Here is a 60,948-nt window from a genome sequence, read left to right on the forward strand (position 1 = left end):
CACACCACTTCGCCCCAAACCGCACCACACACACACACACACACACACACACACACACACACACACACACACACACACACACGTGGGCTTGTGCTTGGATGCACACATGTACAGTAAAAGGATAAAATGCATGCATACCACAAACATGTCAGATACTAAGTGTACAAACTAGTCAATGTATTAGGTGTATCTATAGTTGCACAGAAAAATAAATAAATATATATTTAGTTTTTTTCCTCTGTAATGTTGTTTCTTTTGTTGTCGCAGCACCCCGCTAAGAGTCAACTAGTTGGTCAATATAGCAAAGGTCATGCACCTCCTTGCCAATCTCCTGCTGTAACTGAACACCACACACATTAAGTGATCATTATGACACCCTCAGTTCATTCTGTCCTCAATGACTTGGCAGGGGTCTCACTGGCCACTGACCCCCTGCTGTGTTAGACCACCTTCCATCTACCAACAGATCATACAGACTGCACAGTCACTGTTTGTGGGGTTTCCTAATTGGATTGGATTATTGGCCTGATGAAGAGGCAGTGACACCGACCTCTGGTTTTGGCAGCGAAGGACTGTTGTTGTTGCTTGTTGGAGTTGAGATTACTGGGGTTGATCTGGAAGATTATGGATTCTTTTTGCGTGACGTGGTGGATCTCACACTTTCACTCCCGCTCCACTTAACTGCCAACTGTTAGCGTTATAAGGAAATGGAAAAGTTAGATGTCGTTCCTGCATCCTATAAAAGGATCTTTGTTAGATCCTTCTTGTAACAAACTAGCAAGTCTATCCACAGTTTGTATTTCTTTTGTTTTTTTCGTCTACCACTTCTGATACTTATGTAGAAAGCTTTAGAATTGTAAACACTGAGTCAGTGGTACCGCAGAGTAGAAATATGGAACATATCATGTGGCGTTAATACCTTACTATTTTTATTTTAGGAATTGCTTTTAAAAAAACAAAACATTTCTAATATCTGCCATGGTGGCAGGTGAGCTACATTTTTACCTGCCATAGCCAACATTCACCCTGTATTTACAAGGTGGCAGGTGCTAATTTAATTCCACGAGCGCATACTTCACGTTATACTGAAAAGTGAGTCTTGATATTAATGGTAAATATTGGCCTTCAGAGATTTCTATGACCCAAAGATAATAATTGTCTGTGTCGTGACACTGAGCAGAACGAAACCTGAGACAGTGGCAGCGACAGGACAGAAAAGCTTTGCTGGAGTTCAACAAGGCTAAAAACCCGTCTTTAACTTACAGCTTCAGCTTTATCACATACGAATCAATCATTATGAAACAGCTGTGGTATTTCCTGAATGTAAGTGTCATTATTTACCATACAATGTCTGACTCTCGATCAGACCTTCAGTGATTGGAAATCTGTGGCACATAAGTATACAATATGGTTAAATCCAATTGAGGGAAATTGCATGCATTTTTAGGGATCATTAAGTTATTAGCATCACTGGAGGGGGCAGAAAAACACTTCAAAATCTCTCATCTAATTGCAATCAATTTTTCCTTTCACGGAAACTTCTGATGCCTTGCGGTATTCCGCTCTTCATGGATTTCACGTGGGGCTTCGTGGATCTCATCCTAACAACAGCAACAGTGTTTTCGGCCACTGAGAAAGGATCCGTGTGAGGATATACAGAAAGATATTGTAGTTTTCTGTGACAACTATTAGGGTACTGCTCTGCATATAGCCTTAGCCATAAAGTGCAGGCAGGAGTGTCCCATAAAAAGACATAATTAATAGAAAATGAGAAGCCCGTGATTGGCAACAGCTGAAAAGTGAAACAGACGGAACGAGGAGCTGATAATGAGTTTGGGCATTTGGTGAAAAATGTCTCTTGCTCCAGGGTGAGGAAGAAAGATACCTCCCTCTGCATAAAAAGAAAGGATAAAAGAAATAAGTTAGAGAAAATCTCTGGCCGGATTTTATGTCTCAGTCTGTCAGCCGAGTGTCGGGAGTGAAAGCTCAAGAGCTGGTGCTTACAAAGAATTAATCAGTTTAAGTTTTGATCCTGAACATAAAATGTCAGACGTTGCCTCTCAACTCTTGTAGGTGACTTCTTTGAGCCGAACAACACAATAATCCCACTCTCACTTCTATTGAAGGACAAAGTTGGTCAGTGAGCCAAGAAATACCACATCAGAGCTTCCTTCCTTCTCAATTGCCGCGAGTATAAATTACGGAATTAGTGTATTGATTGCCGACGGTGGCTTCGAGCAATCACTTTTACAGCCATGACAAGATTATTTTATCCTACTTTTCCTGTATTATTATATGTTGCGTTTGAGTTATTCTACCAGCATGGGAAGTGACAGCTTGAATTTATTCAATAAAGCGGGGCAGTTAGGGAAGCCAGTGAGGCAAAAAACAGAAGACATGGTATGAAGGAGAGAGACAGCTGTTCCTGCCTGCAAGCCTGCCATCCTAAATAAAGAAAGATATCTGCCAAAATGGAGCACTGATCAATACATTCATACAAACACAAGCACATCATTTGTTAACTCTTGGGTGATAACCTCACAGTGTTGCACATGGGAAACTGCAGGAGTGAGGAAAAAAAAAAGACATCATAAATTACAGATAATAGAGTTTATGATGATTTGTAATACGGCACATAAATAGGATATGCCCTGTTGTGTTTCGAGTTCTGTTAGCAAATACAATGCGTCAACAACAAGGGATATCATTTCACAAGTTATTCAACTGTGTCATTACACTAGAAGAAAGTATTTTTACATTCATCAGATTGGCGATGAAGGCAACCTGTGGAGTTTTACACTACTAATGATTTTTGTAGTTTAGTCCTCGTATTGTTTGCATCGCATGCTCAAGGACTCGCATGCTCAAGCTTAGAAGGGACGTTTCTGCTTCCTGCAGATGGCTGTGAATTAGCAGTTGTAGTGAGAAATGCTGACTGTAAACTAAATTCTGTTTTTCATACAATGAACTCCACAGGACACCTTTAAATAAGTCAAACATGGGTGTGTATAAGAAAAGGTCACACAGATTTAAAACTTCTTTATAAATGTCTTGTCGTTTTCATAGTGTTGGCCATCTTTTCTATGCGTTATAAAAACATTGCAGTCTCCGAGCGGCGCATTGGCAAGATATGGGAAAACAGTGACATCATTACAGTGACAGACACTTTATTTGAAGTGCATTTGATTAGTTTGTAATAATACTTTGCAAGAAAACTGTGCACAACAATGGATTGTGCATGAAGTCAAAGTTGAAGCATTAATTCTGTCTGTAAACTGTGAAGGGTATTTACAATGGCTGGGTAAGAATTTTACCGTTCACCTTTGTTTTGTTTTCCAATTAAAATGTGGAAGACAAAACAGTCTTTTTAAAACCAGTACAATCATTTGACTGTTCATGTTTGAAGCCCAATCGTACTGTTCTTTCAGCAAAGCCACATTTTCCATGTGTAAAATGTTATTGTGCAGTTTAGATAAAAAGACAAGGTGGACGAGAATGAAATTGAAAAAACAATCTTTAAAAAAGCAGGCATCTGACTATAGATGATATTTAATCATGCTTACTCAGTCAAAAGCATACATACACAAGCACTTAGGCAACACGCTCACGTACAGTGTGCACAATCATACGTGGCACACAAACAATGTATGAAAGAAACATCAAATAAATACACAACTTAACATGTAATAAAAAACAGATTTTGAAACAATAATTTGACTAACTGAAGATTCATGCTCTTTTGTGCTGCAGCAGCTGGCCGAGTGAAAAAGCAATAATACACGTGTGCTGTGATTGATGGACCTTCCCATTCATAATCTAATTTATATTGGTTTTCACTTATTCCCAAAGCGCTTCAAAATGATAAAAGGTAAAGTACGGCAATGAGACATACTGTATGAACAAGGACAAACTACAGACATTAAAAAAAAGGCTATTTATTATATACCTATATTATACACTTTGCAAATTTGATTGTAAAAATCTAAGTGCAATCCTTTACATCATAACATTGGGACTTTACAACATGGTTCATTTTCAAAAACAATATTTTTTTAAGAGTCATAGTGAGGAGATTCAGTTTTCCAATTAGAGAAAAGCATGACTTTGCATTACACTATCAACAGCTGTTCTCTTCAATTAAATTGTTAAGACCAATATCCAGGAACCAATCTGTGACAATAGCCTTAAAGACTGAAACAATGCCTTAGTCGTGTACATGACAGACAAGCATCGTCGGCCTGTATGGCATCAAAATGACAGGACCCAACACAAGTAATCTGACACATCTTGATCACAGCACAGTCCTGATCTTTCTGTCACACTGGGGATTAAAACAGAAACACAGGGCTAACAAGGGTCAGATATGAAATTTCAAGGAAGTGACACATGACAGGACAAACAATTAAGTGTCAGTACGCTGACCTTGGGGCAACAGTTTTACACCATGACCCTCTATGCATTAGTCATACTACCCGCAGCATGAAGGGAGGAAAAAGGGGAGCCTCGGTGCTCTTGTTCATCCAATGCCACAAGCCCAGTGTTGTTCATTGTTTAGTCGTTATGATTAAAAGATGTACAGCACTATGGAAATTGGAGAGCTTGTGATTTGTCTCTGTCCGGTCAGCCTCCTACAGTATTCTGTGCGAGTTGCGGAGGTGCAGCTCAAGGTAGTTGTGGTCTTTATATAGCACACGCAAGCATGGATCACACATTATATGAACATACGCACACATCATTACATTTCAGAGATAAAGAAATGATATCAATGAAGATTCCCTCCCTACTGGTTTTGGTGCTATGGTTTACTGTCCCAAGGAGCACATTTTTAGTATTTGGTTATTTAAAAAGAAAAAAACCTTCTTTACAGGAGGAGCCTCCATCAATCTTTGGATTTTTTTCTACTGCGGAAGCTATACAACTGCACCTCAGAAATCAAGGATGTAATTACTCATGCAGAAAGCACAACATGAAGGAGAAAAAGCCACGTTCTGCTGAGTGTTACTTTTAGAGGAGGCAACCAAACAAGCAATGGTGGCGCTGTAATCAGTCAAACCCGACTGCTAATTCTTCAGGTGGTGAAGACGGCAGCTTTTTTACCTCAGAAGTATCAATGTCCTTTTTTTACACACACTACGGTGAGAGAGCTTCCTTTTCAATCCTTTTATGACCCAGAAGTTCTGACAGCTCCACTGTGATGTATGCATTTTAATGAGTCAGATAATGCATATGTGTAAGGGTAATTAACAAAACAAAAAAAAGAGGACATTTTCAAATAAATAAATAGAGCTGCAATAATTAGTCGACTAATCAATTAGTCGATCGACAGAAAAGTAATCGGCAACTATTTTGATAATTAATAATCGATTAATCATTAAAGTCATGCATTCATTCATGTACAAAATGGCATAAAATGCTATCTTTAGCTTCTCATATATGGAAATTTCCTGTTTTTCTGTTTTATATCATATCAAACTGAATATCTGTGTTTTGAACTGAAAAAAAAAAAAAATTTGAAGACATCAAATTTGTCTTTGAGAATTATTTTCTAACATTTTATTGACAAAAAGGATGAATCGAATACAAATAAGTGCAACAACTACTGCAGAATTAGCAGTTGTGCAAATGTAACTTTTTCTTGTTTGCTCCTCCTAGCTTTTTCTTTCACCTGTTGAATACATTTTAATATAATTCATTCAAAAACCCTACTACTACTAATGAACTACCTTAATCAAAATAACTTGTTAAAGAACTGACTAATGACCAGTACTACCACTGCCTTGCACATGAACAAGTATCAGCTAATTCATTATTAATTTCTAAATGTGTTTTTTAATCATCATAGACATTGGCCAGCATGGTCTCATTTCTCCGTGACAGCTGGTGATGCTTTCCTGTGATTCACAGTAATCCACTTTTTATTATGAAGAAAATACTGGTATTTCTTTATACAGTGGGGAATGGACATATTATAGAACGTGGTCGGGACATATGGTCTAAACAGAACAGAAATGACAAGCCTCAGCAGAGACACAATTCCGCACTTACTACTTACTTACTGTACTATCTACAAATGATTTAACAGTTTTGGTTTTATTAACTTAAGGATACTAAAAGACAATTTACAAAGTGTAGGAATGTTTATTTACAGTCATTTAACTCTGTCAGAAACCCAAATATCTTTGTTTTCTAAAGAAGACACTGTTGCGTCGGGCTGACATGTCTAAGTTCTTTATTAAACCATTTTGCTTCTTTAATTACATTTTAGTGTTAATAGTGGCAGATTTTAGATGCAATAAAACCACATCTAGACCAATAAATGTATTATAACTTTGGACATCTCACAAAAAAAACCTGGGCACAGTCTGCATGAACTGCTACAGTCGAGTTTCACATTGTGTAATATCCTCTGCTAGGCAGAGCAGGAAACACCAGTTTCTGGAAATGATACAGAATCCCAGACACACATTAACTTTTCACGTCATAAGGTAATACAATGATTAAGTGTAAGCATTTTGCCTCATACTGTAGTTTACCTGCTTTGATAATGCATACTATTATGTAAATGAACATGACATGACCCAAATCTGATCCGTGTAAATGATTGTATTGGATTAGAATATATACATTCAGTAGATAAAAAGTGGCAGTAATTACAATAAGATGAAGCTGCTGAGCAATTCTCCACTAAATGATTTCCATAAAAAAACAATATTATTCTATTAGTAATAATAGTATTTTCAAGGTGCAAAACAAATGTCATTACTCAGCTGTGGTCTCTACGGTGAAGCTGGCTGCACCACGATAGAAACTTGTTCAGTAATTTAATTTTGGGCCAGTCTGACCTCAATAAAGTTGACATTGGTGTTATCTTGGCTCGGATACAAGCCCACAATGCACCAGAGGGGCCGTTTATATTTTCTAGAGCAATCTTTTATTTTCACTCATCTGTGGTAAAAACACTTTTCCAACATGTTTTTTAAGTGATAAAGATTAGGTGAAACAGGAACTAAGTGTTATTTCCCCTCTATGTTGCTCAGTCAGCATGCATTATGATAAACCAGCTACTTCTGCTACATACATATCTATTTCTTCCACATAATCTGGGAGGGCAAAACTTACAAAGAGCAAATAAAGAAAGACAATAGAGAGAAATCCTGACAAATGTAAACCTGAATCATAACCATACAAAGAAAGGATAACAGGCTTTGCAAAAATGAAAACAAAGAAACACACAGAAGTTTAAGAAGCAGATAAGTGGGGTTATGACCGCTACAATATGAAGCGGGGAGGTTGACTGGATGGAAACAGGGGGCTGGGGACACCTTTTTTAAACTACTTCTCCTGCAAACAGCATTATCTTGATTAAAGTTTAATTAAGGATCACATTTGGCTGTGCCTTTCATGCGATCTACATGAGCAGATTTCCTAGGGCTTAACTCTATCGCTGGGAAAATCCTCCTTTATTACTTTCAACCTGTTGTAAAAGCTGTTGGCACGGAGGGACGGCTGCCTCATTCACTGGCCTTGTTTGCTGCTGGAAAAATCCAGAGTCTCAGGAGATCTCCCCACAGTGGTTCAATTTAATATCTGTCCTATCACTACAAGGCTCGGGCTCATTATTAATGATACTATTCATTAATTTCTTGTTGGGCTGATGTTATTTATTAAAATATTAAAGAAAGCTCCTGAGACACTCTCACGTAATGAGGGATGTGTCCTCCTTCCACAAACCTCCTCCTCCCTCCCTCCAACCCCCCCTCTGCTGGATGGATGGTGGGTGGAATTACCCCACTCGGACGCTGCTAGCCTGCGCACCCTCATTAGTCGTTCTCCAGGGCTGAGTGACACCATAAATCCATTCTACACGTCGACCACCGGCAGCCATATACAAACGCACACCGCTTGCCTCGCCCCATTAATGAGCCATTCCCATGCACAGGGAATTGACTAGTGTCCATCCACCATAACTGGACAGTATTTTTTGGAAGAGCTAAATTGCAGCCTTGGTATAGATTTAGGGCGTCGGAAAACAGTTTCACTTCTCAATAATAAACATTCATGTTATAAACTTGACCTGATTGGCCATGTCTGCAGTATAGTAAACAGAGGTGACTGTTACGCCAGCATTACTATAATGCTTGCAGACGTATGGGAAGAAAAAGCTATTTTTTTTGCTGACTTCATGGCAGGAAACTGATATTGAATCAAAACTATATAAATTAAGTAAATCAATGTAAAGGGTCTTTAATGATCTATATCGTACATACAGTATAATAGTCGAATATTAGCAGAAACTAGAACCTCTCTTGAGTATTGAAGCACCTTGCGGAGTGGTGAGAGGCCTGGACATTACATCTTATATTGCTCTTGCTCCTTAAATTTGTGTATGTTCTTTGTTTCAAACCCCCTAGTATTAATGGCTGCTCACAAAATCCCAAGAATCCATTAATCATAATAATTAATCTGATCCAATTATATTGCAAAGAATATAACAAATTGCAGGGGAAAATAATGATCTATCACTGCCATGTCATAGGGATATGGGAGTAAAGCAGTAATTAGACAGAGGGATTTTAAATAGTACACACCGAGCGAGCAGCTGATGGCTCTACTGTTTGAATCTGATGATGTAATTAGAGGGGAAGTTGAACACAGTGTTTTTGCTGGTTCAACTAATGAAGGTCTAGCTAGAGGTTTAGCCAGCTTTTTGGAAGCAAGATGTACAAGTAATTAATGTTTTGTTTTGTGACTAAGTGCAAAAATTAAATTGTGTTGTTGGGTGGGACGTAGTAGACATTGTGTAAGGAGTGCGTCTTACACAATGTCATTATATAGGACAGTCATATAATACAGTTTTAAGTCGAATGGTTATACATACAGTTTTCCCGCAGAATGTTATGTTTATTTAAATTGACTGAAGGATTGGTGAGAGCTCATGAGTGGTAAAATGTGTGTGTTGTGAGATAGAAATGCAACAAGAGGCTTCAGACTATGATGACTTTGATCTCAGTGTTGCGACGGGTACAAAGACGTCAGCCGCTTATCACGGCGGCTCAAGAGCGTCTGCACAACAAGGCCTCAGTGATGCTCTCAAATATGTAAAGACGCAATCATTTTCACAGAACAGGTAAATCCTAAGACATAAAGCACATCTGATAGAGAGTAAATCCGCTGTTACTGGATAAAACACCATGTAGAAACCCTCTCGGCACACACAGCACTGTATGTTTTCTCTGGACAACATTACCACTTAATCAGACGTGAGCTAAATATGAGACAATAAAATTGGATATGGAAATAAACAGTCAAAGTAAGAAAAGAGACCGAGTGTTCTCTACAAAAAGCCCTTAAGAAATCCTCCTGTGCTCGCTGTTGTGGATTCGTTAGCTTCTCAAGAGTACAGAATTAATCACCTGCCTGCCTTCCTGGTCTCTGTGCTAGGACCCGAGGACAGAGGTAATAAGACAAGCCCTTCAGGAACGCACTGTCGAGTATAAATATCAGCTGCTGTGCATATGTAAATCACTCAAAGATTTTTTTTATTTCTTCCTAAAGGCTCAAGTGTGCTAATATCAAATAGCAAGCTTTTAGGGAGTGTTTAATGGCTGTTGGTGGGTGGTAGGGGAGCGGCGGACTCTGGAGCGTGCGCCAGTTCATGAGTAATTAAGGGGTGTTTTGCCGAGCATAAATAATGCTGTTTGTATTGGCCCTATGCAGGAGCGGAGCGCGCAGAGAAGAGGGGAGGAGGCTTGGGGTGGGGGAGGAGGGGAGGTGGGTTGTGGGGGTTGTGGTAGTTGGACAGACAGCAACCGCAGGGGTTAACCCCTCAACACACACACACACACACACACACACACACACACACACACACCTCTCCTCACCACTCTGCACCTCTTAACGCATCACGCAGGCACAGAGAAGCTCATATGTTAGCTCTATACCACTCAGCGTTACTTAAAGAAAATTATTGTTCATGAGAATCACTGTGACGTGAGGAGAGTTACTGCGTTTATTTTCACTAACCTCCCTAATCGTTCTTTGATGAAGTAAATGTCATAACTGAAATGCATACACAGCAATGACTACTAAAACATTAACCGGTACCTAGTTTTGTTCTAATCTACGGATAACATAGCCAATATTAATAGTGAGAATATATAAATAAAGAAAAGGGACATCCTATGCATATATCATTTACTTTAGTCGTCATTCTTCCTCTCAACAAACACACCTGCTGTAACCCCCTTTGTGTGATCTTTGAGTGGATTTTAAGATTGTGTCTTTGCCTTTTAGCCCTCAAAGCTTTAGAGCCCCTGTTCTGAGGAGATCAGACTAGCCAGCTCTGTTTCATATTCAACATTTCTGCAAAAAACTATTTTTACTAAATATTTGCCTCCTTTATGTTTCTTATTGGCGCTCTCATTGCTATCGTTTGCCATACAGCGCTTTGTAACATTGTTTTGAGTACTTCATGAATAATAGTCCATTATTATTTGGCACATCATCCTTTGCATGTTACTTGTTCTGTGGGTATTGATGCCATACACAGTTATACCATGTTAACATAACAGTATTACCATGAGGCTTTTAGAACAAATTAAATTAAATTAAAAAAAGTATTGTGAACAGTGTGTACTGTAAGTCATGTCAGAGCAGAGTAAATAAAGTTATTTCCTCACACATTAGTAGAGGTGTCAGCGCAGTAATGGTCAGTGAGTAACCCCTCCTCCCCGTCACCACCGCTGCAGACACCAGAGGAGTTGGAGCCATTTACAGATCTTCCCTCTCTTCTCCTCTCGCCAGCATGTTCACCTGCACTTCAAAACCCCTCAGCTATGTGCAGCTCTACTCACTCCAAGGTGAGATTTCCCCACAGAAAGACCATAAAACCTTGTGAATTATAATTTTAAAATATATATATTATAAATTGGAGCAAGTTTTTAGTCAATTAATTACAACAAGATGTGGGGTTTGTTTTTCCACAACACAAAATCATTCATCATGCACGTGAAATGTGTTTTCTTGTTAGCAATAACACGATCAAAACACAGTACAGTAGATTTGCCACAAGAGGAAAACAAAGCTCTAGAGGAAATAAGTGATTCTAAACGGCGCTCTACTTTATGAAACCGTGATCCAATATTGCATCCAACAAAGAGGGAATACATACCCTCCTCCTCCTCCTCCTCCTCCTCCTCCTCCTCCTCCTCCCAGTTTTAGGTGCCACAAAGGACCAGGCTTGTGAAGAGAAACAGACTCACAATATAGGCTTACAAGTTCCTCTGGGTACAATTATATCATATCTCTCTAGTAACAAGTGGCTTAGGTAAGGGGGGGGACAAGAGGACAACCTCTTCAGTAAAACAATTTAGCTGTCATGACTGTGTGGCAGGACCCAGTCCTGTTTGGGAAGCAAGCTGATCCCCAGAGTCAGAGGATAATCGTGTCCAGCCCAAAGAACCAATAAATCAATCTGGTTTAACAACCACGTTTCACAGACCTATGTTTAGCTCTATCAACAACAAAAAAAGAAAGATCGTTTGTTCCTTTATAAAAAAAGCCTCTCTTATTTTTCACCATGTGACATCCACAAACACCAATTCACATCAACAGGAGAAGCATCTAATCTAAATATTTTCTCAACGTTTCTCCGTCTTCAAGCTAATTAAAAATGATAAATGTGTCATTGCTGATGATGCCACACAAACTGCTTGATTAAAAATGATCAAAGACAGCTGAGAGAATATAAGTTTACCCCACTATCACCTCCATGGTCATGCACACAAAGACTTGTTTATTCATTAGACTTTTAATAAGCTGAGGTATCAGAGCAGACACATGCTGGGGTTGTTTGTGACTCACCAGGAGGTACTGTACAGCTAACAGGGACTGGCAGCACCTGTGTCCCCACGTTCCAGCTGCCAGCGCTGTGCTGCGGGGCCCAGGAGAGGCACATTAGCCGGGGCTGCGACTGGAGCTCCACTAGCCCGGTCATGCTGGGGAAATGTCAGCCGCGAAACCAGCCAGGTCCACTGAGCCCTGAGCCAGGCTCTGGCGCCCAGCATGACTCTGACATGATCATGGACGGCGGTTGTGACACATGTAAGCAATGACTCCACACAGCTATCTGATCAGCATTACGCCACTGTCAGAAGGCTCTGACTACAGGAGCGTGATGAGTGCTGTGATATGGCTGCCACCCTCTCTCATGTGGGTCAGAGATGGAGGTGGCCGGTCCACCTCCCTGAAAGTTGGCAGTACTACACACTTCCTTCTCAGTATCAACAGCATTTAATGTCAGACACAAAAAACATTTTTATAAACTTGTTCATTTATTTCCATTAATCTATTATTTCTCACTTGATGTATTTATTTTTAATGAACACACAAGTAGGATTTAAAATACACCAGGAGCAAAACAAGCATTATTTGTCAAAAGCCTGTGTGTGCATCAGCCATCAATCATTGCCATCAGAATTACCACAGTCTGCTGTCAGGGCCTATTACTGCTGAATTCATTTCCCTCAATTAATTCAAAATCTAACCCCTTGGCAGCCACCAATGTATGTTTTTTTATATCCATCCACCCACCTATTTGTCAAAATGGACTCAGTGACAGTACAGTAATGCATTCATTATAAAAATGAGAAACAATAGTGCACACATATCATTAATTAACTCAGCATTTAGAAAAGACAAATATACAGCAACCATTACATACTTGGATATTGCCGGAATAATTCCATTGTTCAATCTTTTCCCTATAACAATTTAGATTTGAGGGAAGGGTTGCTGTCTGATAATAATGTTTCCCGACCCCACTCATCTTTGATTTAAATATTTTTTTTCTGATGGAAATGAGCATATAAAGTCAAAGTCCACACATGAGATCCCATCAGTAAAGTAAGAAAAGACCCCCCCCACACACACACACACACACACACACACACACACACACACACACGAAGATGAACAACAACATAGAAAAAGTACATAATGAATAAACAGCACAAAGCGTAACTATCCTTATCACCGAGGCTAGTGTATCTTATTAAAAAACAGTTTTGTCTTGAGGAGGACAAGGAGACTTTCATGCTTAAAATGTAGTGTTTTAATTAATTAAGCGTGAACAAGATTTAACTTCAGGACATCATTTGAAAGTATAATTGCCCAGAAGGATTAAAATGAACTCGGTGGGCTGTATGTCACCCCACTGAGCTCCCCATGTAGGGAAGTGTCCAGTTATAAAGATTAATTTGCATCTTTGAGGAGAACTCTCAATCTTTTTCAAACGTTAAAGGAAAAAGGAAAAGAAATGTGCTATCAGATGCCACCTGACTAAAATGTTCACCATGCAGAATCCACAATTACATTTTTCCTGTGCATGATTCCAATCGTTTTAGTGGCTGCGCAGGGAGCATTTCACCGTGTATATTAATTACACAGGGTCTTTGTCATGTGAGGGTCACAGCAGCCATGCTAGCTAAGCTGGGTCATATAAACTGGTAGTGCAGCTTTGTGAGCCTGCTGTGCACATCACGGCCTCAGTCAGGAGGCAACGAGCTGCACAGATAGGTTGCTGGTGTGATTACCAGTTCAGTAATAAATACCAATTTCTCACCGGCCCCTGCAGAATTCATGCGTCTAAGCAGCTCACAATAGGATTAAAGTACGCCTATTAGACTGTGTTTATTACAGATTAGAAAGTTAGGACAGTCAATTATTCTCCCCACTTATAGTACAAATCTATAATTTCATGATTTAGATAAAAACTTGAATACAAAATGGTTTTCCCACCAGTACGGGAATGAAAATACTTAGAAATGATGCTTATAAAACGTGAACTAGAGTTAATTTAGCGCCACATGATGCACTATTCTCCACTTGTGTAACTGTGAAACTTGTTTTTTATCAGATAGATCGCTGTGTAAACCAAACTGTTTAATTTGCTTCCTGTGCAGTGCCATTGCCACAAGTGTTGGTTGACATGAGCTCATGTGACATTTGGAAGGAGGGACGGGCATGAGTCGTGGATGGTTAAGCTTACAGCAATGACTCAGCTTGTTGATGTGTGGGACGTTTCTCACATCTCTTTAGGCGAACACGCCAAACGGCTCCAAATAGCTCCTAACAAGTTAGAGACCAGAAGAAAAGGGACGCTCTTCCCTCTGCACGGGCACACATTTTGAAAATGAAATTTCATGCGTTTCATACATTGTTTTGAAACACGTGTGCATGTTATGAAGAAAAAGAATAAGATTTCCTGACAAACTTCTAAAAGTTTGGTTTGGTGGTTAAGTGTCCGTTCATTCATTATTCAGCATAGCGCTGTAACTTGCATCATTACTTCCTGTATTTAGATCTCACACAAATGTAAGCGCACATAATAAAGTGCTCTGCACAGAGTTCATTGGTCGTGCCATGTCATATACATTTGTGTCTATACTTGCACGTCTTAATGTAAAGAAGAAAGGATTGTTCTTTGAGATTTTGCATGAAGAATAATAACTAGGGGCTCAAAATATACAGCACAAATGATATTTCCTGTGATATTTGCATCATAAACCCACACCTGCAGCAACTCTGTGTCCTTGAAACAATTACACTTGCACTGATATGGAGCTCATAATTCATCCTCATTGTCCTGAACTTTCCTGTATGAAAGAAAAAACCTCAACATACTCATTCGAATGTCCATAAAGCATTTGTTGTTCAGTGGGAAGCATGAATTAGGTCCCACTCAGTATGTAGAAATGATATCCAAATCCTGTGATGTGTCCTTTTGAGGCACACCTAACAAGTTTCATTTGTGATTAGCTCAGCAGAAACTGTGATAGTTTACCTTGATAAATTAGAGGAGGCAAGATTTAATGAACGGAACATGGGGGTCACCTTTGTTTCTTGCGGGTGATAGAAGAAGAAAAAAACAAACAGATTTTTCTTACTGCCACATGCCTCTCCTTAATAATCAGATTTCTCATCCTCCTCTTAATAGAGGGTGCACAGAATCTCATTACCTCCTCTAGCTGAGGGGAGAGAAGCAACACTTCTTCTTTGACTTCCTCAGTAAGCCAGGGGGGGGGGGGGGGGGGGGGGGGGGGGAGGGGGGGAGGACGGCGTGGCGGTAGAGAAAGCATGGGATACACAGAGTTCTGCTTATTTGCACATACATCGACATCCCCTTACAGATATGTAAATGACTCAGGCAAAACCCAAATGCGAAAGTCTACACCATTAGTTTTCCACTTCATAATCTCCACATGGGGCCGTTAGAGGGATAATGTACCATACAATACATGGTTTACTTTTAATTAATAGGGAAAACGTATTTTGAAACGAATATTAAATCTAGATTAATGTGGAAAACCTCCCAGCTCTTTGTAAATGTAAGGCTCTGCTCCTTTCAAAGAAAGAGGGAACACAGCAAAAGCAGCGCACTTGAGAAAAAAATAAAAAAATCTAAATTCAAGAGGCGTGAAATTGTTAAATGGAACAATGGAAGACCACAAGTTTATTTTTCTACTAAATAAAAGGGATAACGTGGTCATCTTGTCACCAGAGAGACAAAGGCATGCAAAGGAAAACTGTCAATATACAGTAAGGTTTTATACTTTGGTTCAGCTTCTGTAAATATTGTTTTTATTGGCGAATCAATTATTAAATTCATCGATTAGTTGATCAACTAATTCTCAAAAAATGATAATGGAATTATTGTTTAAGTCCTTTATCAAGGAACAAGACTAAGTCTGTGAGGCTGCACTAAATGCTAATGTTGGCATGCTAACATGCTCAATGTGTCAAAGTTCACATGTTAATCAGTTGTAATGGTGACCATGTTGACCATCTTAGTTTGGTGTGTTAGCATGCTAAAATGTGCTAAAATGTGCTAAAATGTGCTAAAATGTGCTAATTTGCACTAAATGCAAAGTAAAGTTGATGGAAATGTCATTTGTTTTGCAGATATTTAGTCAGAAAGAAAATTCGACAAATTAAAGCTTGGCCTGATGATGGCGCTCGAGGAAGACTGAGTATGATTTATCCTCTGGAGAACATGAATGTCATTTTTATTGCATGTTATTTTCATAGAAATACATAATTCACAATACAATGACTGTATTTTCATTTATATATTTACTTTTAAATCTTAGCATTAGTAGTTTTAATTATATATTATCAGCCGCCAATGTTAGGAAGTTAAACAGATCATAATTTCCTCTTTAGCAGCTATTTTATATTGCTTTGAAAATACCTTCACACAACTGTATTTATTCAAGTTTCTTGCCAAAAAATTAATTTAACTCTTTACTAAATGTCATAGCAATTCATTCAAATTGTTCTTGAGAGAGCAAAGTGGTGGACCGACTGACATCCCACATCCCTAGAGCCACATCGCTAGCATTACTATTATATAATAGTTACATAATTCTTTGCTTTTTTTCTCTTTTAAATGATTAAATAAATATTCTAAATTGAATATTTGTGTATTGGACGGTTGGTTGCACAATGTGACAGAGCTCTCAAAACTAGTGAAGAGTCACTATTTTCAATATAGACGAAATGATTTATACATTTATTGAAAAACTACTTCTAATACTACTACTACAGATTAATGGATAATGAAAAGAATCATAAGTAACAGCTCTAAAAACACAATATATGTGAGAGCTGCTCAGAAATATATCTCACAGTACAATTTAAAGGAATCATCAGGGTCATTTTACACCCAGACTACTCAGGATATTTAAAAAAACAGATGCCCATATACTTCCATTCTCAACATCTACTAACAAGGGCCCTGCAGTGATGTGTTGTGGGACATCAGTCTTCTTCTGAGGTTTTAAAAAACCATCTATTTTATCTCCTTTGATCCCCCTTCCATCTGACAGACCACAAAGTAAAAAAAAGAAAAAAAAAAAAGACAGCTCCTCCACCACTCAGAGTGGCACAGGGCAGTATAACCCTCTGCATGCTCTGCTCTCTCCAAATGCCAGACTTTATTGCCAGGTTGAGCCCTGGTTAGACCAATCTGCACTTCTTATATCCCCTGTCCCCACTTCCTTTGTCATAAATCCACCTTCCAACATCACAAACTCTCTTGATCAATACACTGCTCCTTTCCTCTTTTAACTCACACGCATACATGTCAGCCAAGCCTTGCAGCTGAAGGGGTGTTTGTTTACAAATCTGTCACTGACGGGGCTTCGTGAACACTGTACAAGTAGCTCTTCTTTTCTGAGCACATGGACTGTTCCCACTCCCCTAAGCAGAAGGTGACAAAGCATTTAGCAGCTCCTCTACAGTAAGTGACACATTTGGCTTCAGTTTGCATTAAGCACAACAATTAATGCAAGTTAATTCTTAATTATGCTAATTTCATTTGAAATGGGCTGTGAGGTTCTAACAAGTTGGCTGGGTGAGAGAGGATGCTTTGGCGACATGGGGTTGTTGTTTTGTCTGGTAATGCTCCTAGCACATTCACATGTCCTCTGGTGTTAGGGACCCTTAATGAGGATGGAAGTTCAAACATGACATGCTCTCGGCTCACAAAAATAATTGGGCTGGTTTTTTTTTTTCTGTGAAAAACAAAAATCGGGAAAATAATGCGATTAATTTGCATGAATCCCTTACCAAAATTTACACTTGAAAACACCATGACTGATTTCAACACAAACCAGCGGTGCAACCAGGACACTCTGAAGGACTGTCAACTCCCATTTATGTTGCAAGAAACAAACAATAAACAGCTCATTGTACAGTTGTAGGGAAACAAATTACAATATCACTCAGGAGCTTGTGATATGCTTATAATATATGAAATACGCTGAAATAATTTTAACTTGATGTGAATGAATGGGTCTTTTATTGGCTTACAGAGAGGGACAAATGACACTTTAAGGAAACTGTACTCTGCCTTTAAGATTTTGGTTTATGACCGATCTTTTTCCATCTATCCTAAATGTACTGTACCAAGTTTCATGTTAAACAAAGAGCAGTTACAATCATCTCTACTGGTTAACACACTTTAGATCAATGATACATTGAATCTCAGAGACACCTTGCTGAGACCATTGTGGTTCTGAAATATTTAGTGTTTGGGTTTGGGCTTGTGCCTGGTCATAGCGTCACACTCAACATCACAATTCCCCTGAGAAACACAACAAAGCCATCAGTCTCGTGGGTAATGTACTGTACACACGTGCTGTAATGAGATACAAGGAAATCAAACCAAAGTGTGTGAACAACTTAGTGTATCCAATTTTCTAATCTTTTAACTGTAAGCAGTTTTAAAGCTAGTTTTAACCAGATCTTTGTGTCAGAATATATGTGTCTTCATTTCTTAAAAGTGTGCCATTTATTAACGTAATTCCCCAACCAGAAACCTGCAAAATGTGCACTTTTGATTTTACAGTTCAATAAAATGACTGTAATTCTCTTTATTCTCTTGTGTTTAGGGTATTCAAGGAAAATGAACAAGACATGGTTAGCACTGTTAAAGACTGTGGCAGTCGGAATATTTCACCTGACACGAGCTGCATAAGTCGCATGGCACAACCAACCACAACTGGGCCATTAAATATATGTAAATGAAGAGAAACACAAGAGAGCCGGGTATAATAGCATGCACAAGGGAGAAATGGATCCTGGGTAGTGATTAATTTATTTGATGATGCCCCTAGTGAGGAATTTTGGGTCACAAATGAAGTGACAGGATGACAAATTACCATTTTAAGGAATTTACTGGGAATCATTAATGAACAATTGTCAAGTAGTTTACAGCAGGCTGAGAAGATAGAATAAATGTAGATAGATGTCTTTTCTTATCAAGGATTATATTCTTTTTTAGCACATCCTTTGTCTTGTTATATAAAATGTAGTAGGCAGTTCTAAGTGAACGGCACATTTATTTAGTACAGAAAAAAAGCACAATTAAATTGCTGTTTGGTGGTAAAATAGATTTCAAGTATGACATGACATGCAGCAGTCGTCCGTTTGTTAATCTGGATCGATCCTGAACTGATGACACATTAAAAGTTTCTTATTTAAAACAAACCCCACTTTGAAATGGGACTTTTAGTCTTCCCCCATAACATGATGCATCAAACATCTATCATTACAGCTCTGTCAGCACTTTAAGGAATATAAAAAAATGATTCTAATTCCACTGCAGATCAACACCTATAATGATGCTTTATAATTTCAAGCACATGTCTAATTAAGAAAAGGATTATGCAGAGTGATGTAAGGCCTGGCATATTCCTTATAGGAAGACATGCTGTATGTAGATTGCTTCTGGCATCTTTTAAACAGTTTGGCTGTGTCACTGACAGAATAAATCAAATCATTAATTAAAATTAAGCTCATGTGTAAAAGATGGTATCATAGTTTATTTAAGTGTTAAAGGAGACAGATGCTCTTTCATGAGTCGCTGTCAAACTTGTCTGTCCTGTTCACTTTGCTGCCTTTAAATGGCTTTTAAAAGCCAGTGGTAAAAGAGAGTTGAGGTGACAGGAGGAATCTTCACTACGTGTATTAATACGACAGATTCCTTGATTCCCCTCCTGGGCCCCTCTGGAGGACCCAATGCTTCAGCGACTCGATGGAGCATTTCAGTAGGTGTGACAAATATCTTTGGTTTAGAAGAGCTAGTGGTATGTTGGTTCACAGATGACATGTCACTGGGATGTCTAAAAACACTCATAATTGCACTTTCCAAAAGGGAAGCAGTGTCCCAATTTGGTTCATTCTGCAATGATGTGTCCCTGAGAGGAGGCTTCTCCGTGTCTGATATCGTTATATTTGTTTTATGTGGGGCATCACACAATAGGAGCAAATTTCACTTTGATTAAAGAAATTCAAAAAGAGCATCGTATTTCAAATAGCAGCTATGTAGTGATACAAAAAGCTGCTTAAAATGTTTGTGTGCAAATGCCAATAAGTGCAATTTGGCTTGAATGTTAGCTCATTGTTGAATAAAGTCAAAATAAGTTAAATAAATTAAGTTTTCTGGAAAAAATCAGAATACAGTATTTCTCCTTGGTATTTGTTGAGACCTGCCAATAACTCAGCAGGTGAGATAACATGAACAAAAAGTACCGTCTAGTTAGCGAGAAAGCCAACTAGCTTCTACTTAATAAAATGTATACTTAATAACAAAATGTTGAATGTTGTAATGGGGCAGAAGTCAGAATATAAAAAGCACTTTGCGGTCTTGTGGATGTTATCAACATTCTCAAGACAATCAGAGCTGACGTCAGTGGCGCACCGTGGAAATTGACACCATGTCTTAACGCCGGCCCTCGAATGTGAACTCTTAGACACAGTTTCCACAAATAAGTCCAAAAACAGTGTTGAAAAATGGAAAAGTGTGCACAATGGGTCATTATAGTTTAGATTTTATAACACAAAATTGAGCAAAATTCAAATTTCCATTCAACTTAAAAGATTCTCTATAGTAATTCAGAGCATAACTGTGATTGAGGGATTTCAACGTGGCGACGGCTGAGCCGGCGGCTAGCAGCAAACGGTGCTAACAGTGCAAACAACGGCAGCTATTAACACTGCCAGACCGGCTACTGTACGCAAACAAAGCAAAGAGAAAGCTCGGATTAGAACACACGCAGAGGAAGCGGGACTTAATTCTCTGCTTAGGACGACATCAATTCACTATCTGTACATAGCAAACAGTTGCTGCTATATTAATGCTCTGAAGGCCGTATTCAGAATCTCTCATTTCTGCTTTAGATGGTTGCCTATACGAGCCTAGTTGCCTAATAATTTGAAGCAATACACTCTTTACGTGTGACAGCATCTTTGCTTTAATTTACTGACCACTTCAAACCAGACAGGGATATAACTATATGATACAACCATCAAAAGGACAATATCAATAGCTAGGATTGACTTATAAAAACTCTCTCATACACATTTCCTTTCGGACTACTCTTGATTTATGTTACAGTACAAAGAGGCGGTGCGCCCTTCCCTTTCTCTGTCCCAGAATGCATTAAATCAAATATCACAGAGGAGCGGCTTGGTGTTTCTACGATAGATCTGGGTTATTTTGCTCACAAGTTTCCTCTAGATTAATTACATGAATGATTACTTTGCTCAGAAAAGCAACACTCCTACTGAACATAAGTCTGGCAGTAACACAACAGCCTATCACAACTCACTGGTGCAGACACAACCTATTTTTGCTCACTACGCAAGTATTGCATTAGAAGGAAACATGGAAATTGGATGCTGAAATTGAAAAGTCTTCTTTGAAGAGCTAGCTCCACAGAAGAATGAACTAGTTCTCTTGTTCTCTTTAAACAGCCCAAACATATATACAGATTTATTGGTTATCTAATGAGGTGGTTAATCATTTGTCGAGAAGTGTGTTGAAACTCGGAAGAAAACAATGTACTTTTCTCTTAAATGTTTGATTTAAATAATTCAGTTTTTACAGCTTGCCTGCATAATTATTATGATGCTTTAAGAATAAATCTCCCAGAGTGTAGAGATGGAGACAGATATTGTAGACATAGAAATATGACAAATAGACAGAGAGGCAGAAAGAAAGCTAGTATCCTAACTATATTGAATATATATTTCATAGACATATACAGTAAATATGAAATCCTTTATAATCTCCACTGCAAAGCCTCGTTTGTTTTCGTTTTTTTTAACCAATCAGACATGGATACTCTACCTCTGCATAACCTCTGACCAAACCTCTTTGGTGTCACAACTGAATGCATGAGTGACCTGGGTAATGTTCGCACTCTGCATGTACCATGAAAGTGACTATGAGCTTCTTTCCAGATTGTGCCCAATTTCATGGTACTATACACACACAGAATCAGTTTATCAGTTGTGGATAGTAATGGCAACAATATAACGGAGCATTTTGCATTTTGAATTATGCAGTGAGTTCTGTCAGAAGAACTTATCGCACAAATATTTATGAATAAAGACAGTAAAGCATCATTTCTCACATAGCATCTGTTCTTTAAAGCTGGGACCGTCTATGTACATATCTAATGAGAACCTACTGAGATCATCTCTTCCAGTGATGCAGGAAAAAAAGAGGATATTCCCTCTCTCCTGTTCTCTCCTGCTCTTGGCCTTTGTGGCGAGAATAATAAGCTGAATTGAAGTGATGAGTGTGGTTGTGGTTTGATTAACCTCTGCTCCAAGCTGTTGCTCCACACAATATCATTGCCTATTGACCCGCAGGTGCTCAGAGGTAGGGCCGGTGTAAAGGTCTGGAGATGTGGGACTAGCAGTGGTAACAGGCCCCGGCCTAATTGTCTGTTCTCTGTAAGCTGAAGTTATTGGCAGCTGCCACTGTCTCAACCGTCCTAGCTCCAGTCAAACGAACCAGGGCCTGCTAATTGCAATGGCCTTTTCATCATCTCAAATCAAACACTTTGATACAAACCAGGAGAGGCAGCATCCTCCCAGACCATTAGTGAAGTACTGTAAGTGTATAGCTGGTGCTCAGAACTGAAAAGGTGCATCACTTACACCACTCCCAGGATGTTACGCACTCTCCCTCACTAGCTATGGGAGTATTTAGCACACAGCCCCGTTGACTTCCTCTCGCTCCCTCCTTACCTGAATGCCATAACCCAATTTTACCAGTCATTTAAGAGGGTAGTTTGCAGGAGGGCGGATAGCAGGGGTGTGATGGCGGTGTTCAGTGGTGCTGGGCTGTAAGGGAGGGCAACTGGTCCTCCTGACAAGAGATCAATACTGTCCTCAGAGTGGCTGGAGTCAAGCTGCTGGGTCTGACAGGGGGCCGTGTGGCGTAATTGGATCAAGGGGCGCAGCAAGTCGCCTGCCCACCCCCCTTCAGTACTGTCACAGCTGTCACATGTCATCCCCCTGCACTGCTGTCACCCCAGGAGGCTAGTGGTTCTCTCCCTCTCCCCTTCCCCTTCCCCTAGCACCCATGCAAATGTCCACTTAGCAGATGAATGCCACCGATATTAGGCACATTCTTCATGCTTTTATGCAAAAGTAAAATCTATGTCATTTGAGAATTTCATGGAAATAAAGTCGCCATTTATTCAGAGCCGAAAGAGTGAAACCGCCTGTAAAAAAAAAATGGTTTGGTTCAGCTTATTAAAAATGGAAAGAAAATAAGGCTTTGGAAAAACAAACAATGAAGGAGCTGAGGATTAGAGGAAATAAAAAGAAAAGCGAAAGAAAGAAACTTTATAGACAACATACAGTAATGAAAAATCTCTCACCTCTATATTACCTCATATAACTCACCAGAAACACTTTATCCAAAACTATTGATTGACTGATGAGTAAACTTGCGGAATATCTGTAAATTGAACCGTGCATTGTGAGGAGCAGGTTGTTTTCCAATAAATATTGTAGCACCTTTGTCAGTTATGACTTCAGTCGATAGACCCTCCAGCAGAAATGTACAAAGAAAATGTCCAGTATCTTCATTATCTTTATTTAAAAAATGAACTGCATGACCACTTTAATCTCTCATTTTTCAGCGCAGCACAAGGGAGATGATGATTGATTTCAATAGGGACGACTGTGTGCTGTAACAAGACAATAATGGAGATAATGATTGCTCTGCTGTTAATCTAGCCAGTGTGGATTCCAGCTGAAAGCCCTTTAAAAGCAGTGCTCTATTAAATTCCTGGAGGATACTGAGAATGTTTTGTCCACCATGACTAAAACGCTTCTCAAATCTAACAGTTTGAAAGCTTCAGTAATTATTACCATTTTATCAAAAGAGGCTGAACATATTTGGAATAATCGCACATCATGTGACACACAAATACAAATATTTCCGACTGCAGACATCACAGAGCTGGGTGGATTAAAGACTGGTTAAACATTAAACAGGAATCCATATGTAAATTTACAGCGCTAATTAGGAGATGCTGTCTGTGATGTTATTCTCCAAGAGACTCTCTGCCCTCTATTTTCACACACTTAATCAAATTAAAAGATTAGGAGCAGCATGATTATCAGATTATCACTGATACATGTACAATTCCTTTTAGTTTGGGCAAATAATGGGAGGATTCTCCTTCAATCTATCCAATGGATTAACTCCCTGTTTGTTTTAGATGTCTATGGTCTATACATCCCATTTTACATAGAAACAAATAAAGCTATTTGTTCTTATTAAACATTTACACAAAGGCTGGATTTTGACAACAGATGTTCTAAATGTGCAGTAAAATCCCCTTTTTTTTTTACATTTCCGTCTCTCGTCACGAAGGGATTTTATGTAGACATTGGTCATGGCGCAGTTCCGATGGCACTGCTTTGATCATGAGGCCTCGGGAGTCATGGACCTCAGGGCAGGAGGGTCTTCTCACACAGGCAGAACACGTTTCATACACGTACACGCACACGCTGTGAGGGTTAATACACTAAAAGAACATGCACAAGTGAACTCGCATAAACACACGGGTGAAGCTGAATCACTGTTTCACTGCTCTATGACAGCAAAGCCTCCTTCTGGGACTGCACGTTTCACCTTGGCAGTCTCAACGGTTCAGCGGCCCCACGGATGTGGTTATCAAATCGAGAGAAAGCTCGCCAACTTCAGGGCGGTCGCAGCCTTGTGCTAAGTGATCTGTATTCCCTGTGAATCTGCTGTTCCTTAACCCTGTGAAATTAAGAACACTTCCTGAACCTCGCCCCCAGACCTCTCACATAATACAAAATTCAAAAAGCACCATGCATCAGTGTCCTTGTGTAATGTCAGAGGGAAAAAATGGCCAGATCAGAGCCTGGAATCTTTTCCTATGCCCAATAAATTGTCGTACATTTCTTATGACTATCTACATTATACAGTACCCTCTTATTGTGCCACAATATGACGAATGCAATGGCCATTTAATTGATGTTTTTTCCCCCGTTTCTCAATTTTTAAAGGCTTTTCGCCACAGTAGGAATTCCACAAGGCTATACTCAAGTTTTGTCAAAGTGTTTTGTAGATATAATTTACCCTATACCACCTGCTGTAAGACAGTTAACAGTAAAAAGAACAAGGCTCTTAGTGTATTGAGGAAAGTAAAGATTGGCAGGTGAAAGTGAGGCTTATAGGCTGACCTACACACAAGACCTCTTCATCCGTGACTCATAATCACTACTCTGGGGGAGTCACATGGTCTGCTAAAAGGCAGCCAAAGCCATTATGGGGGTGCTTAAAACTCCACTTAAAGATCACTTTATGGCCTATTACTTTAACTGTGGTTAGGTTTTTACATGACACCTCCAGCAGCTTTTTTGGTTTGGTAATACATTTGCTTGTGGATAGAGCATCTGCTTTGACACAAGTAGTCAACACTAAGACAATCGCTATGTAAAAGGCGTAGTGTATTTCTGCTCGTCTGCTGGAGATCCTGATGTTGTATTAAAGGATAACATGATAAAAGTCTAAATATTCACAGATGTGTAGGATAAATGTATTGTTTAATTGAATTTCACAGATTGCTTTATTTAAAATCACAAAAGCCTGAAAAACTACATATTTTCTTGGAGGACATTTGTATAGTGGTATGAAATGCTGCTGCTGTTACACTGTGTATTACATGACCAGGGCCTGGTTCCCCAGCAGGGTAAGCTTGGATCAGTGGAGACAGCCTCTAGCCTGGGGTCAGCTGCGACCACACGACTAGACCACTCTAACGTGACGTGGAGCCGGGGCGATGGTGTGTAAATAAAGGGAGAGAATTGCGAATCTTGTCATGGCTGCAGCGAGCTGAGCAGCTCAAGCAAAGATGGTTGCCCGCAAACCTGACTGGGAGGTGGTTTGTTGCTCTGTGTGGAGGTGGCTGGCTGGGCGGCTGGGTAGGAGAATGACTACCATCACTACGTCCCTCTCACAGCCTCCCTCTGGCCTGACAGCTCAGGAGCAATTCACCCGGCTGCTCACTGCTGACATATGACTTAATCAACCACATGTGCACTAATGAATAGCCATATGAAAACAATTAAAGCTATCAGTGTGGTCATGGCAGGTATTCAACTGTTAACAATTCAAGTTTCTTTCTCAGCTGCATAATTACATCTGAGAAAGTATGATTTTATTTATTTATTTATTTATATATATTTATATTATATTATATATATATATATATATATATAAATATAAAATATACATACATACACACACATAGTTGTCAATGAAAACTTCAAATTATAACTTGTCATTTTTCCCTGCTAATTTGTATGTATGGTTGATAATAACACTAAATAAAAAGCCATTATCAGGCATCTTCTGACAATTAAGCTACAGATGGATCAAAATAATTATTTTACTTCAATATTTCAACATCCTGCTCTGTGTGAACCCGATGCATTGTGCAAATGCCTCCTCAACAAAGGATTACAATCAATTAAACATTTATGGAAATGGCATCGCTTTCTGTAATGCCGGGCTATTTCCCCTGACATTTTGCACCTATTATATTTTCAGTCATTTGATGACGTTTCTGACTCATACAGGACATTTTGATAAAAAACTGACATGTACAAGACTGTGACAAGGTAACCAAGAGCATGTCTTTGTTTCAGGCATTATCTTGTGTTTCCCGGCAGTTGGAGAATTACAATGAGCAAATTCTAAAGTTTGTAAGAATAGGTAAGAATGGTCATTGACTAACTAATCACTGACTAATCACAGAATAAATACAATAATTACTGATTTAAGCTTCTTTAGAAGGGTACACATTGTTTATAACTTTGGGTTGACCTTTTTATAAGACAACAAAGCTATTGGTGTGTCAAAAGCCTTTTTCCCCCAGATAAAAACATATTGTTAATGTGAGGTTTGTACCTTAAATTATGTAAATAAAAGCAAAAATAAATACTGAACTGATATTGAAAATGAAAAGTGAGATTATTAGTTTTTGGTTTCCCATTATTTTGTGAGCCATTCTTTCAACCTGCAGCTTGAAATATGCAAACAGAGCAAACAACAAATGTGAATTTGTGTAGGGAAAGTGCCCATGGATTGAAGTGGCAGACACCTCTATGACTGAAAATATATTAAGATATATAAGATATTTGTGTTTATGCATAATACTACTTCCCATTATATGACTCAGTTTAATCAATAGGATTTATGTGGAGCAGACTCCTCTTCTGGCAGAGTTTGTCTAATATGAGCGAGGTCATGGCGAGAGGTTGCCAATGTTTGCCAGTGGGTTTGCTCCTGGATGAGACTGTGATGAACACCTCACCTCTCTACATACAGCTGATTTTAATTCAAAGTAAAAAGCAACTCACTTGCCACTCAAAGCTTTGAAATATTTGAATATATTTCACAAAAAGCTGATGTTGACGCATTTAACATACAATTTTAGTAAAGCTTCCAAACCTCAAATGACTTGAATAGTATATAATATTTAACCTCTAGAAGTGACCAGCAAACAGTGCATGGTGTGTTCATTCTACATCCCCCTTCAGTAATGCACTATTTCAGGAGTAAACCTTGAAGTCTTGCTTGCCTTTATGTATGAACATTGGTCTATAATTCATGCTGTTATTCAGAAAAAGCAGAGTTTGGATAAACAGCATGGTTCATTCCATCATAATTCTTTATTCAACTGGCATATCATGGAAATTTCAACAGTCATAGCGGATTAACCTTGTGTGTGCTGTCTATGTGCCCCTCTTTGATGCATTTACATGCATCCTGATCGGAACTCTGTTTGGTAAATTATTTCATTTTTTTTTTTTTATTACCAGCTTGACCTTCCTCTTGCAAAATAATCACAACTGTAATGTTGGAATATTTACTCATAGTAATTATATAAATGATGAATCCCTTGAGGTTGGAATATTCTCAGTGGACCATGTGCAGAGAGCATGCCCTGGCCACCTCTCCAGTAACGCACTGTAGTCGACAGGCTTCATATCCACAATGTTTTAGACAAATCACAAATGGAAGGTTACATTAGGTAACACGAATTAAGGGAAATAGGTTTGTTGCAGTGTTATAGTGTGAAAATGTCACAACTTCATCCTGTCGAAGCTTTCAAATCCCTCACAAAAAGGGAACGTCTACTTAAAATAGAATGAATATACGTTTTGTAGATTCTATTTAAAAGTCATAGTAAAAAATAATAGTTATAATCCTTTTCCCTTACTTACAAAATATTGTTATCTCATAATTATGATATGTGATGTATGATATCTAGTCGTAATTTGTCATTATTATTAGATTTTTAAGTTATAATCATGAGTTATGGAGGTCATAATTACCTCCGCCAAGGAGGTTTAGGTTTTTGGCTCATTTTGTCTGTCAGCAGGATTACGGAAAAACTTCTGGCCCGATTCGTGAAACTTGGTGGAGGGGTGTAGCATAGGCCAAGGAAGAAGCCGTTACATTTTTGAGCGTATCCGAATCACGGGCGAGACACGAATTGCACAGCTTTTGAGCCATTAGTTTCCGACTGGGAAAGTTCACGTGAATGAGGTGGTCGCTGGTATTTTTGGTAGCGTACAACGTTTCTGAGCTTAGTCACCATCCAGAGTTACATGAACAATACCCACAAGCAAAAATCTAAATATAAGTTTGAAGACTCAAACCGTATATTTTATTGGCTGATCTAATCTTTGCTAATGCACCTTAAATTGATTTGACCAAATAAGGTGATTTGGCCATGTAAGTGACATTTACCGTTTTCCTGAAGACGGTGACTCACGGGGCTCAGCTGAGAAGCAGACTCTGATAAAGCTGTTGATTCCACAGAAATCACAGCAATAGATGTGCTTCATTGAAGTCTATCTTTTGTAAAGGTTTGCCTGTGATTAAGAGGTGAAGTTGATGCTTTGCTTGTTGTTTGAGAATTTTGAAAATCAAGTGACAGAAAATATGTGATCTCCGGTACCAACACTAATACCACTAGAAAATGCTTTTGGGGGGAGGGTGTGTGTGTTTTGTATTGTTTAATTAAAAATATATATTTAACTGAGCAAACATGCAAACATGCAATCAAAATCAATTTAGTATTTTCAAATTCAACTCCAAACACATACATTCTCTTTTTAGCAAGTGCTATTTTTACCTCTGTGTAATCAGAACTACACAGAACAAACAGGATCTTGCAGTAAACATCTTAAAATGCAACCGCTCTGCTCAATTAACTTTGAATACTGTTTAATACGCAGTTCAGCCACTTCTCTCTTACTTCCCTTACAAAGAGCTATGATGTCCTCTCTGTATCCCTGACAGTAACAAGTAGTACCTCTTTCCACGACATGGTTTGTCCTCTAAAGCAAAGTTGCTGACATTGTTGAGGAACGAGTGAACACACAACAGAGCCGTGCTTGTGATAGTGCTTCCCATTGGACTCTATTCACACCACTTTAAAAATTAGTAATGGTATCCCCAGGTGAAGCGCACAATATACAACTGTGTGATTACAATATCCATACGCACTGTGGGACCCATGGTATGTAGAGGAAGATAGGAATCCTTCATACAAATATGAAAATCAACAGTGTTCCCATATTCCATATACAATCAGTCAGCTCACTGCGGGAAGAGATATCAGCCGAGCTTTCCATTTGCTGATAGTGGCATGCAGCGGCACTAAGAAATCAGCCTGAATGTGCCAGGACAGATAACTGAACATGTTGGGTGTCTACGGGAGATATATTTACACAAAACAGGGAGCAGACAGGATAGATCTAATTGACTAGGTAGCAGTTTGCCGAGGTTAGTACGGCAGGTCTCAGAGTCGAGTGGATGAGGGGCTTACAGAGAGGCCGTCAGAGAGCAAAAGATTAGTGCTGACGTCTCTGCCACATCAATTACAACCCGCTGCTTGGCTGGGGAGAAATCCCCACCACTGTCTCTTCAAGGCCACCAAGCACAAACTGGGTGTGTCAGAGGTCATCCAGGGGAGGAAGTGCAAGGCCTCGGCCCTCCCAGTGGGAGTCACTCCTGTGGGCTGGTGGTTCAGAGTCCCCTGTGGAGGGAGGTGCCACAGAGAGTTTCACTGCAAACACCAGACCTGTCATTCACCAGAGCCACATGGTCCTGCACAGAGGGAGGGGAGAGGCAAGGATGAAGAATATATCTCGGGCTCTGCTATTTTTCATTCTCTGTTTTCATGCTGTTGCATGGACGTGTGACAATGTTCTTATATCATGTTATTTTGATTTGCATTTCCCTTCTGGATCACAAATCATTATTGTGTTTTAGTTCATTTAATACTTTTAAGACATTTTGGACGAGCAATATTTGTTCTCACAAAAATCACTTGGAGATGAACATGCAGTGTGTGGTCGATAAAAACAGTAGATAGATAATGAGAGTTCAGCAGCTTATTAAACAATAATAATAATAATAATAATAATAATAATAATAATAATAATAATAATAATAATAACAATAAGGAAACAATACAATTATATATGTGGTGCAGTATATTTAGTTAAGTGAAAAGCAGATTTTTCCAAAACACCCACCCTTCTTAAAAACAATGCGAGTATCATAGAAAGTCTTCTGTCATTGTTAGGCCACACAATATGTAGTGATACATTTAATCTACACTGCTGTTAAACCCAAACGACCTCTTAACTTCCAAAGACTGCTGACTCCAAAACATATCCGAGTCGCTAACACAAACACAATGTCTTGTTGCGCTGGCCACCGGGCCAGAACGGCATGAAGCCATCACACAGAGTTAGCCTGCCCACTCTGTCTGCCTGTTGTTGTTGGACCAGTGAGAACCCCCCCACCCCAAATACATCCAGATCTGCATCCCTGTCGGTGGGGGGCTGACACCAGGCATTAGTCAGTGGGGCCTCTGATAGCACCAACACCTTCACCCTCGGCTTGAACCCCTACTATGAACCTTCACCACAAGGCAGAGCACTAATGCGGCTTGGGATGAAAAAATCTTTACAGACACCTTTACAGTTTTTTATTTCCACTGCAGTGTCAAGAGAGGATAGTTTCTACTATTAAATATTCTACTTTTTTAGAATTATTACCCTTCACATACTTATTATCAAATTGTAATCAGCCTCAGAGTCAAGTGGATTATCTAATTCTATAATATGTACAAATACCGGCAGTCAGTCATGTACGTATATAATTAAGCATAAAAGCAAAGCATAGCGATGAGGCAAGAAGACCAATCCTTTAGTTGCTTAAACAACTATAAAACAGGACTTCAGAGACTCAGAGAATGGGATCATAATCCCATTAACTTTAATTAGATTTATGTGATGCTCACCTTTCTTCTGTGACAACAAATTAATGATAAGCCAAAGAGAATTAAAACAGTGGTAAGTGAAACCCTTTTCTTCCCCCAAGGCTCTCCACTGGGTCCCAGCCTCACCTCAAAGCTCATGAGAATTTAGATCAAACCCCTCCTGCGTAGAGCTGAGTGAGACCAGCCATAAATTGCTAATAGACTAAATGAAACGAGGTAGGAGGCTCCTTCTCTGCAGCAATTACCCCTTAGATGTAGTCATTCATATCCCTGCATGTCTCGTTTCATCAGGGCAGCGCCGGCATTTTGTCAGGCTGTCTTTGTTGCACGGCTCTGTGTTGGTTAAGAGGACTGACCATGGTACCGATATGCAGGGGGAGCATTTGAAACAACAAAGTGCCGTTTGACTGGCTGGCCGCTCACAAGAATGCCACCTCTTCCTGCCTTTCATGTAGCATGGGTTTGTATAATCAATTATTAATCAAAGTCCCGTTTTGAAACTCAAACTCAAAGACTCGTCTGCCACACTTAAGTATCTCCCTGTGTTTTGTATTTGCTTGGGTGCCTCTTCATGGCTTTATTTATGATGTGTATGCATTTCTGGTGAGTTGCTATTAAGGTACATCTTCATGCAGTGGTGGGTTAATTTTCTTTTTTTTTTGGGGGGGGGGGGGGGGGATTTATACTAGACAAAAGACACATTATGACCATGAATTACTACAGCTTAAATCAATCAGTGCAGCACATCTAATCAGTTTATAGGATTTCAAATGATGGGTTGTTCTGATTATTAATTAAGTTATTCTGCAGTATACAATGAAAAAGTTATGTGCTGCATAACAATTTAGCTCCACTTAATTGAGCAGAAATGCAGGCATACATATGCTGATGTTTATGAAATATGAAAAGTTGAGTGCTACTTTAAAACAATTTGAAATGCCTAATTTCATGGTGCCACAAAAAAAAGATACAGAGATCATATCTGTGATTGAGCATAGTTACAAGAAAATGTAACAATATAACAAGATGAATAATTACGGGAAAAGAACCCTCAGAGAGTATGTGCTACATCAATAATATTGTATTAATGTCGAGCTGCCACCTTTTAGTGTGCACTGTAACTTGTTGGCCTTCACATCATGTCTGTACAAAGATTATAACAGGATTAATACGTCTTTATATAGTTTAGCTTCTATCTTTTATTGCCCCAAGTGAAAAGATCCACTCTAAGCACACCATGTACAAACAGTGAAAATCAGGATAGAAAATGCAGCATGTAAATCATGATTTATTAATCCTGTTGAGCTTCAGCTAGCACAGGATGAGAAGAATGTAGCTCATAGACGCCTCTACACTTGTTGTATCGTTCACTTCTGAATGGAATATCTCAAAATAAAGACCTATGAATAAATATTGTGCCACATGAAACTCAATTCAAACATTTGATAAAAAAATCATCCATTGTTTGGGAAACTCCAACTCTTCTGTCAACCTTTTATTGTTAGACAAATTGAAGTGTGCACTGGGAGGGAGGCCAGCGGTAAACACAGAGAATCTATTTAGCCATCCCATTCCAGGGCCGAGAGGAGAGCTGGGCCCTTCAAAGGCAGAGGCAACAATGTGAGTGACATCAGGTCATCCTTCCTCCTCACAGTCACCTGGCTGATAGAATTGTTCTGTGGGGAGATAGGAGGGACCTGTGAAGCACAGCTTTTTTGTCATTGCCATATCTTATGATTGATGGCTCCATGGCCGCAGTGAATCTGCCCTTTTTAAATAATTTATGTTGCCCATCGCTATGGACAAGTAGCTTATAACCGGGTTGTTATTTTTCCATTGACTGGAGAGATCAATACTTTAAAAGACATGACATAGCCACTAATGAACTACTTAAATGGCTCTCTGGAGTACAAAACAATAGCAGTGTTTACTCAAAGCAAAGAGTGAAAACTGTTTTATTACACTGCCATTGTAAAGTTCTTCTTTAATGGAAACACTGTAGACAAAAATAAAAGGTGCAGGCCAGAGTTGGGGTCAATTCCCTTTGAATTTAACACGTTAGTAGAAACGGCATCCAAATAAAAACACTCCATTGTCACATTCTCAGGAAAATACAAATAAATAAAACTACTATGATATTTGTATTTGGAGAATTTGGTATTAAATTGTGATTGGAATCCACATCTTGATAGGACAAAAAGGTAGGATTCATTTCATGACTGCTCTGGTAGAGTGGAGTATTTAATAAAACAGATAACTCAGTTTGTGTAAATATATACTTATAACTTCGTTTATAATCCAACATAGACAGTGTAATTCCCTAAAATAGTACCAGTAGAGTTATGTGTTGTAAATCAAGAGCTCCTTGTTCATTCTCCCTCCAACAAAGTGACAAATTAGCTGAACAATAGTGTTTGAATTCTTATTAAAGTTGATTAATTCATATCATTAGTTGATCACACAACAGCTCATAAAATATACTAAATTAATTTCTTTACTGTGATTAATACATGAAACACTTGAATTAACACCAATAAATCAATTTGTGAATCAATTACATTATCGTGTTTAAATACAGAGCTAATAGTGTACATTAACTAGCGTTGTAGAAGTGATCATACATCACTTGGCATTCCACAGAGGAGGAACAGAGGAGCATCCTTAAATGATCAACGATGAAAAAGATCCAACTCTGACCTTAATAGGTCCCGATACGTTTTGCATGACGTTGCTACTGTGAAACCAGGATAAGTCGTCTACCACCAGGATTCAATGTAAGCCATGCTTCCTTTAATCTTAGATATATTATAAAGGACTGATTACACTGTTCCTATCAAATAAGTTACAAAAGTGACTTCTGTCAAATGTAAATGCTCAAATAATTACTGATTTGGAGTTGTAAATATGGATTAAATCACATTTCCTCATTTACACATAAACCATTTTCCTATATACGAGGTTATACTGTAAATTGAACTTGTTATTTTTCCATATATGTTGAGTTGAGACACTTCAGACAAGACGCTTCATCCAATTTAGCACTTGGAAACTGCCTTGTATAAGTGACTGCCTGTTGCAGTATGAACAAGCCAGCTATGAAAAGCATGTCAAGGCTTCTTTGTAGTTGCACTGCAGAGGGCTACAGACAACGCTGCTCCCTTACAGGGCTGATGCAGGTGTGAGAGGTCCTCTCAACCAGGTGTTGTGTGGATCAGTCAGAGTTAACGTAACACACTTTGTAGAGAATTACACCTCTAGCACAGCGAGCTTTGGGCCTATATGGTCTCGCTAATAAACCTGGACCTTGTAATGGCTGTCTGATCACTCAAACATAGGAGCAGCAGCAACGGGAGGACAAGGAAATGTCATCCAACATGGATAGAAAATGTACCTCCACCTTTGTTTAAGGTTCATGTGGGCTGAGTTTGATTGCTCTCTGTGTTTGTGCCAGGGATTGGCTTGTTACATCTTATATGGGCACAAGAATTGACTTGACTGCTTAGGAACCTGGCTCTCCAATATAGATTGAGTTTATGAATTAAGTTATACTAGACCTTAAGAACCACCGTGCACCTGAGCTTAGCGGAGGAATAGTGCATGGAGTTGTAAAGAACTGATCATAAGGACTCAAAAGCAATAGTTTGCAAGAAGATTAAAGTTCATTGCTCTTATGCAAAAAATAGACAAGAATGGAGAAATAAGTTGGGGGACAAAGGTCCTTACTGCAGCAGCCCGGGTTCATAAAAAGACCAAAAAATAAGCTTTGAAATATACTTTATTTTTATTTAATTTATTTTTTAATCTCATGAAAGACCAAAACCAGTATTGCGTCCATCTCTCAATACTTTTCAACTTCCCTACCAAGTCTGTGAGCTAATTTCTTCCTACTGAAGATGGGATTCTTCAAATATGTATTACAATATAAATACTTTAATTTTTGAAGAAGACTATATAATTTCCTAAAACAGCCGGGCTTTTTTTAGCAAGCGTTACTCACACAGGAGTAAATTGTGCATTTGTTGGGGACTATTTTCAATGACTGATTTGGTGCTCTAATGAATATTCACACCACCAGAATGTGGGATCAACTGTGTTTTTAATAGTATTTGGACAACAATGGAGCCATCTACTATATTAGGCTTTGGCTAAACAGGCAGTCCTGTTATTAGGATTAATATATTGTTGGTTTTGGCATTTTCATAGGATTTGTTAAGAAAAATATTGAATATCACCAGAATTAACCTTTAAATGTCCTCATGGTTAGTACATATCTCTTGTGGCATGATATCATATCATGTACTAATCTCATGTATATGACCCCGAGATGCACCACGATGACATATGATCAATAATATAACAGTCTATTATTTGCATATTACGAGAATATGTTCCACGTGTCGATTCACTTTAGGCATTGATGTGTCTAAATGTTCCTTTTTGTTAAGGTGGACTCTTTAAGATCATCTAATAATAAGCATTTTAAAATCTCCAGGGCCAATTTAAATGCCACTTAACAAAAGGACAGTCTTTGCTACAGATGTAACAGCCAGTGGCCTCCTCTATGGCTGCTCCCATTGCCTCAACTGATGTATCTTTTGATATAATAAAAGACACACTTACAAATGCATAACTAAATCCAAATGCTTACCAACTTGAAACAATCCATTATTATAGAGGGGATCGAATTAATTCCTTCTCTTGCACCAAGAATTGCTTGATGCCTCAAGATAATTTGCCATGTAATTCTTTTCACCTACACAGATGCAGTGACATGCAGTACATGTTTGGGTTTTTGTTTTTGTAAACCTTGATAACGTCCGTTAATTCATCAAGAGTAAATAAAAATGTTTAGTCAGGAAGGGACATTAATTATCACATTCATCTGCTTGCTGCTTCCAAACTGGGCTATAATGAAATGTGCTGTAATAGAGATTGCTCTTGGGGAGGCAAGCCGTTTATGAATCGCTAGAGGTGCAGCAGCTGCCTTCCCCCTTGAGAGATAGAAATTTATGCCGTATACCCCGCTGATTGTTGAGAAGGTAAAGAACCAATAGCAGCATGTTCAGAGGTTTAATTTAAAGTGTGTTTCTCACTAGGCTGCTCTCAACACTTAATTAAACTCTGCTGTTTTGGCAATGACAAATGCTGTGGTGCAGGAGGAAGCAGGGCTGCTGTGACTGAGAGGCTTTTGTAATTTCTTTCATGTGCAGCGATGGCCAGATCCAGGTCAGAAACTGTAGAATTAAAGAACTAAACAAGATTTAGACATGGGAGGGCAAAGGGGTGGGCGGTTACAGTCATTTCTTTCTCTGGAATACATCTACTTTTCTTTCTTATTTCGTGTGTCCTCTTTCTCATTTTTGGAAAGTTCTGTCATAGATTTATGAGGGTTAAGCTTCTGTGCCTGGTTTTCTGCGCTTATTGCCTTTCACACTGATGTTTCCTAAGGCATGTGTCTACTTGATGGAGACTTCAACATTTTACTGAGAGGTATAATGAATAAAATGAATAGTAGGTTGCTGAGCAGCACACTGTTCCTATTATTTCATAACGGTCTGATCTTTCTATTAAGTCTCTTAGCAGCATGACTCTTGATTTGCCAAACCATCTTTTCGCCAAAGGACGCATTTAGGTTAGAATAAGCAAGTGTGAAATTTAACTTCAGTGGCCTAGCACACAAAAATATCAAACTGGAAGCAGTCAACAAACTGACAGGGAGTGACTAATAGCTTTCTTACTGGGTAGAAATCCAATTCATGCCAAACAAAAACCCTATTTTGTTTCTGTAATGGTATGACTGTATTACTGTGCATTTCATGAGATCCATTTAAAAGGTGGAGCCAGTCTAGCACATAGCCTCTGCAAAGCCCTGCCTGCTACTGTGTTATGAAGTCGCACAACTCCGGCTACACCACCAGGAAATAACCACAAAGATGCCTGCGAGGCACAAACAGGAGCTGGAGCATTTCATTCAATAATGTAATTCATACTTTTAAGTAAAAGACCTCAATTCTTATGTCCTTTTTTTATGACTTGAGTGAATGGTAGCACACATTATTTTTCTGTCACATGCCAATCTTCTTGCACCGAGCTTTATCACAACTGTATAAATAAATAGTGGTTTTACTGGCTGTGTAGCCGAGAAAATACAGTTTCAGAAGGTGTTTCCTACGACAAAAAACATTTAAACATATATAAGGTTTACATCTGATTATATGCAATCTTTTATCACATTTAAATATACCTTTTTGTCATAATCTAATAAATGCCCCTAATATTAAACATTTATAAGCTCCATATCGACAAATCTTATAACCAAATACTTCCTAATAGTTGGTCATTTACATTCTACTAGACCAAACACTGATCAGTGCAATACGTTAATATACTATCTTCTTTATCATGTAAAAACATATTTATCAGTTCATTTTGAAAAGTAGTAAAAAGGTGAAATATGATTTGGCTAATCCACAGCTTTAACTAATAGAAACAGGAGCATATGCATATTGAAAGAAACATAGTATTTACCATGTTTTATATAGGGGATGCAAACAGCTCCATATGTATTTTGGTGTTCTGTAAATGCCAGGGAGACATAGCAGCATCCGTTGGAGTTAACGGTGCAGCACTTTTGTGTTCAGTAGCACAAATCATTAATCATGAGGCCGGCCATATTCTTGTAGTGCCTGTGCTTTCATTACTGGGCCTAATTAAACAGTTCTGTGAACTGGAATCTCAGATTCCTCTGTTACAGATTATCATTAATTATGGTGAAAGTGCTCAGAGATGTTGGACTCAATTATATTCTGCTCAACCCTGGCAGCGGGGTGATTCATTGTTCTGAGCACTCCACAGCCGTACCGTCTCTGCTTATCACCAACCTCCACTTTTGTAAATTGGGCTCTGCCAGCCAACAAACTAAGAATTATGTGCTGCTTTTTTCATTACAAACATGTTGGAGGAGCACACACCAATTAAGGGTGGGATATTTTGTGTGGAGTGATGAGGCAGGCATTGGTGCAGGGAGATGGGGGTTGGATGGGGGGGGGTACTATGGGAATGAGCTCACCATGCTGGAGTTGTGGCTTTATTACCATGTGTAGTGCAGCCCCTCCACCAGGTCTATTGACTGATTATGCTGAGCATACTGTCTCAATATCTCAAAGCTCTCAGTACTGTAATGGTGGAATTACAATTTGGACTGAATATTATATTGATATTTCTGTGAAGAACTGTATACACACACAGATTTCCATTGTCCTATAGAAAGGTTTAAATGGAGATTTCTATTATGCTGGCAGCTAAGGGTGCATATTGCTTGGAGGAAAAGCGTTAACTTTTCATAATATTTGTGTATGACATGCAACTTTTTATGCGGCTGAACAATGTCAATATTACTTTGATGGTCTTATGTAGGGTGCGTGGGGGTCTGTGATGGAAACAGTGTGTGAAGGAGATTATTGGCCACCTTTTTTTAGGGTCAGAGAATCGAGAGGAAAATCTGAATCGTAGAGAAGCAGAAGTTCCAATGGTAAGCTTAGGCCTTAGCGGTTTGCACAATTTCATATGCCACAGTAGGTAGTGATTTTAATATATATGAAAATCAGCTGGAGCTGTGTGCATGTGTCTCTTATAATATCACCGGTGGGAGATTTTCACTGCCTTACAAAAGGAGGACTGTTTTCGTTTCCCCCTCCCTACGGCGTTGTCTCAGTACGGCTCACAATAAGGATATTTGTCTCATTTCCATTGCTTTTAAGTACTAAAGGAATAATGCAGCTTTGCAGAGAAAGGGGAACATGTGAAAGGAAAGCAAAATTAAAGATGTCTAAATGTAATTTTACAGTATCTTTGTTTAGTTCCGTAAACTAGGGTTTGTCTAATCCCATAATTCCCCTGGCAGAGGAGCAAGAAATGGGATTGTTCCTTCTAGTGACATAGCGGCAGCTCATTGACAATGTAATACACTACTTCCAAGTCACAGGTCAGCTGGCAATCTGAATTTTAAAAGGACTGTGAATAATATTCTATTTTATTTTGAAAATGAACTTTGTGGCCTCCATCATGAATCCAATATATGTCTTAATCTTCTGGGCTCTTGAAGCCCTCAGCTCTGGAGGAAGGCCTTTGACTCCAGAACCTAATAAGGAAATCACTTGTTTTCTCATCCGTCTTCACATTTTCATAGCGGCTGACACAAAACAGTCCTTTATTTTAAAAGTAATTGATGAAGCATAAAATGTTATTAAATATTAAGGCTTTTCCTCACCGTTCCTACATAAAATGAAATGATTGTGTTATGACACTAATATAACACACACACACAATTATTATTATTATTATTATTATTCATATCGTTAGAAATAATATTATTATTTGTATTATTGTTATGCATATGTATAAGTTAGTGTGCACAGTGTATGCTTAAAATGAAAAGATACACATCTGAGCATCTATTGTTATTCTGAACTGAACATGGCTGACAGTGGCAGTGAATTTAAGCGTTAATTACGCACTAACCTTTTCAGAATGGATATTTAGGCACGCTGTGTCCTGTGACTCTGAATGTTCAGGAAATGAAAACATCCAACGGCCAATCAGTATCTACTCACATTAGCATAGTCTTTTAAAGTCCAATGCCCCAAAACATGCAACGGAAATCCTCCCCTATTTATCTTAAAATAGCCACTTAACTTTGACTGACACTAATTCTTACTACATGGAACTGTAAACCCCTTCATTTCCCCCTTCTGTCTCTGTCAGAAAATTACAAAAGACAGAGTTTGTGATGTCTCCAGTGCGCAAATCCCTTTATTCTGTCAGATTACAGCATTTGATATGACGTAGAGCGGCATTCTAGCCTCATATGCCTGCCAGAGAGAAGGGACCTGTCAGCAGCAGAGGAGCGGTGCAGATCATCACTCTGACTGATCCACAGGCCCAGAGACTGTCATCTCCTCCGACTGTACAAGTCAACACAAATAAAAGTGAGGAAGCAAAAGCCATAATGGCTTGGAGAGATCCAGGCTCATTGTGGCCATTACTTTTATTCAAACCTTACAGATGACATGATGTGAAAAATGAGCCTGTGTCTAGTCGGGTGCCCATTAGTGAGTGAGCACATTATCTCCCCTTTTTCACATTGAATCTCCTCCCTGCATGCAGTGGCAGATGCTCCAGAGGAGTCACTCACTTTTATGGGCTTTTGACTGCCGTACTCTTTTAAATACAGGGGCCTGCACCAGGCAGAGATGACGTATGGCTGTCAGCGCTCTTTACCTCATTGACATATGCCTTCAGTGGATCCCCCCTTAAACCTTCGGTCTAAAACTAAGGGGGACAGCTAACCTCTTCTCTCACAGAGCAGACAAGCATGCATCAAATTGATTATTACAGCAAAGGGGGTGAGTTCTAAAAATCTCTATTACCAGACAATTATAGTGCAATTTACTTAAGTACAGTCTAAAGGCAATCATGAAATACAATTCCCCAAAGCCCTTGAGAGTGTTACCACACAGGGAAACTTACAACTTCATAAGTACTGGATTTTTGGGGACAATAACTGCAGATTTGATCGTTGAAAAATGATACAAAGCAAACCAAGTCCACATACTACAGTATACATTATAGAAAAGTACATTATTTTGGAGGTTTTGATGTTGACAAACACCAAGTCTGTTTTCTCCTCTAATAGGCGATCAAACACCTCACCCAGCTGATGAAGGGAAATCAATTACTTTGTCAAATCACTGTGTTCCTGTTACATTGTTGTGGCTGGCATTGGCATGACGAACAAGTGCTTCGTCCATCTATCTACACTGTGAGAGGTGAACAACACATACAAAAATATTTGTACTAATATTTTAAACACCCATACAATTCCCACACTTACCATGTAATCTCTAATAGATGTGCACAAGCACTTGAACTTGGATTTGTCATCACTTTTTGTAATAATGTTTGGTAAATAAATATGGAGGGACTTCCATTTAGTCCCTTGCCAACAACATACATCTGATCTTTTCAATGGTTGTTGGGACCAAGGTTTAATATCATCAAGCAGATTATTTGGAAAAGCATGAAATAAGAAATCATCTGAAGGTTGAAACTGAGAAACATGTATTTACGTCGCCTTTTATTCAATCCCAATGGCCAGAAATGTGCCAGTCTACCGCAGTCGACAAATATTCCACAGTATGGAAACCCCCCAGGAAGGTTGATCCTATTTGAAAATAACATATATTTAATTCTAAAATGGGAAATAAATCTGAATGCAGTAATAAAGAACAAAGCTCCGAGGTTGTGGTCAGTGACAGGGAGTCACGGCTTCTCTCAGGCATGAGTATGAACCAGAGCCGCTTGGTTCAATCTAATCTCTGACAAGAAACAACAAGCCTTTGGGACACCCCCGCGGTCCACCTCTACACCGCACAACATCATAAGCAGCTCAACGCAGGGGGTTAGATCTACTGTAGCTGTCAGGGGAGAAATGTGTTTCCATTTTACAACTTCAGTGGCAGAGAAGACCGTACAAATGCTCCTCCATTTCCCTCACTATTGCTCATTCGTTTGAATCTCTCTCCTGCTCCTGTCAGTTTTCCCTCAGTACACACACTCAAAGGGCTTCCCTGGTGACTGTGTCCCATTACTATCCTGAGACTGCAGCACAACAGAGCTGCATGGCCAATGTCCCCAGTGATACCACTCAAATTCCAACATTGCCAAGTCAAGCACTGCACAGGGCAAACCGGTTCAATACTGGTCCCCAGCCTAAAATGAAGACACTGATTCAATTAAAATCTTTCTATTCTTCAATTATACTTTATTGGGTACAAAACACTTCAACAATTTATTATAAAGTCACCATATCAGTTAACTTTCATTTTAGCAGTAATCCCACAATGTTCTTGTATTGCAAAGCTTTCTAAATGCTATGTCAAGGTTTTTTTTAACCAAAATTACAAGTCGAGTATAATAAGTAATACTCAACTGTCAGTGTTTGACTTCTGCAGATCAAAAGCATTTTTGTCTTTTTCAGTTTATCATACCTGAAAAATAAAGACTCTTATATACTTGGCAAAGGATAATATCAGTTTATCACAGTATGTTGGCCAAGTAACAAGATATTGCAGTACGAACTTGTTAAACATGTTTAAGTTCATTCACAAACAGAATCTCCATTACATAGTTTGTCCACCAGAGAGCAATGAAATGTTTAATTTTGGATTGTTTAAAAGGTCACGCTCGGTACATATCTTCGTCACAATTCTTTAGAAAATATAATTGAATCAAAGTTTGTGTAAAAGATCAACTGACATATCGCTATTAAAGACAGCGGGCAGGCTAGTTTTAATTCTATGCTAAATATTACTGATTTTGCTTTAACAGCAATGTAATTACATTAATGACTGTGTATTAAAAAGGATAGTCAATCAATTTGAGAGTAATAACAGGTTATAGCATGTGTTCTTGCTATAAACACATAAAGAAATTCAGGGTCATATTACTTAATACTATTAATGTTAAATGTTAGCACGACAATGCTTGCCTAAATAAACAGTAGATTGTACTGTAAAATGGTTGTAAGGAGTGTTTAAAAAAAAAAGCTGTCGCTACAGTCTGTCTGCGCTGTCGGTGTTCATCCAAATATACCAGGTTACTATGATTTCACAAGGATCTCAGACATGATTGTGCTAATCACCTGACACACCTGATTTCCCGATTCATTTTCTCCATTCATCTTGAGCAAATGTAGCGACAGCTTGCAATCTGTTTGTTTTGAGTTGTCAAAAAGGAACCAAAGGCATGTATCAACATGGAATAAATGCTACTGCAAGATGTCACCAGCTGCACATGATATGATGAATTACAATCATATGTTAATCAGCCGGAGTTGCAGTAATGGGTTGTTTACACGGCTCTCCATCACAAACCTTCTTGGACTGTTTTCACACAGATACGGATTCTTGAACAGACAGGAGTACCCTACCATTTGCAATACTAATGAACAGATATATACGTTTTCTGTTTTTGTTCTTTTTATTGTGTTTGTTCGCCAGCAGCATAGGAACAACTAAAAATGCATTTATGAAATAATATGCATCTTCAATGAAAAATTAACTGAGTTTGTTCATGCGTTTATAATTACTTTTTTTTAAATCTGCCTGCCTGTTTTTGTTGTTGTTGTTGTTGTTGTTGTTGTTGTTGCACAACTAAGACAACTGCCACCAAGACTGCCTGACATTATTGGAAACCCAATAACGTTTTCATCCTTCATCACTCACTGTATATCACTCTGACATGCATGCACAATCATATAATGCGTGTGTGGGTGTGTGTCTGTTGTGGAAGGCTGGCCACAGAGCAAACAGCAGTAGGTCCAGCAACAAGGTCAATACTAGCGTAAGTACCTTTTTATTTCCCCAGCCACCCACAGTGTTAGATCCCGCAGTTTGTCCAGCAAACTTACTAATGACTGGAAGAGCCTCACTGCTTCACTATTGTTTTCCTTATCCATGGGTGGGTGAATGAGGAGGATATAACAGATGTGCAGTGAATACAGTAATTAATTGACACTGATATTACAATACATACAATGTACAATGTGTAGCCTATTCTGTAAGACAATCAATATTTAGGTTTATAAACTCTTATAAACTGGAACATTTCTCTATTCCAGGCGGGATCTTCTTCATCAAATTTACAGGATTAATGGATTTTCTTTCTCGAAAAAAAGCTATACATTTATTATGGAACGTATTGCTCTCTAGATTCATTTGATAATATTGAAAAATCACATGTGTGGAACAAAAAAAAAAGAAAGGTTATTTTCCTGCTAATTATCCTGTATTTTTAATACAGTTTGTCTGGAGTCCGTTTGGAGAACATCATTTAGTAAATAGTAACATGATGTGATTTATTCATCATAACATAATTCCAGTACTAGACTATACAATACAATACGATACAAACCGAAGGCAAATGTCCTGATAGCTTAAACAACTGTTTGTGAAGCTGCCGTCTTAGCTGCATCTCGTCTGACTGCTACAAGATCTCAAACAGAAAATGTACCGAACAGTAAGTATAATCAAAGACACAAAGTTTCCAAGTCTTAGCTGACTTCAAGACTTTGAGGACTTCATCAGTGCTTCTCAATGAAAATAGCCGTATTCTCAAAGCGATTTATTAAAAATGAAATTGCAAACAAGGTATTATCTTCAGGAAACTAGAAATTACAATAAACTAAAGTAATAATTTTTACAGCATATGAAATAAGTAGAGGGACTCTACTGTGTGTAAATAAATGAGAATGAAGAGTAAATAGAAACATCACAAACACACACATTTATAAACTATGCTACAACTAAATTGCTTCCACACTCCATGGGCTCAATATGCGATTGAAAAGAGCCTGGCGGTGGCAATATTCCTCTGATATGGTGTTTAGTTTTAATAGGAACCCTCAGCTCAAATATGAGCTGACAAACACAGCAAGACAAATACAGTCTCTCTCCGGCAATAAAATATACACTATCAAATAGACCTGTACCTTTTTGAATCCACTGTGTGGGTGAAACTAAAGCGCAGAACAAACAGCATTCTGATATGGCTTTGAGGGTGATAACAGCGTCTGACAGGGTGGAGAGAGCAGGCTTTGGGCTCGGTGCGAAAACACAACCTGTGATTGACATGATTCCCTGGCCTTAGAGAAGTTTACCTTTTAATAAGAGCTCAGAGAGGCCCTCTCAAAAACCTGGTCAGGCTCTCGCCGACAGCAGGTGTCGGATGGGGAGGTGTATGTGCATGCATTTATGTGCGTGTGGAGGTCGTTCGTGTGCGTGCGTGCACATGCCTGTATCGACGCACATATGTGTCTGTGCCCACTTGTAGCAGATTTCAATCAAGGATTTCAGCCATGCCCAAATATCCCTTCTCTTTTGGGCCAAGTTTGTTTGAAGAAAATGAGTGGATTCAAGATCAAGAGCCTTTCTGGAGGAATTTAAGTCTGTTTGAGGATTATGACTTCTTCATCCTGTACAAAGCCTGCAGAGAGAGCTATATGCTAGCCCTTGGAGGCCAGGATTACCAATGCATTCCAGACGATGATATGGAAGTGATAAAACCCAGGAAAGACATCATAGTTTTGGGCACAGATCTTCAAAATAAAGAGGCGAGTTGAAAACTTTCCAGGTTTGACTCTAGACGAGTAATCATTTCGCAGTGTAAGAAAATAATCAAAAAATAATATTGTGGATTATATGGATTTGCAATAATAAGAGGATACATAAGAAGGAAATCTTGTAATCCATTGGCTATCTGCCGACAATAAATCTCTGGGGGCGAGGGGCTATATTTCTGGGGTTACGGTGTACTCGGGGCCAATACTTCCTTTTGCGTGTGCTGCTCATTGTTTACAGTCCAATTAGCAACTCGGAATGCGAGACGAGTTGGTTGTTTCACAAGTAGCCAGTTCATAAACTCATTTTAAGATAATAAAAAGCAAAATCATTGTCAGAAGATAGCCGATGGGTTCCCAGATTGCATTTCGGCCCAACGTGTTCCGCCTGCATATGGGTGCAGAATGTGTTTATAGAGATTAATAAGTAGGTGACAAGTGAAGAAAGCCTTTTATCCTAACCTCACATAATGCCTGTGACAATATGGCCCTTCAACATAATTTGCATGCCATCTTACTTCCTTTGTGAAATTCTGCAAACATTTCCCTGTACTCTTGGTGTCCTGTTCTTGAAGGGCTCGTTTCTCTGAATTCAACCGGCTGTTGCAAAAGCCACACCTGCTTTCACCTGACTTATGAATTATAATTAGCAAACTAACACATCCTCTGCCAGCTCTGATCAACCTCTTCAGCTTTCAATCAGAGTTTCTGTAGCATCGACAACATGCCGGATCTGCTTCTAAGAGATGTCACCACTGACCTGGCCTTCATCGAAAAAGCAAAATGACTTTTATAGCCACTCTACAGAAGCTTCATCAGTTATACAGCTGATGAGTGAACTATGTCGGCCGCACAGCCAGCTAGGTGTGGATCATCTCTGATGGGAGCTCTGATCAAATCTGTCATTATTTACCCTGTTTACAGCGTATCCTGAAAGCAAAACAAGAAATCAATAGAAAATGGGGACAAATTACTGTAAGTGTCAATATTTAAGACAGCTGAGATAAAGGGCTTTCAGCTTGTAATAGATTCTTTCCATTTACCTTAAGCTTATCGAGCAGAGGGTTCGTCAATTGCTGATAAGACCATTAGTTAGTTGTTGATAAAACAATTTAGTATAATTATAACGCTAAATAAAACAAATGGAGGTTGTTCAACAGATAAAATCAACATCCAGCAATTAAACTTCCTATTCTTTTACAGTGTATTCTTGTTTTGCCCTTCTCTTTGACATAAACTTTTGTGTAATTCCCGTAGCATACCATCAGAAAGATTTAAGAATATACGGTGTATGATATGCAGCAACAGACCCGCCATGTTCTGTAAGAAACAGCCTTCAGACACCATGTTACCTTCCTTGGCATAATAGAAAAAGGAAAATATAACCTTTTCTTAACGAGTCTGACATCGTCTACAGTCCTAGATATCACCAACAACTTTATTATATTGTTAAACCTATAAAAAAAGTAATATATGGGCTAAAGGATTGTTATGCAACATGCTGTGGTACAACAACTATTTCATTTAACAGTTAAAAAAAAAAGAAAGATAAAAAAGCAGACACACTGATCTCAGCTCTATCCGAACAGTACGAGGGTCAAAAGAGTCGGTTTTGTTGAGAAGGTTACAGGACTTTGTTTGACGGCAGAGCAGTGCGACTCTTGAAACTGTGGCTCCGCTGTACTCCACACTTCTATCGCTTGTTCTTGATCAAGTGCAGCCACCCCCATACAAAATGCAGCCAAACAGAGCACCGAGCGAGGTGATCGTCCCGGGCAAAGGAAGCCATGAACTAGCAGGAGAGAGGAAGTAGCATCTCCTACAGACAGTCGCAGCAGGGGATGGACTAACTATAGCCACATCAATGACTAACTCTCACAGCAAGGACACCTCCCTTCACTTTGAAAATAAAATAAATTAAACAACAAAGGGGGACACTGACATTCAGTGCCTTTCAGTTTATTGCACCAAATAACTGCTCGTCGTACGTCCAGCACAGGATCATTGTTGAGTTCAGCTGCCAGTAAGACAACACTGAAATGAAAAAGCATTTTAACAACAGAGTTTCCTTCCCAGCAGGAATGATGATTGTTGTATGGATTCGTAGATGAAGCAGAAAAAGTTCCCTCATCTACTGGCCTAATATGGTCATTCCAACACAGGAGGAGACCCATCTTTGTACTTCTTCATGCATTACATACACAATCAATAATGGAAAAATATACACTGCGAAAGGCCTTAGTCGCACTGCCTACAAGCGGCATTGATAAATGATTTTGTGCCAGTTATGACAGCAAGGTGCATGCAGTGAAGAGAGTAGAAGGCCTTTTTAATAGTGCAAGGAGAGAATTAAATCAAACCCAGGAGGGCCTCCACTGGAAAGGAGAGATGCTGCATCTCTCTGCTCTAAATCACAGCTCTACTTAAGCCAAGCCCTCTCTTTCCCCATTTTTCTACATTATCAGAGGAAACCTGTCACTGCTGTCTATGGGAAAGTTTACAAATCATGATTTATCAGAGAGAGTATCTCTAAACACCTGTGTGAGAAACTAAGCATCCCACACATTATTGTTTATAGGGCAAAAAGTTGTTTTAGTCTTCCTTTAAGTTAAGCATCTAAAACATTGTACATGTATTTCACAGTGTGTTTAGATTGTATCCAGTGCTTAAATGTTTGAATGCCATAAAATGTAGAAATATAGACTATGCTGATGATATACAATATATTTGCCATTTTAAGTATGACCTCTGTGTACTTGTTATTTCATGTGCAAACATTGTCTTCCTGAAGTACTCAGTGTAAAAAACCCTGTAGATCACCTCCTTATTATCCCAGGATAGGGGGGAAAATGGGGGCTTAAGAGGGAGTGAAAAGTTTCCAAAGGTCAAAAATTAATCAAACTCATTACCTGTGGAAGAGAAGGATCCTGGTTGCCGCTAACTCGTTTAGCAGATTTTTAACCTCTATTTTCTTTTCAAAGGGGTAGAGATTCCCAAAGGAGCAGACGTCCATGGCCTCTCATTTACAACTGGATAAGTGAATCATAACGATCCTCCTAGGCCTGTTTTTGGAGACACAAACATTACAGTTTTTAATAAACAGAAGCGAAAAAACATGCATACAGAAAACTCATATATCTAGACAAGCGTCATTATATCATATTCAGTAAAACTCCGCATTACTTATTTTTAAACCTGAGACTTTAGGCATCGAGAAGCCTAAACCACAACCCAGTTTCAAGTCACATTGTGCAATACAAACAGGCAAAGCCACACCAGCTGGGGAGAGAAAATCCTTCTTACTGGTCACCAAGGCCAGTTGCAACCACTTTATCCAGTAAATACTGCAGAAGAAAGCCACAGTGCGAAAGCCGTAAGAGGGAAAGACGTGAACCCAGGGTGATGGGCACTCAGTCCACTCGGTCTCTGTTCCTATAATGCAGAACTTATCGAGGAGACGCACTGATGTGCAGCCAGAGGCAGATGGTTAGATATATAAGTCCGAATAAGCACAGATTTTTTATGTATAGGAAATTCTTTTTCTACAAATGTCAAAAAGAAAAAAAACTTGTAAAAAGAGGAACACTGTGTAAATAAATGTATGATGCCGAGTGGAGATTGACATTATACATATAATAATAATCTGTTAACTGTAAATATGCAATTCAACAACAACAGTTATGAAACAAATAGAATAGAGAAGTGTTGTGTACACTGTACATTTGCATTAATCAGTAACAGGATTTTAACATATTAAAAATAATTAGCAAGAAAAATGCTTAATATTTAATAATTTTTTTATATTAATTTTGTTCCCTTAATATTTCAGTTTCATACTTTTACATTTCTATACAGTACTAATGTGAAATAGGGAATTGAAATGAATCTTTTCTAAAATCAGGATCAGTGTAAATTGTTTTCTCAGAGGGAAAAAGATATGAGACAGCCTTTAGCGTAATTTCTCACGCATTAATAGCTATGAGCCTAATTTGATCTGATTTGGATTGTTAGGTTTATGGCTTAAACATGCCGAATGTTTGACGGTAACATTTTTGACTGGCCACACACAGAAATGCAAAGACACCATTCAGTTGTTAAAAGTCCCCATATGGCATCACTGTGAACTGGTCTCTAAAATCGGATTAAATTTACACAAACAATTAACCTCTTACTCCATCCCCCTCCAGATTACAAAACATGGTTGTTTTATTGAACAATTAAAATCTATCTATATTCTAATGCAAAATAAGTTATAACAGTAAACTACATTTTAAAATGTTAGGCCTAGACATAAATTTTTTTTAAAAACATTGTATTCATTGCAGTAGTGTTAAAAAAATTATTTTCCCCACAAGAAAAAAAAAATCATAAAAAACAAGAAAACGGTTAATGCTCTAAGGGAAGTCCAGGCTGTAAATGTGCACAATATTCCACATTATATACATGTCATTTCAGAGTGCACTCCAAGTGACGCAGTGTCAAATCTGTGTGACAGATTTAGGTGAACGCTGGTGAAGGGAGCCCTGCGTGGGGAGAGCGGCTTAGGGCTGACTCAAGCAGCCAGTACAAGATCTCCAGCAGGCAAAAAGGAGCCCTGCTCACCGCGGAGCCGCTGCCTGTCCAGCCCACCAACACTGACAGCCACGCAATAACCTGACACCATTGCCATCTTCTGACTACAGTCACACATGACTCTTTGTGTCAGCTTCATTCTCATGAACTTCATACTAAGTTAGGAGGCATTGCATTTGTTAAGAGATTGACAAGAGAGAATAGAGAACACAAAGCAGAGGCAAAATATTTGAATGCTACAACGGCGATGGTCCGGTGTACCCAGCAAATTAATGAAAAAGTCTAATAATCGGCAGACTGATTTGGTCTTTAAACTGAATGGTATACAGAGCTTGAAGTGAGAACTGAGCCACTGTGTGAGACACAAACAGCATGTGGAGGTTTCATATGTGGAGCCAATGCTTTTCTTTATTTCTAATGTAATGTCTCCCTCTTTTGGTGGCTGCTGCAGAGACAGCAATTCCTACAATTAACAATCACCTTCACCTAGATCAGAACTTCAAAAAGAGTTAGATCATAACAACCCTTTAATGCTTTTATCATTGAAAGCCGTTTCTTTAAGTTTTGGAAACTCTCGTCCATTTTAATGTATCATTGCAAGTGTCTGCAGAGGAAACTGGATTTAAATAATCTTTTGCCATCTAAAATCACTGACATATGGGGTCATTTTAATTTAAGACGCAATGAGATGTTATAGTTTGCTTCAGTTTGATCATATTTGATTAAACTAAAGTTAAAGGTATGATGTCATTGAGAGTTGGATGTTGGTAAATTCATTCTCAAATCTGGGAGGTCCCTGACATCTAGTGGACATAATCTGAAGGAGCAGCGAAGACCAGCTGTAGTGCAAGTGCAAAGTTTAAAATGCCATATAAATGGTGCCTTTACTGTACATGTACAGCGCAAACATTCCTACAGGCTACTTGGACTGTAGTAAGTGCTGTAATTGGATTCCAATATACAGTACAATGGCCCTACAGTAGCCACTAAGTACATATGCTTAGAGTAATTATTGATTTATGAATCAACAACTACTAATACTATTTTGACTTGCTTTAAATAACCAAGTATGCCTTAGTATGAGGCTTACAATATTTCATCATACCTTCATAGTGTATTATTTTTAGAAAACATGAACTAAATAACAATGCAGCTCTTTTGCAGGGTTGGGGGAATTTGCAGATGTTTAATACAATTATGGGTAGCCTACTTGTTTGTTTTTATGTGATGCCAGAAATTGGCACTTACCATTGCACATTTAAATAGTATTAATAATTTACTGTGTTGGTTTGTTGGTATAATGGTGTTGCTCAGTCACCTGTACACCTGCATCTTTGCTATGTTTACATCAAGAACCCCAGGAATCAAGTCTTGCCCCCATAATTAGGGATGCACAATATACTGTATATGGATCTGATAAATTATAGGCCGATAATGATAACAATAATAATAATAATAATAATAATAATAATAATAATAATAATAATAATAATAATAATAAACGTATATTATGTTTTACTCCGATAATAAAATAGCCAATTAATATAGCAGATAAATCAAAGCCAAATAGCTTGTGTGCTCGCGGTCAGAAACACCGGTGACACTCTGGTTCACAGGGAAAAAGAAACACCCAAGTCCGGCCACTCACGGTTAGTAACACTGCAGAAATACACTTAATGTCCCAATACGCATATTGGTCGCTTGCTTTGACATAAACACCACGGTTATAAAGTAGAGCATGGATTGAATTATTGGACACATTTTAAAGCTGTAATGTTATAAGTTAGTATGGCACATTTTGGACACAATTTGAGTTGCAACGGCAGAGTGGCGCTGTTCCTGTAGGCTACGTGCTCATGCTTGTTGACTCCAGGGAAGTGAAGAAGAGTTAATTTAGTATCAAGAAGCCATGTAACGTTATTAGCCTATATCTAGCATCCAGCAGCAAAAGTAAACCACAGTCAATAGGTCGCGGTCTGGCCCACTGGGGACAACATGCTCGACTCAGTCTGCAGAGCCCCGAAACTTCGATTGCTTTTTTCATCGTGTTTTAGCTGCAGATTAAGCAGCTAAAGGCTTTGGGTTCTATAAAAGCCTTATTTCTGTATTGAGTATTTAATACATTGTCTTATTTACAGTTTATGTGAAAGCATTTGATTTGAATTCTTAGGCAGAATGCTCTCTAAAAGCAAGATTATGTTTGTGAAGTTTTTGTTTTTTTTTAGCCTATTTTACTAGAAATAATAATGAACATTTGAAGAGTCAGAACAGTTCTTTGTTTTTGTTGTGGTAACAATAGTGATGTCCGTTTGGTTAGCTCACAGCTATGGAATATTAAATAATCCACCTCTCGACAGACTTTTACATGACATAATGATAATGCATTTTGTTTTACAGATTTTGTTCACATATTTAGTTGATATAAACACCTTAAGAAGACAAACTAATTTAGGACAGTGCCATAGAGATTTCCAATCAGTCAACAATGTTGAACAAAGCAAAGTTATAAACCTAAAACTTGCCAGAATCAATACACAGACTTTGTTTTATGGGACAAAATTTCCAGATGGGGAATTGTGAAAGTAATTGAGGCCAAGAAGTTTCTAAATAGAGGTTAGTTTATACAGCATGGGCCAATAATTGTTCATTACTGAGACATCTTAATAAATGTTGTTTTCACAGCCTTTAGAAAATTACATAAGAAAAGGGACAAGGGCTGTTGACTGCCAAGCAATTAACACATTTTTAAAAGGCTCATAGGCACAGTACCAAGGCAGGTGAAGGTCTTGGTCTTAGTGCACAAGAGTAATAAGAGTCTTGTGAGTAGTGGGATTTAAGTGTCATATTTACTTAACCAGTTTGAATTCAATGTTTAGGTGGAAAAGCTTGTAATGTCTTCTTAATGTTATCTGTAAATTAAAACATACATGACTTACATTACAAAGAATGCAGGGGCTACTGCGACTTGAAAATTGGGAAAAATGTGTCAAGTCAATTATTCTTGTTTTTCTCATCAGATTTTTATCAAATATATTTTAATACAATACTCAAATGCTCATATACTTTGAAAGAGTAAATGCTCATCTTTCCTCTTGTTCATACTGACTGCAAAGATATACCGTACTGTAAGAGACGGGGTAACAAAATCCACAGGACTTTGCTGCTAAAATGCATTTTTAAGTTCAGCTGAAGTTAAAGCTGAAGTGCGGAACTGCCATCTGGCAGTGAGAGTAATTACAAAACACTGTCAACGCTTAAGACGCATTAACACCATCTGAACCGAAAGCAACGAGGAATGTGGATTGTACACCCTTATCTCTCCTACTTGCGTGACTTCAGTGGAGTCATGGAAGTAAGAAATGTCTTCCGGGGCAGTGCAGGAAGAAAGGATGATTACAATGACCAAAAATCCTTTCAACACATATGTGCATTGGGAGTATTGTATGAAGACTGACTAGAAAACATCTGAACCCATCAGGAGAAAAACAAATATTGTTCTTAGAAGATCTTGCCAAAGGACTGCATGTCTGAGTGTCGAGTCTCTGCTAAAGTACACATTACGAGAGTGCAGGGAGCTGCTCTGTGTTCCCCGAGTACCTCAGGCCACGTATGACTTTACGATCCCGTTTCTGTGTACATTCCAACCATTTAGCCTGCTCTACAGTCAAGGACCTGATTAATGTGCGTCGTCCTTAGAGAAAATTAAGATAAATATTGATCTAATGAGGAAGATTGTGTGATATGATCAAAAGCTGCACAACATCAACTACATGGACCTTGTGGTGAGATTGTTAAAATACATAAATATGTTAACCTTATCATTAGTTAAATTATTAGTGTACACAGTTGAAATGTCCACAGTGAAGTAGAGGTCGGTATTGGTGGTAAAATACCTAAATACAATGTAGTATGCTTGGTAAATATTTGTATACAAATAAGAAAATCCACAGTGATATTCTACAGTTTGAGAGATGACAACCTTACTCGAGCAAACCAAATGCCAGATATGCCTTTGTGGTTGATAGGATTATAACTTTATTAATCCCAGAGGGAACACTGGTTTAGTCCCCCATGCACAAAGACAATTAACAAGAGAGACACAAGTCAAACAGATCACAGCAGACAACAAATGATAGACACACATTGGTGTAGCTCAGGAGATGGCATATTTATCAATAAGTCCTTTCAGTCTTTTTTTCAAAAGCAAAAATGTCAAACAATGTCTGGTTCCAGCTTTTAAAATGTGAAGATTTGGTCATATAGGCTACAGTAAATTGATTAGGACTTTTGGTCGGACAAACCACAAACGATCGCTTTAATCAATTCTTGAATTGCTTGTCACCATTATTTCAAATTTCATTTTTTAAATGAGAAAATCGACAATTTATCGACAAAATCTATAATAGAAATAATCGTTAGTTGCAGCCTTAAGCTCAACACACTTCTACTGGCCTTCAAACTTAAGTAGGCCATAGTTTAAACTCTCAACCTGGTTCCTTTATCCAAAACCTGATTCTAATTAATTCCAACCAATTATAGAACCTGTTTTGTTTTTGTTTTTTTACATAGGTTGGACATTAATTGTGCTCACTACCAATGATACACTATATGGACAAAAGTATTGGGCTACCTACACATTACACCTACAGGAGCTTTTATGACATCCCATTCCAAATGCATAGGCATTAATATGAAGTTGGTCCCCCCTTCGCAGTTACAACAGCTTCCACTCTTCTGGGAAGGCTTTCTACAACATCTGTGGGAATTTTTGCCCATTCATCTAGAAGAGCATTAGTGAGGTCAGATAACTGATGTTGGACGAGAGGGCCTGGCTCGCAATCTCCGTTCTACAGTGGTTCATCCCAAAGGTTCAATGGGGTTGAGGTCAGGGCTCTGTGCAGGCCAGTCAAATTCTTCCACACCAAACTCATCCAACCATGCCTTATGGACCTCGCTTTGTGCACTGGGGCACAGTCATGTGAGTGGAATTAAGTTTTGTGACTGGACTCATAGAACAACAACAATACCCAATCAAAGTGGCTGTAAATTGGTATCCAAAAAGTTACCAAAATATTTTCACATTACATTATTAGTTAATAAAAAAATATCTAGATTCCCATTCAACTTTGCATTACACAGGTGGTCTCTTCAGATAACGGTTACGTCAGTTTAGTGTCATGGCGACGTCGATCTCGCCTTCACGTGACTAATTAAGCTAAGACAAACATGTGGGCTAACTACCTGTTAACGTAAGTTAGTGCTACTTGAGACAAGTTCCTAACTTTGAAAAACAAATTAGGTCGTTTAAAACACTTACTGCAGTTGTTGTTTATCATATGTCCAGGTTAACCAAGGACTCTTCTGTCAGGCTTTTATCCAGGTGGAAAGAAAAATATTCCGAAAATTTTGACCCGTTGAGACCCTGCCATTCCAGTACGACAACCGGAAGTGACCTTCTACCTGGTTATTCTTACAAAGTGCGTCACACATTTTTTAATTTAATTATCAAGATTCTATCAGACCTCATTTCAGCACAGGGGGCTGTCCATGGTCTGATCTTGTATAGGCTTCAATATTTATTTATTTTGCTTTTTATTTATCTATTTATTTATTCTCCATCTTCTTGGTTTGCTCATGTGTCTGCTTCACTCTGGCTCAGCCACCTTTGTGGTGAAATTACATAGTTGGAGTTTAATTATGTTTTCAGAGGCCTTCAGCCCTTGTTACCCCCACAATGTCCAATGTTCCCAGAGAGATTATACAATAAAATGTTGAGAAGCCTGTCCTCGCTTAAACAATGTCACTATTTAAGAACATATTGCGATTTAATTCTGGCCTTCAAAGCAACAGAGAGTTATGTCTCAATAACTGACATTTCAACTGAAATTTCTTCAACAGCTTTCACATGAACTGAACCCTCGACTAGGCCGACTTTTTAAATTTGTTTAGCTGTTTGGCAACCTGTGCAGTAAAGGAAGGGTAGGGGTAGCATCAAAGTAATTGGTTCTGCAGCTTTATGAGCAATTCAAACTTTCATGTCAATCATATTTTGAGTGCAGAATTTACCTCTTAGGGTGACACTATGAAAACATTTGACAAAGTAACCAATTACATCAACATAAGCTCAAACGTTGTTCTGCATACATACAGTATACAAATGGGAATTTTTGCCCATTTGTGGCGTACATGAAAGGCACAGCTGTCAAAGGGTTCATCCTTCAGGATCTTGGTTTTATTCTGGAAATGCCAAGGCAATCTGTTTTATGTGAAAATACAGGTATTTTGATACATCTTGTGTGAGGTCATTAAAAGCATCAGTATTCATCCTACAAGGACCATGATTATCGTTTATGCTTTTCAAATGATCTTATCAAGAACGGTCATTTTAGAAAAACAGAAGTTGTGACCACATGGAGACACTTGAGGAAACGTCAGAGGTTTGAGATATTTTATAAACAGGTTTGCATGATGAAAGATGAGAGATACCTCACCTCTGGTGTTTGCTTTGCTCCCCACAATTTGAGTCCTGCAAAATATGTCTTGTGTGTGTCTCTCTTACAGTGAGGCTCAATTTTGTCCTACAAAAAGAAAACAGTTACATAAATGCTGAAGGAAGATTTTACACTCAACATGATTGGTTTCACACCAACTCCCACAGTAACACAGTAACTAGTTTCTATGGTGCCAAAACCATCTGGAGAAGGTGTCAAACACTACAGTACAGCGGTGGAAGAAGTACTTTATACTTAAGTAAAAGTAATAATACCACAGTCTGGATATACTCTGTTATAAGTACAAGTCCTGCATTAAAAAATGTTGCTTGTGAAAGTAAAAGTACAACAGTTTTAGCATCAAAATATACTTAAAATATCAAAACTAAAAGTACTCATTATACAGAATAGCTCATGTTAGAGCAATGTATAATATTGTACTGCATTATAACTATTGATGCATTCAAATGTATATTACTTTGATGCTGCATTTGATAAAGTAGGTTATTTCTTAATATATATATATACTGCTGGATAGCTTGTACATTTCACAGAGGGATCAATACAATCTTATCTTTATCCAATTTAATATATTTTATTTTATTGATTATACTTTGTATTGTTAATCAGAATCTGCAAACTAAATATTAAGTAAAGTTATAAACGTGGTAGAGCACAATAATTGACTATAAGATGTAGTGGAGTAGAAGTATAAAGTAGCAGAAAATTGAAACACTTGAGTAAAGAACAAGTACCTTTAATTAGTACTACTCAAGTACAGTACTTGAGCTAATGTGCTTAGTTACTTTTCACCACTGACACAGTATAAGGATGTTGCTACAGCAGAACAGAGGGAGAGAAAGAACTGATGAACGGGACAGTTAAATGATACAGTATGGACCTTTCCCCAAACAAGGGCAAATGCACATCCAGCCTGGCAAACAAATGAGCTGGAGCTGTGAACACAGGAAACATCCGTCCAAAGTAAAACAAGATATAAGAGGATAATGCCTAAGATGGAAATTTTTGAAAGATTGAAAATTACCACCAAAAATGATTGTTTCTCCAGTGAGTTGACAGGGTAACACATTCTTAAATATTCAACAAGAAAATGAAGATAAATAATATTAACTCCTTATCATGTTACGAGAGGATCCTCACTCAGAAAGCCACATTTTAAAATGTCTGCTGTATATAAAAAAAGTTCTGAGGTTCTGTACTTTTCTATACAGAGAAGCTGGCAACCTTTATGTGGACAGGAGAGTGCTGTCAGTCATACTAATACCCGTCTGGATTGATGGAAGTAAATCATCAAGGGTGACACATGGTCTGAAGTTAACGTGGAGTGCATCCAGTGGACTACACAAGCCTGCTTCCTCTTCAAGGTGAAAGTGGCTGGGGAGAGTGAGATTTGAAGAGAGACTCTTAAGGACTGAAAGGAACATCCGGAAGAGGTCACCAGCTGAGCATCTCCAACTGAAGTGGTAATTCTGAAGATATAGACACAACCCGCTTACTTTTACCTATAGATGTGCAATTTGTAGGCTTTTATTTTGAGAAAGAAAGACTACATAAGATGAAGTGTTAATGTTTGTAATTTGTCTATCATTAATGCTTACAAGAAGAAACTGAAAGTTATTTAGTTTGAAGGGTGCACATATGTTGACAATTCCCCTTCTGTGCATTAGATGGCACTATTGTCTTTATAATACTATGGTTAAAGCCACACTCAAATCCGAATGTCCTTAAATCAGTATTACTAATACAAGCACTCAGAATAACTGATACCAACAACTAAAAGAGGGTTTATTTTTTCATCTAAATGTATGTAGCATCCTGTGTATAGTGGTTTGATATAGTTACAGGTTTGGTGTCATCAATGCAAGTTTCAGTAGCAATGAATGATCATATTCGACTGCAAAGCAAGAGAGAAATGCTGTCAACACCAACAACCCATTTGGGTAAACACATTTAACACAACTGTTTTAGATCATGGCTGTCACAGATTGTTGCAGCAAATTATCATATGGCTATTTCAATAACTAAAACCATAAAACCTCCTGTGACGATTATGTAACCATTGTCAGTAGATTATATTTTCCATGCTCATAATTTACTCCAATGCAAAACCCATCAAGGCAAGAAGCATCTGCATAGTTTTTGTTGATAGAATTTAACGTATCTTATACAGTAAAGCGTCTTTTCTTGCGATACCTCCTGATTCTGTAAAAGCTGGTTGGTTTGCTTCATGTACCTGGAGCTAATATCGCACAAGCCCGGTGTTGTCATTTTTAAATGAAGATGCATGGTGCTAACAGGCTTACATCCTGCAGCCACTTTGCCTTCATGTGTTCTTGTTGTACTGAAGCATTACCTCACATTCTTTTTCTTATCATACATGCTATAGGATCCCAGTTTCATGAAGAACAACAATCATAAACACGCAGAGTGCTTGATTTTGCCCATGAATTATTTGATATCATTTGATCAGAGGAATAGACTTTGAAACGACGGATCTTGGTTATCCTATTTGCTTGGAAATATCTGTGAAGGTGAATGAAAGTGTCACGACTCCTTATAAATGATTCAGAAAGCAGCAGAAGTAAAGTATTTTTGTACTGAGTTCCACATATATATATATATATATATATATATATATATATATATATATATATATATAAATAGAAGAAGCATATGTATATATATATATATATATATATATATATATCTTTGATGTCCCTAAAGATTACTGCAAACCCTTCCAATATTTTGTGAAAAAACATTATGTGAAGACAGACTATTAGCTATAAATGCAATTGTATAAACAATTTTAATTATTTGCAAAATTATCAAGCACATATAAACATTGACATCAATACTGAGAAATTGCCTCTGTTTCCTTATTGCTTTATAACTTTTATTTAGAATTGTTTTTTGATCTATGAATAGAATGTCGCACACACTGCATTAGGTGGATACAGCATGTCCAAAAAGACAAAAACATATGTTGCTGATACAGGCTGTATAATTGCAGTGCCTGCTGCTGGTAAGTCTACTGTATAAAGGTAGGTTCTTACTACAAGCTGGATGTCCTCTTTGGGCAATGCAATCTAAAACATTTCTCCACGAATTTGATATCAGTTCCAGGTGTACAGTAGGAACAGCATGGGGTGTTATTATGGAGGAGAGAGAGAGAGAGAGAGAAACGCTTTTTCACAGCCCCTACAGAGCAAGGTGTTCCGCGACCCACATCAAAATGGAAAATCTTCTACACCTGACAGAGCTCATTTGACAGGAGTGCTGTGTCTCATTATCGCTGACTCATTATCTGCTCCCCTCGTTGTGCATGTGTGTTTGTATGTCCTTTACTATGTGTGTGCACATCTGTGTGATATGACATTTTCCTTTATAGCATACATTACGGCATGACATAGACTTCATGTGTTTTATCCAAACACACTGGGACCATCAAAGGAGAAGAACGTTTTATAAAACGCCCACAAAGTAACAATCGCCGATATTGGAGGTCAGAGTTTTACTAAACGTGACAATTCTCTGACGTTTACTGCAAGTCCGTTGTTATAACCTCATATTTCCACAAAAAATGTGACAACCTCTGTCTTTCTCTTCCTTTGAACTTTCCACCTCTATAAGTTCACAGGTGTATACTTCTATCAGCTCCTGCAGGAGCTCTGAAACCTGCCCACAGTTTTCTGATTTAAATAAGTGGTGTGCATGTGAGCAAAATACCACAATTTTCATTGGAGTGACTATAAGGATGATATTAGTTAGCATAATTGCAATGACCATGTGGACTGAGATTATTGTGTGGCTGCTGGCTGTTCTATTGTAGCTCCTCTTAGAGCCCGTGGATTGCTCATTGACTCACCCAGCAGTAGCGTTTCCTAGCAACGCCTCTTGAATGTACTGTACAGTACTTCCCCTTCTCATGGGCGCCTTTAATAACCTGCTTTGCTTTTTCCATGTAAGCTTTGTTAAAAGATTTATGGTGCATTTTGAAATCGTGCTTTTTGTTGCTTCTGTTCTTTCAGTGCATGGCAGTTTAACAGTGTATATTCATGGGATAACATGTAGTTCACAGCAGGGGTTTTATATTGCCTTCCTTTCCATGACGAGAGAATTAACACAATGCAAGAATGTAAGGACTCCAGTTGTTACAATGAGGGGGGGGGGGGGGGGGGGGATAAGTGCTGATCAACATTAAAAACTCTGAACGAATTACAGACGGATAGCAGATCTGCTGAAGAATGCTTTTGACCAGGGCAATGTCATTAACTGCGCCGCGCTCTTGATAGACAGTTTTAATATGTGAGTACAATTTCACTGAGCAACCTCATTGTCATGACGAAGCTGGAGGAATCCATACATCATGGAGTTACACAATGAAATTATGCTTTGGCATCAATCAGGTATATTCTGGTAGAGAAAAGCTGCATATTTCACATTTCAACAGCTAAATACAATAGTCCAGGATCGAAGG

At 38.5% G+C, this 60,948-nt stretch overlaps 1 long non-coding RNA gene across 1 annotated transcript; it reads right to left on the bottom strand.

Moving 5' to 3' along the window:
- Nucleotides 1-27,636: 27,636 nt before the first annotated feature.
- LOC115026292 (uncharacterized) lies at nucleotides 27,637-55,410 on the bottom strand. The gene is made up of 3 exons (XR_003834280.1): nucleotides 55,274-55,410; nucleotides 48,294-48,446; nucleotides 27,637-30,025 (listed from the first exon to the last, which is right to left on the bottom strand). It is a non-coding gene; the product is annotated as an uncharacterized LOC115026292 (long non-coding RNA).
- Between the last annotated feature and the right edge of the window lie 5,538 nt (nucleotides 55,411-60,948).

This window comes from Cottoperca gobio, chromosome 21 (assembly GCF_900634415.1).
Source record: "Cottoperca gobio chromosome 21, fCotGob3.1, whole genome shotgun sequence".
Classification (NCBI taxonomy): Eukaryota; Metazoa; Chordata; class Actinopteri; order Perciformes; family Bovichtidae; genus Cottoperca; species Cottoperca gobio.